General features: G+C 48.5%; 2 protein-coding genes across 4 annotated transcripts in view; one reads left to right on the forward strand and one right to left on the reverse strand.

The window, feature by feature from the left end:
• IER5L (immediate early response 5 like) overlaps positions 1 to 2,203 on the forward strand; it is a 3,089-nt gene extending 886 nt beyond the window's left edge. The window contains exon 1 of the mRNA XM_084821002.1: positions 1 to 2,203. This exon is cut by the window's left edge and continues 886 nt beyond it. Coding sequence (XP_084677128.1) covers positions 1 to 372 — 372 coding nt within the window. The 3' untranslated portion in view covers positions 373 to 2,203.
• A 16,927-nt stretch (positions 2,204 to 19,130) lies between these two features.
• Positions 19,131 to 53,493, reverse strand: PTPA (protein phosphatase 2 phosphatase activator). Of its 3 annotated transcripts, XM_084821004.1 has the most exons (11): positions 53,417 to 53,493; positions 46,185 to 46,285; positions 43,702 to 43,788; positions 39,342 to 39,467; positions 38,262 to 38,379; positions 35,128 to 35,227; positions 34,450 to 34,574; positions 33,633 to 33,733; positions 21,591 to 21,698; positions 20,426 to 20,504; positions 19,131 to 20,304 (listed from the first exon to the last, which is right to left on the reverse strand). In XM_084821004.1, exons 1-10 carry the CDS (start codon positions 53,439 to 53,441, stop codon positions 20,430 to 20,432), a joined length of 966 nt encoding a protein of 321 aa, XP_084677130.1. In that variant the 5' UTR covers positions 53,442 to 53,493; the 3' UTR covers positions 19,131 to 20,304; positions 20,426 to 20,429. The 3 variants fall into 3 exon arrangements, with proteins under 3 accessions (XP_084677130.1, XP_084677129.1, XP_084677131.1); XM_084821003.1 differs by having other exon boundaries at positions 19,131 to 20,504; XM_084821005.1 differs by lacking the exon at positions 53,417 to 53,493 and adding an exon at positions 50,767 to 50,916 and having other exon boundaries at positions 19,131 to 20,504.
• Between the last annotated feature and the right edge of the window lie 7,455 nt (positions 53,494 to 60,948).

Genomic DNA, 60,948 nt, shown 5'->3' on the forward strand with positions numbered 1-60,948 from the left:
AAGTACTGCCCGGGCCAGGACGCCGACGTGGGCGGCGGGGCGGGCGCGGCGGCCCCCGGCGGGCCCGCCGAGGCGCTCCCCGCGCCCCCGCAGCCGGCGCCCCCTTTCGCCCCCTGCCCCAAGCGCGCCCGCTTCGAGGACTTTCCGCCGGAGCCGCCTCCCGCCGAGCCGTCCAGCAACATCTCCAGCCTCATTTCCATCTTCGGCTCCGGCTTCAGCGGGCTGGTGAGCCGGCAGGCGCAGCAGCAGGCGCAGCAAAGCCTCCCGGCGCAGCCGCCGGCGGACTCCGAGCAGCCGCTCAACGGACAGCTCTGTAGCAAGCAAGCCCTGGCCAGCCTGGGCGCGTGGACGCGAGCGATCGTGGCTTTCTAGACGGGGCGGGCGGGGGGGTCGTGCTGCTGTTTGGCTCTTTTTAGGGGGGGTCCGAGTGAAGGGCGAAGGCAAGACCCTGAAACAAAGACTGAATTGGGAGCGGGGGGGGGGAGGGAGAGGGAGGGGGTGTTAAAAGCCAAGAGAATGTTCCTTCTTTTTTCTAAACTGTACCATAGGATTTAACTTCGAAGATCTGGGGGTCTTTATTTTTGCAGAGATGACAATGAGGATGAAATAGTACCTATTTAAAAACAAAAACTTCTTTTGTGTCTTTTGCTTGGGTGGTGTTGACTTGTGTATTTCTCCGTTTTTCCCTCCCCCCCCCCCTTCACTTTTCTCTTGTTTTAACATCCTTGGGGTGGGGGGTTGTTCTGAATATATAAGGTATTTTGGTTTCTCCAAAATTTTGCTCAGAGGCCACGTGGGGTGGGGTGGGGGTGCCGAAGCATACTTCGAAAGGGTGGGGGGAATAAACTGTGTGTATGTGAGAGAGTTTTGAGCCACTTATTTTTGGGGCTGCAAGCCACTGAACTTGTGTGTGTGGGAGGGGAGATCTTGGGGACTTGAGGCAGATCATTCAATATACCCCACACACACACACACACACACACCCCTCTTCAGTGTTGCAAAAGGGATACCTCACCTCCTCCAACTCAACCCAGAATCTGCCATGCATGGGTTGAGGAAGTTACAACCTTCCAAGATAGCCAGGTGGGTTTATTTTTAAAATACATACATTTTTAAAGGCAGATTTTTAACTGATTTCTAGCTCTTTTCCCCAGTTCTGATCAACATCTGTGTGTTCACACCACCCTACAAGACTTTGGGTGGCTCAGTTTCCTTTTGCAGTGATTTGGACTCGGGCGGGGGGGGGGGCACTGTTCTTCCTTCCCCAGTGGATATTCACCGTGTGCTCCCCCTCCTAATTCAAAAGAACACACATTTTTAAAAAGTGGAAAATGAAAACTTTCCTGGGAGGAAGGTGTTTTGGTGTGCTTTGGTATTGATGTAACTGAATGGCTCCCTTCTCTCTCCACTTCCCCTGCATTTTGCTGCTTCCTTGAAGTATGTCCCAACACTGCTTTCTTTTAAACGATACTTTGATTTGGGGAGGGGAGGGACAAGATGGTAACTACTTTTCCCATCATGCACAGCTCTCTGGAGGTCCTCCCCCACCCTTCCCTGCCTGCCTTCTCAATTTGTGTACCTCCCACCTAAGTAGGGGTGTGTGTGCACACGTGTGTGTGTGTGTGTGTGAGAGAGAATGCCACAAATACATGTGTTAACACTATTTTAATGTCTTTCAGTGTGCTGGATGACTTTTTTTTCCCCAACGATTTGAATGCTCCTGATTCAGCCAGCATAGTTTGGTCCTGTGTGCAAAAAAAAAAAAGTCTGTTCTTGTAACCCTTTTCTTTTTTAAAATAAATTTTAAATTTGTGTTTTTATCAAAGGGAGAAAAAACACCTTTTGTTGTAAAAAGGTAGCTTTTTCAGCCATCCATCCAAACGTCACGTTAAAAGCACTGTGTGTATTAAAAGGACGCATTGCCAAACATAATAATAATTATTTTTTCCTTTGTATCTCTGTATATTTGTGTGTGTGTGTGCGTGTGTGCATTACTGAATTGTATATCACCGGGTAAAACTGTTCAGATTTGTTTAAATTTATAATCTTAATAAAAAGTCCAATTATAAAAAAAAGTTAAGTGTCTCTGCCTTCTGACCTAGCCCTTAAGACAGCTGCAGAAGTATCTAGCCACTTTCCTTAACAACTAACACAAAGTTGAGCTTCCCCAGCCCCCTTTCTTTAGAAATAAATTGCATTGATTTGTTACGACAGCCTTGTTGAGATTTTAGTTGAATATTGATTCATGACTTCTTCCTAAATCAGCTAGCCCCCTTATTTCACTGAATCTACATCTTCTCTAACATACATGCAAAGCTCTTATTTCCTACATACAGTGCCTCGGACTAGAGCTTAACTAACCAGAAGACAGGGGCAAAAGATTTGCTGTTACTCACAGTTGCCCTTGGGTGGGGATTCTTAACTCCCCACCCACAATGTAATTTTAGCAGGAGGTGGCTTATCTGCAGGAGATACTGAAGCAGGATGGGGGGGGTGAGATCTCCAGCTCTTCAGAGGAGAGAAAACAAACAAAGGAGGGAAACACTCCAACCTCTAGGTCCCTAGAGTTTAGATGAAAGATTTGGGGTGGAGGAGAGATGCAAGGAAAGCTCCAGCTACATTTTTGAAAACATTTCTCTTCTGCCTGGGGGGGGGGGGGGCTGGAATAAATTTGGGCAGGGTATTTTGTGCCATTAAATCTGCATGTTTTCAAGTTGGTGTGATCAGATGTGTTAGACTGCACCTCCCATCATTCCAGCATGGATGCTGGGAATTGTAGTCCAACACATCCGGAGAGCCCCACAACAGCTCTGGTCAAAAATATGCTAAAGTCCCAGTCTCGCTCCCAAGTAAGCATGTGTGGGATCACAAAACTTTGCTTGGCTGCCTTTTGCAAGCATCTTTTTAAAGGTGCATTTGGATAAAAGGCGATGGGGAGAAATACCAAAATGCTTGCCACCAGGTCTTAATGCCCCTTTTGGGGGGTTTGGATGCATTTCTAAAGTTTCCCCCCTCCCTTTTCTTTTACACATCTTGAGTTCTGTTATCTCTGGTTTGTGCCACTTGGTGGTGCATGTGTGTGTGTTTTCCACACACACCCCTCTCTTTAAACCAAATGAATGAAGGTGATAAAAAGATTTTCTGACCACCTACAGGGCTGACCTCGGCATAATATAGTGTGTGTGTTTTTTCTCTTTAAACCGAAGTATCCACAATTGCTGTTTCCTCTTGAGGCACAGCTGGAGTCGGAGCTTTTCAGCTCTTTGCAAAATATATTTAAATCAAAACTCTTGTTCACTCCTTTGATTGAGTTTTACATTTATTGGCTGGAGATGTGTGGGGGGTGCTTTTCTCTTCCCCATGTTGTCCCACATTTGTATTGCAAAGGTCTGAACACCAGGATTTTGATCTGTTCCCCTTAATCCCTCTCCAGTAGTCAGTCTTTAAAGGTGGAAACGTATTTATTGATTAGTTTTTTAAATTTTTCTTAATTGCTCTGTACTTTAGTATTATAAAACCTGCCTTAGGTCAGAACTGGAATCCAGGTTTTGACCGACCGATCGCCTGGTCTTTTTAAGCAAGATTTGTGTGTTCCCTTTTAGTGTGTGTGTGTTTTTTTAAAAAAAATAATAATCCCCCCCCCCCCCAGCTAAACTCGAACAGTGGAGGAGGCTTTACAGCTCTGAGTGGGTTTTTTGTTTTTTAAATGGAAAAGAGCAAGGCAATTGCTAGAGCTCCTCCTAGCGACCGTTTTGAAGAATGGCAGCCTTTGGCTCTCTTAACTGCAAGGAAGAAAGCAAAGATCCATTCTTGTAATGGTGGTGATGGGTTTGGGGGAGATTTGTGGAGGGGGGAAGCCAGTGAGGAGGGTTGATTTCCCTTCAATGATGCTTCAGCTAAGACTGGTGCTCCTTGCCCCTTTGACTTGAGTCCCGCTGATTTTGATGGGTCTGCTCTGTCAGACTACGGTGCAGATTTATGCCGGATCAACTGTGCCAACGGAAGGGGACTTCCTGCCCCCACGGCAGCCCCTCCCACCCCCCTGAAAATGCCACACAGCGTCAGGAGGTCCTGTAGAATAGAGTGAGCAGAGGTGGGGGAGGGTCCCCAAAAACCAGGCAGAGGAACCTTTTGCAAGTGGAGCCCATCCTCTCACAGAAGGCTGAAAAATTCCAATTAAGTTGTTTTTTCTTAAAGTGGAATGGTGGGAAAGTGATTCAGGAGCTGGGTGGGGGAAAACTTTTTCTCCCCTCTTGAGGCATGTGTTACTTTCCTGCATGCACACAGATCAAAAGTTCCTTTTCTAGCCACAGATCTCCATATGAACTGTCCCTGTGGGAGAGGAGAGGGAGACTTTAGGGGGGAGGGAGGAACATCAAAGCATAGGAGGCCACCTTTGAGATTTGCCTACCATCCTGCCCTCGCTAGGTGCATGTTCATTTGCACAATGGTTCGGCCTCCAGAACCGGTTTCCAATGGGCCAACTCATCCCAGGGGCCGTGCGGCGCATGGCCGAGCATGTTCTGTGCAGGAGGAGAGTTCCTTGGCTTGCTGCTCACAAAGCATTAGCTGGGATTACATTACTTATTTATTTATTGAAAGCATTTTATCCCACTTCTCTGCCAAAAAGTGGGGGCTTTGGAGCGGCTCACAAACCATCAGAGGACAAAGCAAACTTACAATTTTAAAAAGAAAAGACACAGCATGCAAGGAAAGAGGGATGGGAAGGAAGAGGAGAAAAAATTAAGTAGGTTTTCAGCAGGGCTGGTGGAATGGTCCTGCTTCCCCTCAGCTCCAGGGGAGGGGGGGGGCAGTCCAATTGGAGCAAGTCCTGATACTCCTGTAAGACTTGGCATGACTGTGGTAGAAGAGAGTTCGACTTACAGGCTGGCTTGAGCCCCAGCAATGCTGCCCCAAGACATTTTGCTGCTTGAGATAGAGAAGCAAACCCTACAGACACGTGCGCGCACAAATCAAGGTGCATAATATCCATGATCTGTCGAGGTATTTTGGCACTTGAAGCAGAACAGCCTACAAGTGCCTTTCCTCCCTCCCCGACAGCCAGGGGTGTTCCTAGGACTGGAGCCATGACAGCCCAGCACTGGATCTATTTTCCAGGGGCTCCAATGTATTTTCCAGGGCCCTGAGTATCCATAGGTGCCAATAGAAGTGTGTGTTTTTTCTCAGTTTCATTGCCATGTTGGGGGGGGGGGACAAAGTTCAAGGGGAATTGCAACTGTGGAGGGCAAGAGACGTGCCGGACATCTAAACCAGTGGCAGCGGTGACAGTGAGCAGGGTATACTCAAGTAGGGTCCAGAACTGGATATTTGATAGCGATGGGGAATTATTCATCTATCTCACCCTTCCACTAAAAATGGAGCTCAACAGAGCTGGCTAAAGGAGAAGGTGGAACTTAGAAACCCCCTGCATGAGGGGTTGTTTTTCCATACAAGGTCCTTATTTGGGGTGGGGGGAGTAAGGTAGCCAAGCTTGTGTACCATAAAAGGCAGATGATGATGATTATATTATTCATATTAATATCCCACCTTTTTTGCTCTTGCAAGGAACCCAAAGTGGCTTACATGATCATCTCCTCTCCATTTTATGCTCACAACAACCCTGTGAGGTAGGTTAGGTGGAGAGGCAGCAACTGGCCCAAAGTCACCCAGTGAGCTTTATGACTGAGTGGAGACTTCGACCCGGGTCTCCCAAGCCTCACTCCAGCACTAACTGCTACTCACACTGGCTCTTACTTAATTTATTATGACTGTATATTTACTGCCAGCAGGGGTGTTACTAGGCTCTTAGAAGATAAGGGTCCCAGACCCTTAAGACAGAAATCTGCATGTGCTCATTCATATCTGTATATGCACATTTAGAAATAATTACCAGGATTTATTTAAAATTTCTCAGGGGTCAAAGACATCCAATTCATATTTCATCCAAACCCTCTCATATTTGCACCTGGAGCCAGATCTTCCCAAACCAACTGATGGGAAAAGTGTTTTTTCCTTACGCTTAGGAACATAAGAAGAGCCCTGCTGGATCAGACGAAGGGTCCATCTAGTCCAGCGTTCTGTTCACACGGGCCAACCAGCTGTCGACCAGGAACCCACAAGCAGGGCATGAGCACAACAGCACCCTCCCACCCATGTTCCCCAGCAACTGGTGTACATAGGCTTACTGCCCCTGGTTCTGGAGGGAGCACAGAGCCATCAGGACTGGTAGCCATTGACAGCCTTCTCCTCCAGGAATTTGTCCAACCCCCTTTTAAAGCCATCCAGACTGGTGGCCATCACTATGTCCTGTGGTAGTGAGTTCCCTAGTTTAACTCTACGCTGTGTGAAGACGTCCTTCCTTTTATCTGTCCTGAATCTCCCACCATTCAGCATCATGGGATGACTCCTCTGGGTTCGAGTATTAGGAGAGAGGGAGAAAAATGTCTCCCTCTCCATTCTCCACACCAGGCGTAATTCTGACCCTCCCCCTTTGCAAGCTAAACAATCCCAGCTGCTGTAACCTTCCCTCATGGGGGAGAGAAGCTTAATTGCCATGCATGGGAAGGGGGGGGAGGCATTGCAGCATGTGGGAAGGGGAGAGTTAACTGTTCCCTCCCCAGCTGCAGTCCACCTTGAAACATGCCCCCCCCCCAATGGCAATTCAGCTGAGAAAAAACCCACTTCCATTGGCACCTATGGGGAATAGATGGGGGGGGGGGCGTTCTCGCTGCCACCATTGCCTGGGCCAGAGCGAAAGGCAGGGGGAACAAGCAGGCTGCAATGTGGGAGAGGAGGAGCAAGTCCAGGGGGCTCTGGTCAGGGGCCCCTGCTGGGGAGTGGGCCCTCGGCATGTGCCCAGCCACGCTGACCCTTGAAGTTGGCCCTGGATGATGGGGACATGGCTCCGGCTGTGCTCCACAGTATAAGAATTTTCACCTGTGAAATGTTGGAGGCGGGTGATAACAGACCACAGCATAAGTACTGCAGGGATGTATTTTTGGTGTTTGGGGCCAAGGCTAGGAACTCGCATGAGCAGTGCAATCCCAGGCATGTCTGCTCAGAAGTAAGTGCCATGGAGTTTAATGGGGGTAAGTATGCAGCCTTACATATATTTTGCCAGGCAAAAATCCGAAAAGGGTGATTTCTCAGAAAAGAGGCAGCATGACTACAGATAGTTGGGCTGTCCAGACAAGACAGCTGCAGTTGATTGAGAAAACTTGGCAAGAAGTTTTTTTTTTTTTAACTTGCTAAGGCTTTGGACACTGTGATACAGAACGCAGCCACCAGAGGGTCTCCCACCATTCTGGGTAGGTGGGCACACTTGGAATATTAGGGGAGTCTTCTGGGCACTCTCACAAAATGGCTGCCATGGGTGCAGGCTGGCTCGTTCACAAAATGACTGCCACGATGGCTGTGGGCGGTGACAAAACACACATTTCCCAGAAGGCAAACCGGTGAGGCGGAAAGAAAAGCGATTTGTACCTAAATGCAAGGCAGAAGTGGGGTCTGAGCTCCGACCCCAAAACCCCAAATGAAGATGGTGCTGGAGGGCAGGAATTGGATTTGCAGTTAAAAATAATTAATTAAAAATAATAAGAAATTAAATAAAAATCAGGAGGGGCAGGGAGACGGACAGGCACCAAGAGAGGCTTCTGTGAGCACATTGGTACCTAGGGGCACCATGGTGGTCTTAAGACAAGAAAAATGCTAAAATAGTAGTGTACTGGAGGCTGCATTTCTATCGGCGAGGGGTACAGAGGCACAAGAAATAAGTTTAAATAATAAGTTACCCGCCAATTTGTGAAATATGGAGACTGGTGACAGAATACATTACAAAGATTTCTGATGATCGTAATTATTTAAACTTAATGGGAACTGTGCCAATCAATGAACGAATTATGAATGGTGTCATATTTTTCTAGGAATGATAGCTATTTAATACTATTGTGAATGGCATTTGGGGATTTTGGATGATCAAGGCTGGAATCTGCTTGGATCCAGAACTTGTTGTGCTTAGAGTAGACCCACTGAAATCAAGGGGGGAACCTAGCCATGATGGATGTAAGTCCCATTGCATGGCAAAGCCTGGCTCTAACCCAATGGCTTTTCCAGGTTTGATGGTTTTTATAAAAACAGAGAGAGTGAGAGAGAGAGAGAGAGAGAGAGAGAGAGAGAGATGAGTTTAAAGAAAGTTTCATGTTTCCTGCCCAGAGCTTTTAGAGTGATCTCCAAACCATGATGATGTTCTTTTTCAAAGACGGAATTGATCAACCAACCAGTCATGCCATCTGCCCCGATCCCTCCTGTCTTTAATTCTGTGTGTGCACGGGGTGCAGTGAGGTAATTTTAAACCAGGGTGTTGAACCTCTTTCGTTCCATTTTGGAGATGTTCTCGGGGGCCGCATTCCAGTGGTGGGTGGGGTGGAATGCAAAGGGGGCGGGGCCAGATTTACGAGCGTTTTTAGCTTAATGCTCCTACTGCCCATAACTAACCCTTAGGAGAGACAGTGCGAGCTTTTCTGATGGGAATCTAAGTCCACATAATTGGGAAAGACCAAATGACTGGTGGTTAGGGGAAAGAGGGTGGGGCCAAGGGAAGACAGCGTGGCCATCTGGGGAAGCCTGGCTGGCTGGCTGGATTTGGCCCTGGGACTGAGGTTCTGTTTTAAACCCTGGACTTCATTATCTTGGGGGGGAGGGGGCTTTAGATGTGTATTGGTTCCATCTTGAAGCAGACAACTCACATTTCTCTCCCTACCCCCAACTGCCATTTCATGCATTGCAACTGATTCCACACCCCTGAAATGTTGAAATGTTTGCCGACCCCAATACAAAAAAAAGAAAAACTCTGAGCATCTGCAGTTTTGTATTTTCAACTGACGTCAATCATTGCACCACCCAGGACTCCAGGAACAAAACGTGTGCTTCTGCACCTGCTGCTGTCTGATCATTTGGGGGCCCCGATGGGGGTGGGCCCCTTGACCTTGGCCCCACAGTCCAATCCTAGTGGTGCCACTGTTTAATCCTCCACCTTTTCATAGTGACCCTTTGGGCATTTGGCACTCTGGGAGGAAAATGGGACACTCCCACTTTGTTGCCCTGATGGTCTGGTCACCTGCCACTCTCTCCATGATCACTGCGGGTGTTCCCTCTATTGACCCTTGGCAAACCTTAGGCCTTGTGGTTTGAGGACTGAAAACAGAGCCCCGGGTGCAAATCCAGCCTGGAGAGAGGTTTATTTTACCTTTTTATTGCCAGCACCAGCCCCACAACTTTCCCGTTAGCGCAAGGCTAGACAGTGGCAGTGGGGAAATGAATAAAAGGAGCAAAATCCAAAGCGGGGGGGGGGGGAGTCAATCCAAGGGAAGGAACCGGGACCGGGGGGGGGCAGCGCAGGGTGGGGGAAGCAACCTTGGCTGTCGCCTCCTTTGCAGCCTGAACGTTACTGACATCATGATTAATTTATCAGCTGCTTATGAATATGCAGATGAGATTGGTTTGAGGCTTTCAGGAGAGGGGGAGAGAGAGAGAAAGGCTGTTGTGGACAAGCAGCCTGTATTTGCACACCGCTAGCCTCCAAAAAAGGTGTCTCTGTTGGTGTTGGTGTGCCAAGGTGCCTTTTGTTTTTTCAGAAATGAAATTAAATCTATGTCTTTGCTAAACAGGATTCTGCGCAGCACATCCTTCTGAGCCGGAGGCGCAAACATGCGGAGAACGGCGCATTGATGCTTTGGACTTCAGGCACGTGGGGTAGTCTTTGCATGTTTTGCCCAAGATCCACCGACCGGAACCAAGTGCAAAAGATGGACACTTAACCCTGACAAATTCAGAACCCAGGAATGCGTTCTCAGGGCTGAACTGAGCTCACACTCCTTCCACACACATATCCACTCCTGGTTACTCCTAGTTTTTGCAGGGGTGGGGGGAGTAATTTGGTTGTTGCTATTGTAAAAAAAAAAAAAAGCAGGGGGGGAGGGAGAGATCCTTGTGGATCTGCTGAAAATTACTGAGAGATCTACCTATACATCCTGACTTGCTTTCCACTTGGGTCCTGTTCCCCACACAGTCCTCTTCCTACCCCAGGAAGTGGTTGTTGAGATGGACCATTTGCTGTCATACAGGGATGTTGAACCTTCAGCCCACCTTGTGGGAGAAGAACCTGATTCTCCTACAAGAGGTTATCAGCTGTTTGAAATCTATGTTGTCAGCTGCAGCCTGTGAAATGGCAGGCTCGGTCAACACCTCAGTGTTCATGCACACACCTTTGCGTGCATGCACACCACAGCCAAGATGCATAAATGCCTCCACTCTTGCCCTGTGGCGTGACCGTTAGAGCCTAAAGCAGAAGGTATATCCACTTTCTCCACACCATGCAGTGGTATAAGCCACTGATCTGCCACCCTTGGGTCTCCATGGTGTCCTGCTGGCCCCTCCCTTAGTGCTTGCCGGGCTCCCTAGCCGTCCTGATTTTTATTTTGTTACTGAACATTTTTAAAAAATATTTTTTAACTGGGAGGTGGCCATGCTGCAAGGCAAAGTGCCACCCTCCAGCACTATCTTTATTTGGGTTCCAAAGAGTGAGCGTGTGTTTTGGAGTTCAGACCCCCAACCTCTGCCTTGGACATCTGTTCTTGGGCAAGTGACTTTTTCTTTTCATCTCACCAGTTTGCCTTCTGGGAATTGGGTGTTTTGTGACCAGCCACGCCCACCATGGCAGCCATTTTATAATCGGTCACACACCCCATGGCAGCCATTTTGGGAGAGCACCCACAACTATCTCGCAAAATTCCAGATGTGTTCACCAGCCTAAAAAGGTTAGGGACCATGTTCCCTCTCTCTCTTTGCTAAGCTAAACATCCCCAAATCCATTGGTCTTTTCTTGTTGGTTGATTGGGAGATCCATTTGGAATACTTTGTACAGTTCCGGTCACTGCACCTAAAAAAGGATATTGTAGAGCTGGGGAAATGGCAGCTAAAATGATCCAGGGGCTGGAGCAACTCCCCTATGAAGGAAGGTTACAACAGCTGGAATTGTTTAGCTTTTTAAAAGGGGAGTAAGGGGAGACATGATAGAGATGTACAAAACTCTGCCTGGTATGGAGGAAGTGTACAGGGAGACATTTTTCTCCCTCTCTCACAATGCTAGAACCCAACAAGGTCATCTCATGAAGCTGAATGCTGGGAGATTCAGGACAAATAAAAGGAAGTCCTTCTTCACATAGTGCAGAGTTAAACTATGGAATTCACTTCCACGGGACGTTGTGACGGCCACCAATTTGGATGGTTTTAAAAGGGGATTGGACCAATTCCTGGAGAAGGCTACCAATGGCTACTAGTCCTGATGGCTATGTGCTCCCTCCAGAATCAGAGGCAGTGAGCGTATGTACACCAGTCGCTGGGGAACATGGGTGGGAGGGTGCTGTTGCACTCATGTCCTGCTTGTGGGTTTCCTGCAGGCAGCTGGATGGCCACTGTGTGAACAGAATGCTGGATTAGACCGACCCTTGGTCTGATCCAGCACGGCTCTTACGTTCTTACATCTGGAGATGTACCCTCTGCCCATCCCTGATTTAAAACAATAGAAATCTAGACTCCGAACCCCATCCTCTATTTCTTGGGAACAAAATAACGCCCACCTCCACAAACTGTGGAAAACGCAATTCAAATGGACGAGAACTGACTCACTGGCAGTTCAGTAAACCAATCATGTTGACTTGGAAACACGTCTCATCCATTTCAATGGTGCTTACTCCCACGTAAGCAAAACTCAGATTGCAGCCTTAAAAAGCCTCTCCCTTGACAAGCTTCTGATAGTGGCGATGAGACAATGACTGATCAGATCACCTTGGAGCACTTGATTGAGGACACGGAAAAGTAAAGGAATGCACTCTTCTTTCCAAGCCTTGAGAATAGCCTACACCAAATGTGTGCCCTGTAGATTTTTCAGATTCCAACTCTTATCAGCCCCAGCCAGCTTGACCTATGGTCAAGAATGCTGGGAGTTGTAGTCTAAGACCTCTGGAAAGCACCAGGTTGGGAAAGGCCCATTTAAAACATATTCCTTCATTTTATTACTGTAGAAATTTCCATTTTAATTATAGCTGTCCCATAAGAACCTGGGGGGGGGAGGCGGTAAAGAATACACAGCTGTTACAGGCAATTTTGACTAAGCTTGCAACATCCAGTAGTAGATTCACTGATTAAAAACACTTAGGGGTGCAATCCTATGCATGTTTAGATAGAAAAGAGTCCTACAACTCCTAACATTCCCTGGCTGAGGAATGCTGGGAGTTGTAGGACTTTTTTCTGTCTAAACATGCATAGGATTGTGCCTTTAATCGACTAAAAAAAAAACCAGATTTAAATTTTGTCAGCATTTTTTATTACACATCCTAATAAAAGCATTTGTGATGGCCCAATAGTTGCAAGTTGCTTCTGTGGCCTTCAGTCCAGGAGAGGGATTGTGTGTATCCAGGATGAACACTGTTTGCATTGCATTGTTTTTATGGTGTTCATTTTTATTTGTACTATTGCGCTGATTATGGTACATATTGGTTATTTATCCCGTTATATTAATTATGGATTTCCGTATTTGTGTGCGTAGGTCGCTTCAAGACTGATTTTTGCAGTGGGAAAGGATGCATTAATAATAATAATAATAATAATAAAAACAACCACCACCACCATAGACAGCTGGTACCATCTTAGAAGAGGCATTCCCCCTGTGTAGCTGGGGTAGGTCGGAGGGAGACTTACAGACCCCGGTATTGCCTAACTGAAAATTAATACACTTCAAATACTAAAAAGTAGAGGCACCCTCTGTCCACCCCACAAAACGGAATGCCTCTTCTAAAAAGATGCTGGCTACAACACACACGTGCAACGTGTTGCTGCATTTGCTCCGCTCCTCTTTTTTTGTCAAATCCACGCAAGGCACTGGGAGTCCTCAGTCAGCCCCTTGGACCGGCTGAGCCTAGAAGTGGAGATTCAATCCAGACAAGATGGAGGTACTGTTAGCGGGTGGTTCATCGGCCCAGGTGAGGCCTGTTCATCCTGTTCAGGGGGGGACTGAGCTCACCCAATGTGGTGGTACTCACTGATCCATCTAGTGCTAGAGAAAGATGTGTTGAACCACAGGCTCGGAGGTCAAATCCAGCCGTCCGGGGTTCCCACATCATCAGGTGGTTCCTGCTTCCCTCCTGCCACACCCTGACCAGATCCCCCCCCCCTTCTAAACGGCTGGAATGCTTCTTCTAAAGCTTAGCTACCAGCAGTAAGAGCTTTAAGCTAGAATAGGCTGGGATTTTGCCCCGCCCCTTTTGCCTTTGCCCCGCCCACCACTTCACTGTGGCCCCCGAGAGCTTCTCCGGCACTGAATTTGGCCCTTCAGCTGAAAGAGGCTCCCCACACCCTGCTCTCGAATCTCCTTGCAGTCTCGTGTGCTGCTTCAAAAACCACTGCAAGGCAGAGTGAAGTCATGCAGTGGGCGCTTCCAGATCAGGCTTCTATCCTGCCTCGTTCGTGGTATTTTTTGCACGGGGGGGGGGGTGCGTCCAGACAATGACATCTTCCACTTGTAACCCGCCCGAGTTTTCCCACTGCGTCGTCCCTTTTTTTTTTTACCACAGAAAATCCGTACAAGAGCAAAAGACTGAAAGCTCGCACAAGGCCTTTGGATGAGTTGTGCTAAGAACCATCTGCCTGAAAGCACCCAGTGTGTATATGTGCGTGGGGGTGTTTGTCCCTGTCTCTGTCTCTCTGTCTCTGTTGGTCTGTCTGTATCTCGATGTGTGTGTCTGTATATGTGTATGCATGTGTGTGTCTCTTTGTCTGTCTGTGCATATTTATTTGATTTATATATGTGTGTGTGTCTGTCTGTCTCTCCTTGTGTGCGTGTCTTTCTGTGTCTGTGTCTGTGTGTCTCTCTCGCTGTCTGTCCATGTCTCTGTGTGTCTTAGTGTGTGTGTGTGTGTGTCTGTGTCTGTCTCTCTCTGTGCCTGAGTGTCTCTCTTTCTCTCTGTGTGGGTCTATTTGTGTCTCTATGTGTCTGTATCTGTCTGTGTCTGTCTCCGTGTGTGTGTGTGTGTGTGTGTGTGTGTGTGTGTCTTTCTCCGTGCATCTCTGTGTCTGTGTGTCTCTCTCTTTCTGTGTGTCTGTGGTTGGGAGGGTGGGAATCTTACCTAGACTATAGGTAAACTGGTTCTTTCTTGGCTGTCTAAAAGTGATCCCTGGTCAGAGGATGCAGACATTTCGAAATGCAGTGTCAGGAACTAGACTGGCCATTCCACATACTTCAGCCAGGCGCGGGAACTCTAGCCTGCTCGGAAACAAAGGCTACTCACAAGTAGCAAGACTGCAGGGCTGGGAAAGGCCCCTTCTCCTCGAGACCTCGGAGGGCCACTCCAAGCAGGAAGAGGCAATACTGGGGTTAGATGGTTCCCAGTAGGTCCCGACTCCTTCAACCCTGGGAGGTTCTTTTCTGGGAAGGCAAAGGGGTCCCCTCCAGCCACCGTGTGCCAAGGCTCGCCCTCAGATCTCAGCAGCTTGACGAGAGCAGCCATCCCTCACGCTGAACAGACCGATGCAGGCACCAGGTGCAAAACACAAACGTCATTTTTTTAAAAAAATTCAAACCACAATGCTAAGGAAGCTGGGGAGCCCCCCACAAAAGAGAGAGCATTGTGTGGAACGTTTACAGCCCCGAGGGACGTTGTGTTGCGATTCCAAGCTGAGGGAGACACATGCTCGGGGAACTATTTGGGGCAAGAGAGCTGGACAACTGGGGCCGCTCGGGCAGCAAACTAAAGCCCCTTCTAGCAGTCTGCGGGTGAACCAAGCAACAACCCTGGACCAATCAAAATGTCCCAGATGTTCCGCAAAATGAGCCAAATAGGCCTCGTTCCAGTTGTTGTGCCTGTCGGTAGTCAACAGAGGTTATTCGGTGTTAATTAATTGCAAATTAAGCCTTCTCAAAGACTGAACACCCAATCCAGTATTGGGGAGGGGGGGGGGTTCATCTTTCTCTATGCAAGCCAGCCTTATGAATTCACATGCATAAGCATTCATTCCTGTTCAAGCAGGAGTGGGCAACTTGTAGCCCTCCAAATGTTTTGAACGACAACTCCCAGCAGTCCTGGGCCATGGTAGCTGGGCTTAATGGGCATTGTAGTCCAAAACATTTGGAGGCCACTCATCTGGCAACGGCCACTCTACAGAGATGGAAAGGGTGTACGAACTCCACACACCTTCGCCATCCCTCTGCTGTATGCACTTTGTCACAGAATCACGTGAAATCCACCCTAAAGTAGTCACATGCCCAATGGCTGAAACTAGCTCCTTTTATGCCATCTGCTTAAAAGTCGCCCATCTATCCTCCTCCCTAAAGCCAGAATTAGGCTGGTGGAAAGCACTCCTTTTCAGAAAGGGGAAACAAACCTGAAATTGTTTCTCACAGGCTTCTCACAGTGGTACAACACTTTTGTTCCACTCTCACCTTTGGTTGAACAGGCTCGGCAAGGTTTTGAAACCATGCAAAACATGCCAAATCTGTTGAATCACAAGCAGTGATCCTGCTTTCAAGGCATCTTCGACATTCCCAAGGTGTGGGGGGGAACTATTGCTCATTGCCCACTTGAACTGCACTAAACTCTGGGAGCTCACCCTGACAATTTTTTTCCTGTCCCCCTGTAGAGAAAAATCCATGCAGAAAATGTTTCAGTGGAATATAAAATCCATGTGGCTCTGGATGGAAGAGCCAAGGAAAAGGAGCAAGCAGGAGTCTGGTCTCTTGCAGGATCTTTCCTGCAAAACTCTTGCCGATTTTGCCATAACATTTTCAACACATAAACTTTGTGCACCAGAACCACCTCCGAGTGCTGCGTATGACCTGCCTTTGGACTTTCGCCTGCAGAAATCTCGAAGGTATTAAAATTAGAGATAGGTTGTAGAATTTTGCTAGGTAGAACCCCCCACCCCACCCCACCCACCACAGCTACTGAGCTGGAAGGGCGCAAGTCCTGGTCCTCATGAAAAAAATCTCAACTAATTCCTCAGTGTAACTAATGATACAGAGGCCTCACTATCACTGGTTAAGCCTCACCTATTGTATCCGGTTCTGGGCACCACACTTTAAGAAGGATGCAGACAAACTGGGGAGGGTTCAGATAAGGGCAACGAAGATGACCAGGGGACTGTATACAAAGCCCTATGAGGAGAGACTGAAAGAACTGAGCATGTTTAGCCTTCAGAAGAGAAGACTGAGGGGAGATAGGATAGCGCTCTTCAAGTATTCGAAAGGCTGTCACAGAGGAGAAGGCCAGGATCTCTTCTCAATCATCCCGGAGTGCAGGACACGGAATTATGGGCTCAAGTGACAGGAAGCCAGATTCCGGCTGAACATCAGGAAAAACGTCCTGTTAGAGCAGTACGACAATGGAACCCATTCCCTAGGGAGCGGGGGGGCTCCCCCACACTAGAGGCACCCAAGACGAGGCTGGACAGCCACCTGTCAGGGATGCTTTGACTGAGATTCCTGCATTGAGCAGGGGGTTGGACCTGACGGCCTTATAGGCCCCTTCCAACCCTACTACTATTCTATGATTCTGTGAGGGCTAAACCCCATGTCCCGTTGGGGCTATACAGAAGCACCACTTTCCTCTTAAACTCTTGTCAAAATGCGACATGTAAAGGCAGCTTTGCCCTCAACCTGACACCGTCCAGCTGTGCTGGACTACAACTCCCATCATGCTGGCTGGGAATGATGGGTGTTAGCGGCCCAACACATGTAGAAGGCACTGGGTTGGGGGAAGCCTGCACAAAGGGCCTGGGAGATAGAAAGAGGGAGTGAAACATTCCGAAGGTGCTCAAAAATATGGAATGTTCCCCCCCAAGCCCCAGTTTTCCATACATATATAGTTTAATCCTTTCCACATTAGGTACAAACCAGATTCTTGGACCAAGGTCAGTCCATATAGAATGGCCAGGGAGCAGCTAGCTTGGACCCTTCCCATGAAAGAGGCACTGAAGACGGTCCCCAGCGGAGTGAAGACACAGAACCCCGTTCACTCGCTCGGCTCCGTTTGCTTCAACATGGAAATTCAGTGTGCTTCTGTCACTCCTCCTCTTCCTCAACCTAATAATGTGGGATGCAGGAGAAGAAAAGGGATAGAGAAAAAAAAAAGCCAAGACCCACAGGCCCCAATGTTTAGAGAAAGCCCTGCTTAGACTAAGAGAAAGAGATTTAAGAACTCTGTCCCACTGGGATGTCTGACAAATGCGGTCCTGATGGCGGGGGAAAAGGGTCGCAAAGAACTCACCCTAATCCTAATGGTTACGGGGCTGTTGGGGAGAAGACACAGGGCAGGCAAAGCTCAGCTTCGCTTGTTCTACACTTTCCTCACATCGGGGAGAAGGAGGAGGAGTCCACAGCCACCATTCCCCCAGTCCCCTTATTATCTCCAATGACAGATCAGAGATAACAAGGATTGGGAGAGCTGCAGTTGTGCACCTCCTCACAAAGCCCCCAGTAGCCTCCAGTCCAGGGGGGCAGGGGTTGGAGAGGGGAGGAGCCCACAGATGGAGCCCAAATCTCCACGGGCCAGATGGGTAGCCTCCGCGGGCCGGTGGTTAGCTGCCCATGCAAACCCATGAAAGCTACAATTCTCAGCCATGACAGTTACGAGAGGTTTCAAATACAGGAGAATACAGCCACATCCTAAGTCCAGGGTGGAAAGCAAACCCAGATCACCAAGTAAGGGGGGGTATGTTGAACAGTTCATATCTATAGATCCTTCCTGTTTGGCTCTGAAGATGTGAACGTACGTCGTCCTTTCCCAAATAGTTGGCAAATGACTTGGGAATTGAGAAATAGGGGGTGGGGGCAGGAGAAAATAAATAAAGAGGGATAAAGAGGGTCTCAATGTATTTCCAAAACTGATCAGTGCTAAAATACTCCATTGGCCCAGAAATCTGTGCTGGTCAGCATTTCCAAAGCAAAGCAAGTACCATGCCAAGAAGGAGCACCTCTGAACGCTCGGAGAAAGTAAACACACACACTTTTTCTGCTACAAGTACCAGATCCTGGGTTCCAAAAAGGGGCGGGGGGGAGGCCGTTTTCAGTAATGCCACAAAAATGATAAATAGAAGCCCTCTTCAACAACCAAAAAACAGCCTACCACCACCAGAAATAAATAAAAATCCTTCAACTGCGGCCAGAAAAAGCAGAGGAAACCAACAAAGCAGGAAGGTTCAATTCTGGGGGAATCACTTCCCCACAGCAAGGTCAGCAGAGGCGGTTTGGTGCTGCCAACATTATCAATGGATGAACACCAGGATGCAGGTTTCTGTCTAGCTTATAACATGGACGGTCTCTGGCAAAGCCAAGCAAGTTTTTGCTATAAAAAAAAAAAACTCAAGGTCACCTAGTAACATTTTGGCGCTTCTGCTAGGAGAAAAAGAAGCCGTTTGGAAGCATCACTCAGTAAAATAAAGTTTTGAATGCACACACACAGCCGGGAGTTTGCAGAAACTTTGCATGGTTCTGGGAACCAGGTCGTACTTGAGGCGCTGGCAATTCGATGATGCTAACAACGGGGACTCATCCAGGGGGGCAGAGCTCAGAGGCCAAGCCCTGTCCCCTGGAGGTATTGCCTGCAGGCCGGATTAGGGCCACCAGCCAGCGTCTCCCTCCCATGTTGAAGGTTGACAGTGCAAAGCCCTCAGAAAGCTGGCCTGCAGATCTTGTGAGCTATTGAGGGAACACCCAGCCACGTTCCTGAAAGCCTCCGCAAGTTCTGCAGCCATGGGCAGGCAGCGAACACAGAAAGGTTCTCGGTTTTCCCTGCCCAGCACTCCAAAGGTACATTTAGACCAGTTTTAAGCTGGGGTGAATGTCAGGTTAACTGCAAATGCGTCCTGAAGAGAGAAGAATGCTTTGGGGCGAGGTACCTCATTCCCCCACTCCTCAAACTACAAGCCCAGGTTCCCTGTGCATGTATGGATGTGTGCAGACAGAGAGAAATTCGGTCAAATTTCGTTCCCACCAACAGAATCGATGTACCTGGTGTAAAGACCACACAGCTGCCACATTGAGCAGGCAACCTATAATAAAGCACGTATGCAGAGCTTCAGTATTGGAGTTATTCGAAAGGGAGTTTTGTTTTATTTGTCCTGACTGTGCAAATGCAGCCAAGAATCCCTGAACAATTTCAACAGCAGCGGCCGCTAGGATGAAACTTCCGGCTCACTTCAGCTAGGCCCTGACACTGATATGCAACAAGACAGAAAGCGGGACGTCTTTTTGGAGACGGAAGAGAAGCAAACGCACGCATGCACCAGTCCCACTCTGACCCCAGCTGGGGTGAGGGAGAACCATTTTGTTCCCATGTGTTCAGCCTTCTCGACCTGGAGCCCTTCAAACACATCGGACTAAAGCTCCAACCATCCCCAGCCACCAGCTGGGAATGATAGGTGTCGTAGTCTGATGCATCGGGAAGGCTCCAGGCTGGGGGAAAGGATGAACCACAGGCCGAACTGCGTGGGTGGAGCTGGTGTTATAGAGGAAGCATGTATTTGCCCCTCTGCATGACGCGCGTGTGTCTCTGTGCGTGGAGAGGGTTCCCTCAGCTGGAGGATCATGCAGGGAGGAAGACGGTTTCTTCTGCTTGGTTCTCAGCTCCTCGTGCTTCATAGCTCAAGAGACTCTGGCTCCTCTAACTGCCTGGTGATGGGCCCCACTCCTAGTAGCCCCCAGGAAACACACCAGGGATCCTGGCACCCTCTTCATTTGGCTTCCCCCGCCCCCACAATGAAGATTAAGAAAAGCCACATTAGAGTAACAATGCCCCCAAACCCAAAACACCCAGGCTTTCCCCTTTAACCACCCCTGAAGCGCCATTTTCTTCCAGTAGATCAGACTTCCCCAATATTGGTGCTCTCCAGATGTTTGGCTGAGAATGATGGGAGCTGCAGTCCAACACATCCAGAGGATGCCAGGTTGGGGGAGGCGGCAGCAGATCAAGGCAAACACACACACACACACCCCTATGGAAGACTTCCAGCAGTCTGAGTTCACCCCCTCAGTTTAAAGCACTTGTATTTCCCCAGATCAATATTACAGCAGGTCTTAAAAAGAAACAAAAACCCAGAGCGCCAAATATGCTGGACGAAGGACAGTTCAGTGAGGATTGTCGTGCTCCTGAGTCAAGTTTAGCTCTTGCATCTTGTTTTTCCCCCCTTCCCGTCCTCGCTGCAAGATCCTTCAAGCGCTTCAGAAGCTCTCCTGGCCTCTCCTCCGACCCCGCTGCGCTGCAAAAATGAACGGGGGGCGTGGCGGGAAAGGGGAAGAGGTGCTACAACCGCATCACGCTCTCTCGCCAGCGCTTCCCCCCCCCCAACAAAAAGAAAAAGAAAATAAAAAAGAAAGAACCTCCTTAAGATGCAGCAGGTTGGATGGGAAGCAGACTGCCGAACTTGAAGTGCTGGATCACGGGAAACTTCTCCAGGCACTGAAAAGAGGAGGAGGAGGAGGAAAGCGGGCGTGAAAAGGAGAACAAAAAACGACACACACATTTCGAGCGGAGCCATAAAAAGCCATGCTTAGGGAACAATCCTATGCATATTTAGACAGAAAAAAGGACAACAACTCCTTTTCAGGAGGACTTTTTTCTGTCTAAACATGCGTAGGATTGCACCCTAAAACTGGAGACAAGAAACAGCAAGGCGTTGCTCTAGAACAGGGGTGCAGAATTTCAGCTCTAAGAGCCAAATCCGGCCCGCCAAGTTTCCCCAGAGGGCCACGCCCCCAGCCACGCCCCTTTCTCCAAAACAGAAAATGGCTTTTGTGCCATTTTTCCCTCCCCCCAACCCCTTCTAAAAGGTTGAAATGCCTCTCCTGAGACTTAGTTACTGGCAGGAAGAGCTTTCAGTTAAAATAGGCAAATGACATCACTCTCCAGCAGCAAAGGTAGACTGGCCCTGAACCTGAAGGCTCCATTTTACCATCATGACTGGTAGCCACCGATAGACCTGTGCTCCTCTGTGAATTTGCCCAACCTCTCCCCGCCCTTTAAAGCCATCTAAGCCACTGATGATCTATCCTAAATTAATTCCACGGTGTGAAGATCTTCTTTTTAAAAATTGCCTGTCTTGAATTTCCTGCCCAATCCATTTCACCCCCCTCCCTGAATACTACTATTGTGGATGAGAGAGAAGGGGGAGAAGGTCAGTTCCCGGAAACCCACATATCCTATGGCCGTCTAGCTGCTGACTAGCGGCCATAGGATTGCTCCCTAAGTCTTACGAGAGGCATTTCAACCTTTTAGAACAGGGGAAGGGAAAACTGCAACAACAACAACAAAAGCCAGGAAACCACCAAATGTTCAGTGATTAGGAGAAACGGGGTGGGGACTTCTGGAGCCTCAGGATGGGGCCACAGGCCTAGTTTCCCACCCCTGCAATAGAAACAGAAAGGTCCCAAGAGAAAGACCCACTGGAATCCTCCAGAGCAGCCTTCCCCAACCTGGTGCCCTCCAGATGTGCTGGGCTGCAGCTTCCAGCATCCCCCAGCCAACCATTCTTATGCCTCTGCTCACCTCAGCTTTGTACATGCGGATGAGGCCCTGGTTCACTTTAGCCCAGGAAGGGACTGCACTGATGTTCCACAGCTGGTTGGAGTGCTCAGCGAAGGGGCCTGTCTTCATCTGGAAGACCAAAGGAACAAGGATGAGCAACAACGTCCAGTTGGACATCGCTGGCCAGACAACTCCAGACCCTGTGTTGCGCGAGATGCCAAGAAAGCGACAGGAGAGCAGGACCAAAGAGGTGAGGAGGCCCCCCGCTCCCATTTCCCTATGCATGCAGTGCCTTCCTGGGATTCGCGCTCCCTGCCTCCAATTGGATACCGTTCACACCAAGCACTGCACGCTTGGTGTGAACGTCAAGCTTATGCAAGTCCAGCAGCAATCAAACAGTAAAGTTGCACGAATCTCCCTGGCTACTAGGCAGGGTTTAAGGTCGTAGTGCTAGAGTACAAAGCCCTAAACAACTTGGGACCAGGATACCTGAGAGCGAGCCTTTGTCACGTTCCTTCGCCCTCTCCCTTGGCAATAGGGATGTATGGATTCCCCACCGCCCGTTCCGGTGGGGAATCCGCCCAGCGGGGGGGAGGTCATCCATTCCTCCCCCCCCGGAATCCTCCGGAGCAGCTCCGCTCCGCGAGGATTCCACAGAGCCGCCCAGCTTGAAGGCTGCTTACCTGGACCCGTTCGCTTCCGCACCAGTCGCCATGTTGCTTAAAAAAATGGCGATCGGCAGGATATGCCCATAGACGTATACGCAAGATTCACGGTTCTATTTTGCATATAATTCTATGGGCACATCCTGCTGATCGCCAATTTTTTAAGCAACATGGCAACTGGCGCAGAGGCGAACGAGTCCGGTTAAGGCTAAAGCCGAGTGCCGTTCCGCAGGGAATCCTCCTGGAGCAGAGGTAAGCGGGGCCATTTCGCCGCGGATTCCAGAGGCCGGATTCCAAAGAATCTGTCCTCATTTGCTGGCAGTTTGAACAAGAACTTCCCAGGCAGACTAGCTTAGGGGGCATGCCCCTCCCTACAACTGCACCCTCCTATATTGGCTGTCACGCATAGCCAACCGGGTGGAGCATCTGAGCTCCGCCTCTAACTTTTCCTGCTTCGCTCTGCACTGGACCCTAGCATCCCTCAAGTCATGCCCCTCGCTCTCCTCCTCCCCCAAGAACTGAGTTCTCATGGAGGAGGAAGGGGGGGCCTTCAGGCCGAGCCATCTGTGTGCCAAGGTCTTGAGAAGAACGCCTTTCCATATCTGAGCTCACTAGAGAGGGAGCCTTCCCCGGTTCTGGCTGTTCCCATTCTATGTCTGAGCTGCTAACTATCTCCACACGCTGATTCATTCCTGACAGCCTTCTCCCTTACCAACCTGCCCGCTCACTGAGGTTATCAGAGGGCATGCTCCTGGTGCCCATGGCCCAATGGGAATCCACCCAAAGAGCCTTCGGTGTGGTGGCCCCCTTTCTTTGGAACTTCCTGCCCCCAGAGGTCAGGCAGGCACTAGCACTGTGTTGCTTCCACCACCTCCTAAAAACAGCTCTGTTCCAGGAAGCTTTCCTTGATTCACCAGCTACGGTTTTTATCAAAATTCTGTCTCTTTTTAAAAACAGTAATTATTTTAACATGTTTTATTATTTTATCCTATGTTGTATTTTCATTGTTCACTGCTCTGGAATCTGTCTAGATGTGGAGCGGTATACAAACGCTGTAAATAAATTAAATAATTTGCACACATTTACTCCATAGACTAAAGCACAGCTGGTTCAGTCTACTGAGGAAATCCACGCAGATTGGGAAATTTGCCCAAATGGGAATCGGGAACAAGACGAACGTGAGCACGTGTTCGACAATTGGTGGGCGTTTTTGGCAGACACGTGCTCGCGCTCACACTCGGGGCTTCGAACGGGGCACGCTCCCATGTTGTGCGAGCAAAAGCAGAATTCCCACCCATCCCTACTTTGAGCACATGCTCGCCCGAGAGTTGGATCGGCTGCGGTTCTGCCTCATCCCATGTCATCCTGTTCATTGGCGAGACGTCGTTATTGTTTAGTAAGAGGCTGCAGGCTGCTTTAAAAGGTCTCTGTGTGTGTTTTAATGGACAAATTTAACAACAAAGAGCAGGAGCCTCTGGAGTCCAAGGTGAACCTAGAGAACGAGATTCTGGGCACACCCTGAGAATACAACTTGCTTCTCAGGGGAGGAGGAAAAAATGCAACCAAACACGCTGGGGGAGAAATTTCCATGACATCATAAACCACAAGGCCATAGCCCCGGCTAGAAAGGAACTCTGGGAAAACAAGGATCTTAAGATGGTGCAGGTTTTAAAATAACTCATTTCCTCCTCCTCCTCCTCCTGCTGTCAAGATCCAGGACACAAAAATGTTCACAGATCCCCCCCCCCCCCCGGAAGAGGACGAAACTCAGGTTGTGCTTCAGAAGCCATTTCTGCAGTACCAAAAGCTGAACCGTGTCTCGTTCCAAGCAGGCTGCCGCTCCTGCACGGTCCGGTGAAAACGTTTTGGAGAGAGAGAGAGAGAGAGAGAGAGAGAGATGCCGTTGCGCATGTTTAGTGGTGGCGGAGGGAGAGAAATAGCTCACAAGTTTAGAATCCGCTGACCTCAGAGCTGAAGTGTTGTGGGTGAACTCCACCCCCCCACCCCCAAAACAAAGTTATGTATTTCTGCCCGTTCAAACAGCTGCAACGGATGTGAAGTTCTGCTTCCTGTCAGCATTTTTGCGAGCCAGAGACTGACTCGCAAACTTTTCCTCCCACCCACTCCTAAAAAAAAAAAAGGCAGGCATTCACACGAAACCGGAGAAATCTCTTGCGTTGTCCGCCAAAAAGAACGGAAACCTCTATTTTCTTTTTATTTTCTTTTTTCAATGAAAAGTGAAGCCTTCATTGCACAATACATCTCTACGGGACTCAGAGACATTGTGTGCCTCAACGCAGCCAGAGAGAGAGAGAGAAAGAAATCAGTGAAAATTAAAAGATGATGCCTCTGTATTGGGGCCATCTGGCAACCTTGCTTTTCGGTGACTGCAAGCTCCTAGTCCTCAAGGACTGGAGAAAACAGGTCATAGACCTGTGGCTACTCCTAGTTTTTCCCAGTATGGAGAAGGTTCCTAGCATCTCTAGTTAAAATGGATGTCCTGTATCATGTGGGGAGAAAGGAGGCAGAGTTGCAATAGTCTAAGCAGCCAGCTCAGGGCTAGGTCAGTCTATTTGGTATAGGGCGGTCTCTAACTGCTTAAAATATAAGAGGTCTAAAGATGATAGGCGTGATGATGGTACCGATGGCAACAGTGCACTTGGAACTAGCTTTGAATCTTGGCTAATTTTTCCAGATTGAGTAGTTACTTACTTACATTTATATCCCACCTTTCTTCCAAGAAGTCCAAGGAGCCATACTTGATCCTCCTCCTCCTATTTATTTTACCCTCACGACAACACTCTCCCCCATATCCCATGCCCCTGCTGGCTGTTCTGCCAACAAGCCTCCAAATCTCATGTGTTGAAACCTTTACAAGACCAACCAGTGATGGCCAATTCTGACCCAGGCTTTTCAGTGAGGGTTGTTCCCTTGTCCACACCAGGGATGTGCAAATCAGCAAAACTCACACTCGTTGAGTCTCTCTGAATTCTGCCTCGATGCTCATTCTGACACATGTCCACATCGGATTGTAAGCTTTGGTTTATGGCATTTCTTCGCATCTTCTCAAAGCTACACATCAACCGAATACATTTTTCACACATATGCATTTTTTTCCCCCATGCAGGGGTCCTCAACTTTTTTGGGTCAGTGGGCGCATTTGGAATTGTGGAAGTATGTCGTGGGCACTCTCACAAAATGGCTGCCATGGGGCCCACTTCCTGATTCATAAAACGGCTGCCATGGTGGGCATGGCCAGTCACAAAACACTCATTCCCCAGAAGGCAAGCTGGTGAGACTAAAAGAAAAGTCACTTGCCCAAGAACCTAAGTCCAAGGAAGAGGTGGGGGTCTGAGTTCCAAAGCACAAAACCCCTCTTATGAATCCAAATAAAGATGGCGCTGGAGGGCGGCCATTCACTTTGCAGTATGCCAGCCTCCCAGTCAAAAAACACACAAAAACAATTACTTTTAAAATGTTAAGAAATAAAATAAAAATCAGGATGGGCAAGGAGGTAGAAAGGTGCCAAGTGAGGTTTCTTTAATGGGCATCACATTGGAGTCCCCAGGACTAAAGCATGTTTGTGCGCAATTTTCAAAAGTATGCCTTTTCCGTGCGCATTTTGAGATGTGCGCATTTTTCAAACATATTTTTGGTGGTAGTTCCACGAATCGCAACGCATGTTCGGAAATGCATGGCCTTGATTGTGGTTTGCGTTCGAGTTCGTGTTCGGGTCCGGGAGATGCGAACTGGTCAAAATCCTGGTCAAAAACGAACTGAAGCAAGTTCCTCGTACATCCATCACTAGCACGCAAAGTGAGCTACCCCTTCCGACTGCCTGCAGTTGGGCTCTTAAGCCTCACAACTTTAATTGGGACAGATTGCTTGCAGCATTCAAAGACTACGGCCTTTCGGACGAGCTGGTTATGAAGACGGGATTCTCACGCACTTGAGATCTGGAGCCCAAACAGCTCGGAGGTGGGTGCAGCTCCCTAAACTGACATCTGCTCTAGCTGAAAATCTTGCTATTGTTTAGAACTGGGAATGAGGGAGGCGAGAAGGGAAAGAGGGAGAGAAGTGGGTGGGGACCCCAAACAAACCTTCGCTCATTCAAGCCACAAAAGGAGAAGAAAGAAGAAAGCAAACAAGCTGGAGAGAAAAGCGAGAGAGAGAGAGAGAGAGAGAGAGAGAGAGATGGAGCAAGAGAACTGCAGTCCCGCGGTGACCCCAGGGGAACAAAATGAGTCAGGGCAGCCATATTGAGCAGGAAATTACTCACAGACGCTGCGTTCTTGCCTCTCCGTTCCCAAGGGAATCAGCCTTTTGTAAATGGTTCCTCTGTCAGTTAAAAAAAAAAAGAGGAGGAAGAGGAGGAGGGGAACGGGGTGAAGTAGCTCAGCACCTTCCTGTCCGTTGATTCCCTTACAGCTGAAATCTGAACCCAACCTTCTCCAAACTCCAAATTTAGAAGCCAGTTTGAAACTGGGGAAAGAAAGGGGGGGGGAGATAGGAGAGAAGCAGGGGGTGGGAAACAGATTTGCATTCCCTACTGCAGTCTTTTTAAAGGGACACAAACCCGGCCTGGTTCTCTTCACGCTCCAAATTCACATGTGGCAAGCGAATGTGCCTTCTGTGCCCAGATTTGGACGTGCAAGCGCTCCAAACGATCTGTGATAAAGGGATGCTCTCTCAAAGCTTTGGTGAGGGTCCCAGCGATTGAAACAAGGGATGAGCTGCCCGGAGACAGCAGGAAACTCTCACTAGGCAAAAGAACAAAGCCATGTGGAACAAAGCAGGTCTTGCGTGAGAGGTTTCAGGGCTGATTGTCAGTAGAAGAACGGGGACTGTGCAGGAACTGAAGAAGAAAAATGGCCAAGCAACCTGGCGTCCACCAGATGTGGTGGGACCACAACTCCCATAATTCCCAGCCAGCTTGATGCCAGGAATTCTGGGAGTTGCTGTCCAATACATCTGGAGGGCACCAGGTTGGGGAAGGCTTAATCAGACAGTGACACATTGAAAGAACCAACACACGCAAAAGGGAGAATGCTCATGGGAGCATATATCAAAACTGCAAAGCACTTCCACACCACACCGGCGGTTGAAATTCAGCACACATGGTCCGGGACAACCTGATTATTAGAAAGAAGTCTTAGAACAGGAGATGTTTAAGTCTGATGGCCCAAACGCAGGACAAGCAGCCTACACGGCAAGAGTGGCAATGCAGTCCCACACAGAGATTGAGATGACAGCTGCATTTCCCCCCAAATAACCAGCTTAATCTGACAATCCCAGCCAAGGGAGTTAACCCGGTTAATTGGGTGTGCTTATGCATCAATGGATGCTATCAGAGTTTGGGAGCAGGTACCCATGGGTGCGTGTGGGTGTTTGTTTGTTTTTCCTTTTAATAATTCTTCTCTGGATCAGAGCAGGCAAAAGCAGTTCCCCCGCTGCCGTTTTGTTGCCATTGTAATGCTGGAGCTCTGTCACTAGGGGCCGGTAGAGCCCCACTGGCTCCAGCACACATAGCAAATCGCCCTCTACTGCCACCTAGAGGCCAAACACAGCAAAAGAAGAAAGAGCGATGCCCACAAAGCTCGAAGAAGCATGAAACTGCTGCTGCCGTAATCAGGAGGCCACGACAAAGTTCCAGACTGCAACTATGACCAAAAAAAGTAAACAGTGGCCTTGGCACAGAGCGGGACAAATGCAGATTCAAAATGTCGGTAATCATGACAGGCGGCGTGTGCATGGAGGTAGGGGTTATACACCACAATAATCCTTGGAGGCAATGTTTTCTGTAAGCTCAGTTCACAGAGATGCCTAGGGTCCCACTTCCTAATGTCACACTATAGCGTGATGGAAAGTTGGGAACTGGATTGTGAATGCATAGATCTTATCCACCCCTCACCATTCCAGACTTTGAAACACAAGACTGCCAGCAACAACACTCTCTCATAATACTCGAACCCAAAGGGGTCATCCCATGAAACTGATTGGTGGAAGATTCAGGACAGATAAAACCTTCTTCACACAGCGCAGAGTTAAACTATGGAATTGGCTACCACCAGATGTAGTGATGGCCACCACTTTGGATGGTTTTAAAAGGAGACTAGACAAATACATGGAGGAGAAGGCTATCAATGGCTACTAGTCCTGATGGCTCTATGCTACGTCCAGTATCAGAGGCAGTGCGACTATGTACACAATTTGCTGGGGAACATGGGCAGGAGGGTGCTGTTGCACTCATTTCCTGCTTGTGGGTTTCCCGTGGGCAGCTGGTTGGCCGCTGTGTGAACAGAATGCTGGACTCGATGGACCAGCACGGCTCTTATGTTCTTAAAACCGATGCTGCAAGGCTGCCCCATTTTGTTTTAACTTTTGTTTTAACTTTTGTTTTAACTTTTGTTTTAACTTTTGTTTTAACTTTTGTTTTAACTTCTGTTTTAACTTTTGTTTTAACTTTTGTTTTAACTTTAAAATGCTGCACCAATTGAAAGGATCTGTACTAACTCCAGAAAGCAAAGGTGGGCAGAAAGATCTCCAGAAGTTTGGGACTTCAACTCCCAGCATCCCTGACCATTGGTGATGTTGGCAGGAACTTCTGGGAGCCAAAGTCCAAAACATCTAGAGATCTACCTTCTGCCCACCCATGCCATAAAGTGTTCAGGAGTATGGGGGGCAAGCGGGGAGAGAATATATTCCAGCTCAGAGGAAGGGGCCCAACTAAAGGCAGAAGTACACATATTAAAAGGGTTCCCCAGCCTGTCACCTTCCAGTGGTATTGGAGTACAAGTCCCAATTTCCCAACCAGCATCACCAATGGCCATGCTGTCTGGGAATTATGGGAGCTGTAGTCCAACACATCTGCATGGAATAGCGTAGCCGTATCCAGCATAGCATGTCTCAATGTGCAGGTTGTTTACGTAAAACGGGATTTGTCTTCCCAACAAGACGCCTATTCGCTACCAGACCAGGTTTAAGGTTTTGGTAATAGTGTAGACAACCAGTGTGGTGTAGTGGCTAGAATACTGGAGTGGGAGTCAGGAGGTCTGGGTTCTACTCCCCACTTGGCCATGGAAGCTCACGGGGTGACTTTGGGCCAGTCACAGACTCTCAGCCCAACCCACCTCACAGGGTTGTTGTGAGGATAAAATGGAGGAGATTATGTATGCCGCCTTGGGTTCCTTAAGGAGGAAAAAAGGCAGGATATAAATGTAATTAATAAATAAACAACTTGGGACCAGGATATCTGAGAGAGTGACTTCTCCCCTACCAACCTGTCCAGTCACTGAGGTCATCAGATCGTACGCTCCTGGTGGTTCCACATGGACCTATAGCCCAGTGCGAGTCCACCTAGAGGGCAGCCTTCAGTATGGGGGCGAGGGGCCTTCCTACGGAACTCCCTGCCTCTGGAGGTCAGGCAGGCACCAATATTGTGTTGTTCACGGCACCTCCTGAAAACATCTTTATTTCAGGAAGCCTTCCTTGACTGACCAGTGACAATTTTTATTGGTATTCCACTTTTTAAAAAGAATTTTTAATATGAGTTTTTTTTATCTTTTACTGTTCACTGCTCCAGAATCTGTCTAGATGTGGAGCAGTATATAAATGTTGTAAATAAATAAATAAAATAAAATAGGGGTTTTTTTCAAGGCAAGTGTTTGAAATGTATTTAATTTTTCCTTAGGGCTCTTTTTCATGTTGCCGTCATACACTCTTCAGCCCAATTTCAGGTAAGTGGACACCGGGGTAAACAATCCCCGAAGCCAGTTTGCACAGGAACAGACATCCCACCTGACGACTGGCTGAGAGATTTTACATTCAGCGGTTTAGACTGGTTTTGGAAACCATCGATGAGAAAATATTGTTCGCAATAAACTGGTGCGCTGAAAAAAAAGGACGAGTTGACGCGAGTCGGAGCCTGTTTTAACATAAAACAGTTTCATGGCCACAAGGTGGCACTGCAGGAACTAGATTTAAAAGCTGAAGACAAGACTCTAATCCAGCCTTTCCCAGATCTGTAGGTCCATGACCCCCAGCATCCTCCAGCCCGTCATGCTGGCTGGGAGATGCTGGGAGTTGGAGTCCCACAGATCTGGAGGGTGACAGGTTGGGGGAAGGTTGTGTCTGATCCATGACGCTCCCTTGAAATGCAACTGAGAAGGTAAAGTTAAAGAGGCGAAACTCAGCAAGAGACAAGTTAGGGCTTTTTGTTTGTGGAGGTTGCAGGAAACTGTGGGGTGGCTGCCAGAAGCCCCAAAGCATGTCAGGTTGACCCGACCAAAGGGTTCCATTTGACCCAGTCGTCTGTCTCCAACCAAGCAATCAGTGCGCGCATGCACACGCGCGCACACACACCATCTCAAAGAGAGGTTCTCAACCTTCACCAGATCATGTCAACCTCAAACCGCATCAAAGCGCAGCAAAGACATCGGCCTAAAAGCCCGCCGGTGCTGCTGTCTCAACCAGGCCTCCCCAAAGTGTGGCTTGGCAAAGCGGGCAGGGGACTGCCACTAGGGGGACGCGGCCTGCTGGACACATTAATGTACACCCCATTTATTCCATCCCAGATGGGTAGCAAATGTTGGACACCTATCAAACCCTTGGCAGGCCACATTTACATTGTGTGTATTTATTCTCCTGCTGGGACAAGAGCGCACACCTTTTTTGCACAGAGATGAGAGATTGGAGATCTGTGCTGCAAGAACTCAAAGTGACTAACAGAAAACAATGGTGACAATATTAGCTAAGAAAAGGAGATCAGCAATTCGAAGACATTCTCCATTCAGCCCCCTGCAAAGGCCTCCTTAAAGAACCTGGTCTTCAGAAAGTGCTGGAGAACACATCCCGATGAGGCCATTTATGCCTCTCTTGGAAGGGTGCTCCAGAGAGTCAGTGCTGCCGCAGCCAAGAAGACCCTGTCCACACACACCTGCCAAGCCTCCGTTGGGTTCAGACAGAAATCCTGCCAGTTCCTACCTTGACTTTAGATCAAACAATCCTTGGGTGGCTTAAAAAAAAATCACAACAAAAAACAAGCCATGCGCAGCCCTTAGGCCTCCCATTGCTGGATGGGGCCCGAGTGTGTTTCCCTTCAGATCTGCAGTCCCAGGACCACGACAGCTGGGAGCTGGAACCAAATGCTCTTTCTGGCAGGAAGGACTGGGGGGGGGGGGGGGGTGCCTGTGGCTGAGAGTTCCTAGCAGCAGCTCCTTTAGCTGATGGCAGGGGCCAAGAGGATCTTCCCCTTGCTGTGATTGTTTCATTCCAGCAGGCTGTAGAGAGGGAGATGGGGGGGCTGTAGAGAGGGAAATGAGATGGGGAGATGGGGCCACGCCACCAGCCCTGCTGAAAATAACCACTTCTTTTGTTTTCCCTTTGCCCCCCCCCCCATCCCTATTTCCTTGCATGACGTGTCTTTGTTGTTGTTTTTTAAGATTGCAAACATGCAGGCAAGGATCGTCTTTTTTTTACTGATTGCATCCAAGCCACTCTGTGATGCTTTTTGGCTGAGGATGCAGGTGGAGGGTGGGGATATAAAAGATAAATAAATGTTCTTTCCCAGAAGCAGGGAATGCTAACTCCCAGCAGCCCTTTGTGCTCTGGCTGACGGATATGCGGCTATTGCATCTGGGTTGATAGGTTACCTGACATACAGGATCTGGTCTAGACTATGTCATTTTAAAGAACGTGCGTCCAACTCCACCCTTTCACATGCGTCTCCAAAAGAAAAACACTTGGGCAGGCCTCCGAGGGCAGAGTGGCCTAACTCATCCAAGCGGGTAGGGAAGAAGGTATACACACACGGCACAAGATTCACAGATGCAAGGAAACCAAAGAAAACAGGACATGTATCCCAACCCTGAACTAAACAATGATAAAACAATTAGGGCAGGCAAACTGCTGAAGATAAAAATATATCTAAAGAAATATCTGATAATATGATTTTATCTACGCAGGCTGAAAACATACAATAAGAGACAACAGAGGAAAATGCAATACTGTTGTGCTGTAATAATACCAGGAGTAACCAGTACCAAGCAAAACTATGCATTTTCACCTAAGTCTTCGTCAGTGGCCTATTACATAAAAATGGTCTAGTATGTAAAAAGGGATATAAGAAAGGCTTATATATACACACACATTTAGGACTGTAAAATGTGGGTATATATGTCAGGAACTTGGAGGGTAAAATGTGGGTGTATATGTAAGCCTTTTTGTCTTATGTCCCTGTTTACATACTAGACCGTGTTTATATGCTAGACCACTGACAAAGACTTCAGGTCAAAACACATTTGGTTTTGCGTGGTACTGGTTACCTGCAGGTTCGAGGAAAGCCAGGGTGGTCTCCAGAGAAAAAAAGGCAGTCGGATGGGGGCCTGGGAAAATAGATATCCTGGCTCAGATATGAAGCCGCAAGGTGGCCTTGGGTCAATCACCCAGAATCAGCCGGGGAAGGAAGACAGCCCGGTAGAAGAGCCCCTGCTTTGCACACAGAAGGTCCGCTCCTCAGCATCTCCAGAAAGGGCTAGGAAAGGCTGCCGCATGAAACCCTGGAGAGTTGCCGTCAGCCTGTGTAGGCAACACTGAGCTAAATCAAGGACTGCAGAAGCTCTGGCCCACAGGCCAATCTGGCCCACCTGGGGTCCCCATTTCAGCTCTCCAGGGTTCCCCAGGTGGCCACACCCACTTCCCCAGGCCCCACCCACATTTCCCCCAACCACCCATCGTTTGCCAGTTTCCCAGCTTTTGACAAACATCCATGTACACAAACACGCTCCAACATTTTCCCAGCTGACCAAGGAGCGGCCACAGTTGGCTCTGCAGCTCCCACCCAAATGAAGGACAAAATTAAAGATCTGATATTCAACATACATGATAAACAGGATACAAAAGTGGAAATAATGGTCCCCATTTGTTAAAATGATGTTTCCAAGAAGATTAGGCCATGTACCGGACTATATTCCCCCTTCACTCCTATCATCTTCTTTCTTAGCTCCCCTGTGGGGTGATCTGTTGTTAATTGGCTTTGCAGTTGTTACAAAGGGCACAGTCTTATCCATATTTAGACAGAAAAATGTCCCACAACCTCCAGCATTCTCCAGCCAGCTGTGCCGGCGGGGAGATGCTGGGAGGTCTAGGACTTTTTTCTGTCTGAACATGCATAGGATTGCAACCTTGGCCTCAAGCTTAGTCAGTTGGAATATTCAAAGGGAAAACTAAAGGGACAGAACAAAAGGGTGAATAGGAGAGGAAGAAAGGGAGGGAAAATATCCGACATGGACGGTTGTACTTTTCTACAAGATGATGCATATTTGAGAAAGTCGATTAAAAAAAAAAAAAGATTTGATTGCAAGGAAAAAGAAAAAGAGAGAGGGAGAGGTTCCAGTCTCACCTCTGTAATGAACCGGATGCACTCAAGAAATATGTAATCCTCATGGTTTTCATTCACCACTTTCTCATCAACAAAATGCCGAGGCTCCAGGTTTGGATGATCTGAAAAGGGAAGGCGGCATTTCAAAAGAGGTTTCCATCAGACCCCCAAGCCAGGGATAAGCCACAGTTCTGAGTTCAGACATCACAACAAGCCAGACTTCATAAGCCAACAACAAACTATGGCTTCTATCTGTGGTACACAGCTGGTTAACAAACTATGGTTTCTTTGTGGGGATGGGTTCAGACACAATGACAAGACATATTTCAACAAGCCACACCATAGCTTAGGGTTGCATATGAACCAGGCCAGTGTGGTGAACTAAGGGTTATTGGAACATGCATGACCCTCACTTGTCCAAGGTTCACTTTTATCCAAGGTTCTTAAGGCTAAAGTCAGTGGTGGCGTAACCCTGAACCTTGGTTAAAAACAGCAATGAAAAGAAGGGGAAATTTCAGGCAGGAGAAGGGTCCTATTTCACATCCCCTTCACCATGGTTAAGAGATGGGCCAGAGAGATAAAATCCACACTCACCCAGTTATCTACCTCTAACCCCAATTAGACAAATCCGTGGAAGATTAGGTCGATCAAAAGTTATATCCAAATTAAGGGGCAGTATAGCACTAAAAGAAATCTGGCTAAACCAGAGATGCAGAACTTCGGGGTTCTGGAGGCCTTGATTCCCTGATGTAGCCCGAAGAATTTTTATTTTTTTTAATGGAACAGAACAGGTACAGCCCTGGTTGGGAGGTGGGGAGAGGAAGCCTTGCCTGGTTACCTATCAGTTGTGAGCTGCCCCATATGAAGGGAAGGAACTGAAAGTCATCCAGACCCCACACTCCTTGGCTCCCGGCTGGCTCCATTCGGTAGGTTTTCTGGAGTTTCCGCATGACTTCCAAGTACCTGAAACAAACAAAAACAGCAGCAGAAGATCAACATCACTGTGGTGGGACCAAGCCGCTTACGGCCATCAACCAAGTGCTTGACCCCTGCAGAAGCAGTTGGCAGGCTCCGCCCAGGGGATGGTGCGAGGCTGCTCATCAACTGGTTGAAACAGCGCTACCCTCTGGTGACGAGGGATGAGGACTGGCCGATCGGGATGGGGAAGACGGAAGGGGCTGAGATCAGGCGGAGGCACAGAGGAGAGAAGGGGGGGAGATTGCACAAAACCTGGGAAACCACCAAATAATCTGGTGGTTGGAGGAAAGGGGGGGTGGCAGAAGGGGGGTGGCCCCCTGGGTCCGAGGTTCTGCAGCCCAGAAAGGTAGGTCTCAGCACTATTCGCCTATTGCCGACGTGGCTGCTGAGCAGTTTGTCTAAGGCCTCGTATGAGTTTGTGGCCGTAGCAAGGTTTGGAACCAGGGAAATCCTCTGCTCCCGTTCTGAGCAACCACATGAGGCCCCTCGTAGAAAGAGGGTTGCCGGCGCCGGCTATTCCGCTCCCCCACGGCTTCACCTGTTGAACACCTTGAAGACGATGGCCAGCTGGTCATCCACCCGGAGAACGCCAATTTTGCAAAGGCAGCAGAGGAAGGCGGCAAACGCGGCTTCATGCCCTGAGACAAAAGCACAGGAGGGCACCTGGGTCAAGATCAATATGCAGCCTTTCAATGGTGCTTGGGGGGGTTCATGTAACATGACTGCAGGAAACGCCTATGAATATGGCAGTCACGTTTCATAAGGATAATAATTTAAAGAGAGTGGGGATGCAGGCCTCTGCCTCCAAGGAGCCTACAGTCTTGCTTTGGATAGTGGGGGCACATGAGCGGAGTGTGAGCAAGGAGCAGAGTGGTTGAGAGCCAGTGTGGTGTGGTGGTTAGAGTCGTGGACTGGAGAGATCCGGATTCGAGTCCCCGCTCAGCCATGCAGCTCACTGGGGGACTTTAGGCCAGGCACTCACTCTCAGCCTAACCTACCTCACAGGGTTGTTGTGAGGATAAAAATGGAGAGAAGGAGGACCATGTAAACCGCCTTGGGTGTTTTGGAGGAAAGGTGGGATAATGATGATGATGAGAGCAGGAGACCTTTGGATGGCAAGGAAAATGGAGTTGCAGGAGCAGAGTTAACGGGCAAAAATCCTTACAACAACCCTGAAAGTTAGGTCAGTGCCGTCGCTACACAGGCAAGAACTGCAACCAAGTGTTGCAGTGTGTATCCTTACCTCCTAACAGGTGTGTTCCTATTCAGGGTTCCAGCCAGCCAGACCCTCCTCCAAGATACTCCATTCAATCCCCACCCCACAACCCCAGTTTTCTGTTCCCAGACATGCAACATTCCACGGCTCCTGAGCAGTTTGTTTCGGGGGGGGGGGGGGTTTGCCCCCAGTGACTATTTGAAATTATCATCTTTCTGCCTGGCAACTGCAGAGCTGAAAGGAGGAACTCTCGGGCCTCTGCTACCAGCCAGAAGACCAGCATCCACCCTCTACCTCCCTGAAGAACTTCATGGCGAGTGGGGAGCCAACCCCGCCCCACCCACTGGCCAGAGAAGCTGCTTGCGTCTCAAAACCTGTTTTCCTCTTCCCTCCTCATCCCTGTTTTCCTTGTGTATCATAAGCCTGCACGCAGGGACAGTCTTTTTGCTAAAAACTGGAAACCTCAACAGAACCTTACAATAGAAAGGTGGTGTCATAATATCGGGAACACTGGATTTGTGGGAAAAGGAACGAAACGACTTAAAGTTTGCCGAGGACAAGAAGAAACAGATGGTTTCATAATGACATGGTGCCATTTTATTAACTTCATGAATGACACAATGAATACAAGGTAGCCCCCAGCTACCTATGGTTCACTCTGGAGAGATACCTTTAGGCATAGCTCTACAATGCAAGACTAACTAGAGGTGAAATCCTATACATGTTCCGACAGAAAACATGGTGGGAGTTGTTGAGGCAGAAAAAATGTCCTACATGCGTAGAATTGGCCCGAAGCTGGTAAAGCTTGTGTTAGGCCTGTACTACTCCAGAGTGCTTGGGTCTATCTGGACTGTACCATTTCAGACCACTGGCAGTTGTAGGAGTTTTTTCTGTCTAAACGTGCGTAGGATCGCGCCCTAAATCGATGAAGCCGACTCTTCATCATCAGATGGGCTATCTCGCACCTCATTGACACTTTTGTAATCCATGCTCATTGTACCATGAAGTTGAACAAGAAAACCGATAAAACAACAAAAAGTAGCAGTGATAGCAGTACTATTATTTACGGTATTGTTATTGACATATAAAGGGCTAAACAACTTAGGACCCGGTTACCTGAAAGATCGCTTCCCCCTATGCAACCCTGTTAGACCTCTTCAAGCTTCAAGGGAGGCCTTGTGATCTAAGCCACCTCCTACAGAGTCCCTTCAGGCAGTGAGAAGCACAACAGGCCTTCTCTGATTGCAGTGGCATGGCAACAGGGCCTTCTCGGTGGTGCCACCCTCCCTCTGGAATGCCCTCGCCTCTGCCATACATCAGGCACTGGTGATCAGGTGCTTTCGGCGATTACTGCAAACCTACTTGCTGACCCTGGCTTTTCCCAACCAAGAACTCGTCTAAACAATGTTGTGCTTTTATTATGGCTTATCGTTTTCTAAGTGGTTGTAAACGGCTTCGGGATTTATTTATTTTTTAAAAGTAGATGGGAAGCAGTAGATAAATATCGTAAAATGAATAAATATGTTCGGGTTGAAGAGGCGCTCCATAAATGACAATGACAGCAGCACCCACCGGTGAGCAACAGCAGCTTTGCAGCTGGCCAGAGAACAGTCCTACCGTATTGCTCTTTTCTTTTTTAAATTTTTACCTTAAAAAAAGAAAAACAAAAAACTAGCCCTCCAAGGTCTCCTCATCCAAGGTCTCTCTGGCATCTTGGAGACAGACAGGTGTTTTAAAGCTCACTGGCTTTGTTACGTTTGTGGCTGAGCAGACACTTCTCCTAGAAAGCTCGGTGTAACAATCTTACACCTCAGGCCTGCACCAAAAAAAAAAAAGGCAAATGGCTCCCTTCCTGTTCTCTGGGGCTTGCCGTGGAAGGAAATCTCTTTCATCGCAGAGCGGGAAGAGACCTCAGAGATCATCTAGTCCAGACACAGGGAAGCGCTTTCCTTTCCGAGAAGCTCTCGGGGCCGCCTTCTGGCGGTGGGCAGGGCCAAGGGTGAAAGGCACGGGGCTGAATGCAAAATGGGTGGGGCCGAAATTACAACAACACCAAATACCAACCTGTTCTCGCTTAATGCTCTTACTGCGAATAACTAAGATTTGGGAGAGGCATTTCAACCTTTTAGAATGGGGCACAAAAGCTGGGAAACCACCAAATGGTCAGCAGTTGGAGGTGGGGCCAGGGGGGGCGTGGCCTTCTGGGAAGCCCCAGAGGGCCAGATTTGGCCCCCAAGGATGACGTTCCACACCCCTGACCTAATCCACCCACCTGCTCAAGGCAGGCTCTGCGCTGCAGGGTGCAGTGCCAGCATCCCATTAAAAGACCCATCCCGCTTCTAGCCGTAACAGCTGAAAGAGGCCCATTCTCAAAGAACCCCTGGGTCCCCTCCATAGGAAGGGCAAAGAAAGCCACATGGGGAAAGGCCTGGCCAGGTCAGCACGCACTGACATACCTGTCCCGTAGTCAATGCGCGTAGAGTTCCCCACGGATTCCTTCAAGTACGCAGCCACCTCGGGAACAGCGTCCATCTGCTGCTTGGGGACCACGGTGGCGACCAGGTTCTCCGCTCCCTGCAAAGCAAGCCACCATTGGAACATGAGACAAGGTCAGAGGTTCTGCACTACTCCTCTACGCCTGCCCGCAGAGGAGGAGCACGGGGGTGGTGTAGCAGTGAGAGCGTTGGACTGGGAGCTGGGAGATCCGGGTTCTAGTCCCCACTCAGCCATGGAAGCTCACGGGGTGACTTTGGGCCCGTCACAGACTCTCAGACCAACCTCCCTCACAGGGTTGTTGTTGTGAGGATGAAATGGAGAGGAGGAGGATCATGTAAGCCGCCCTGGGTTCCTTGCAAGAGGAAAAAAGGCGGGATATAAATGCAGTAAGTGTTACAGCACCTAGTGAATGACTGATGCTAAATACATAACTTAAAGCAGCAGCAGCAGCACTCACAAACCTTTTGTCCTAGTTGTGAAACAGGGTGGGGCAGGGGAGCCAAATAGCCCCGGGTGTGAATGCTAAACTTTGGGAACCTTTATCCCAATGTGTAACCATTGGAAAAGAGCCATTTTCACTTTTTTTTTTTTTAACAGATTTTCATATTTTCTTTTAATCTAATTAGGGCAAGATCCCATCAGTAAACAGAAAAGGGGAGGCATTCAGCTTATGCTACAATAAATCTGCTAGCCTTAAAAGGTGCTGCAAGATTTTCCCCTGCGCTGGCTGTAACAGGAGGCTACCCCTCAAGAATAATTCACGATACCTCTTGGACCTGAGCTATCCTGTCAAGAGAATCATCTGGTGCCACTCTACCCCCCAGACTGCCAACTGGGGGGAGGGGGAAGGATGGCATGTTTGCATGCTCCCCTGCACATAGAAACCTAGCATGTCAGACTACATCAACCCTAGAACCCCTTTCCCTTCTAAGTTATCATGAGCACCAAACAAAACCTTCCCCCTGGCCCTAAAAAAGGCATAGGAGCCCCTGTCCAGAAAAGCATCCGGCCATGCCATTTGGCCCTCCCGCTTCGCCTACCTGGTCCAGTTTGGCATACCACGTCCGGAAGGCCTTGTTCCCGAAACGAGAGGGCTGGTCCACCGGGGGGGTCTCATCGATCCACCGGTCCAGCGTGTTCAGCAGAGCGACCAGCTTTTCGATGGGCTACAAGGAGAGAAGGGGCAGCAGTTCGCGCAGGCAGGCAAGGCACGCGCAGGGGGAAACAGGCCACACGTCGCTCCCGCCCCCAGCCCAAGTGCCACTCGTCCGCAGAACCCGGCAGCACATTTCTAAAATCTCTAGCTTGCCATCACTGCACAGGTGCATTGGGCAATGGCTCTCAGGCAGGCACGGGCAGGATCTAATCTGGTTTTTAAAACCCGAAGACTCCACCCCTGCACCACCATTTTATACCCAGCTGGAGCCAGGCACAAAATGGTGGTGGAGGGGGCAGAGCCTCCTACAAAAGGAGGCAGGAACAAAATACCAAACACGGCAGCATCTTTTAGCTTAAAGCTCTCACTGCCATAACCAGGCTTCAGGAGAGGCATTTCAGCCTTTAGAAGGAGGGGGCGAAACCTGTGCAAGGCCGGGGAAAGAGGTGTGGCCATCTGGGGAACCGGGGGCAGGGGGCTGGGACCCCAGGTGGCCTGGCTGTGGCCCACCGCCCTGAGGTTCAACACCCCTGATGCGAAGCCTGCTGACTGAGCGACACCATACTTGCATATATGTATATACACACACACACACACACACACACACACACACACGAGTACCAGTGGCAGTGGCTACAACTTAGACCACGAAGATAAAGGTTCAAATCACCAATTAGCCATGAAGCTCACTGGGAGAACAGGGCCAGCAGCTATTTCTCAGCTTAACCTACCTCGCAGGGTTATTGTTTCTATTATTATTATTGTTTCTGTTATTCATTCTATTATTATTTCTATTAATAACTTTATTGTTATAACAGTATTTTCATTATTATTATTATTATTACTGCTACAATTATTTCTATTATTTACCCTTTTATTATTCACCACTTGGATATTTTCATGAAAGTGGAGTGATATATAAATCCTGTAAATAAGCCATAAACAAAAACTTGCATTTCCTCATTTTCACTCCGAGACCACAGCGGCCATACACAACGCTGCTTCACAGCACAGACTCCAAGAGGGGATTCCTCCTTGAAGGGAGAGACTAAGGACACAGCGGCTCTGACTTTGCCAGAGGCATCGCTCCTGAGAAATCCTCTGGTCTCCCAGGCCAAAGCTCGATCCCCCAACTCTTGTCAGCAGAAGGACGGGAAACTGCCGAGGCCAGCAACTTCAGCAGCCCTTGACACGTTACCTGAGGGGCCGAGAAAGATGGGGAGATGCGCTGCACCATCTCTGAGCCAGAAGCCTTCACCTCTGGTGCAAAGAACCCATTGCTAGGCCAGCAGTCCCCAGCCCCCACCAGAGGTGTTGGGCTACAAGTCCCATCATCCCCCACCAGTGAGACATTTCAACCTTTTAGAATAAAAACGCAAGAGCCTTGCTGGATCAGAGCAAGGCTCCATCCAGTCCAGCATTCTGTTCACACAGGGGCCAACCAGCTGCCCATGGGAAACCCACAAACAGGACAGGAATGCAACGGCAACCTCCCACCCATGTTCCCCAGCAACTGGTGCACACAGGCATACTGCCTCTGATACCAGAGGTAGCATATGACCATCAGGACTAGTAGCCATTGATAGCCTTCTCCTCCTCCAGAAATTGGTCCAATTCCCTTTTAAAGTCGTCCAAATTGGTGGCTGTCACTACATCTTGTGGTAGCAAATTTCATAGTTTGCCTCTGCGCTGTGTGAAGAACTTCCTTTGATCTGTCCTGAATTTCCCACCCATCAGCTTTATGGGGTGACCCCAGTGGGTTCTAGCATTATGAGAGAGGGAGGAAAATGTCTCCCTCTCCACTTTCTCCACACCAGGCATAATTTTGTACACCTCTATCCTGTCTCCCCTCACTCACCTTTTCTTTCAGCTAAACAATCCTAGATGTTTTAACGCTCCCTCATAGGGGAGATGCTCCAACTCCTTGATCATTTTAGTTGCCCCTTTCTGCATTTTTTCCAACTCCACAATATCTTTTTTAGGTGTGGTGACCAGAACTGTACACACTGTTCCAGTCACACCACAGATTTGTATAAGGGCAGTACGATCTTGGAAGTTTTATTTTCAGTTCCTTTCTGAATTCTGCCTAACACGGAATTTGCCTGTTTCACAGCAGTCGCACACACTGGGTCAACATTTCCACTGAACACGGAGGGAAGAAAACTGCCCAAGAACCGGGAAATCACCCAATGATCTGGGGGAGTGGCCAGGGAAAGCGGGTGTGGCCAGAGAAAGGGGGGTGGCCACCTGGGAACCCCCGGAGGGCCGGATTTGTCCCGTGGACTGAGGCTCCACACCCCTGCCCTGTGGACCAGGTAGCCAGGGAAGGATGGACGGTACAATACGGGGCTGGCATTTAAGGCACATCACCACTCCAGTTAACAGCCATTCGCATTCAATGCTGAAAGAATGCCGGCGATTCCTCCGTCTCTGCTAGCACCAGCTCGGTACAAGGAGCTCCCTTCTTTGGTGCCTCAGGATAGCTGGAAGAACAGCTGGCAGAGAGATGGTCTCCCCCACACACCAATCTTCCTCCCCACACACACATACAGCCTTTCCCACCCCACAGCCTTGCAAAGTCTCTGCCCTGGGGGAAAAGGGAGGGGAAGAAGGAAGGCAGAGACTGCAACCAGGGACCCCCTTCTTTTGCTTGCCAGCTTGAAAGAGATTTCTGAAAAAGAGCCCAGCTGCAGAGACAGGCAAAGCAGCCAGGAGAGGACATGGCAGCTGCCGCCTCCATCGCGTCAATACATAATTAAGAGGAGATGCAAGTCGTTTGCTGCTCCAGGCTCTTTTGGGTGGGTGGGAGGGAGGGGGCTTATTAAAATCAGGCTCCTTGCCAAGGGCTAGCAGAATCGACGCAGCAACAGCCCTCAGCAGACGGGGCCCAGCTCTGCCTGGAATCTCCTCTTCCGTTTTGGCTCAGAACCGGAGGCAGTCCCCACCACCACCACCACCACCACCACCACCACAAGGAGAGGGGCAACATTTGGCACGAGTCAAGCTAGCACAGGCTTCTCACCACGGTTAGGAGATTGGGGGCGTCAGGCCCACCCTCTCTGGCAGAAATGTTCACCCCCCACCCACCCAAGGATCTGAAGCATCAGGTCTTGGCCAGGTTAAACGTTAACCAGGGTTTGAGCACCCAATTCAAACCCTGGTTAAGAGCAGACACCTGGGAGAGCCTACTCAGACCATGCCTTTTGTGCATGGAAGATTCCAAGTTCACTCCCCTCCACCTCCAGATAAAAGGACCTATGACAGGGGTGTTCACCTCAGGCCTGGGGGCCAAATTCAGCCTACCCGGAACGAAATCCAGCCCTTCAGGGTTCCCCAGCTGGCCACACATTCTTCCCAACGTGGCCAGACATTTCCTGCTTCCTTGCCCCCAAACCATTTTTGGTCATTTCCCAGCTTTTCCATCCCTCCAGGGGTCCCAATCCAACCATGCTCACACCTCCCCTGTCCCCAACCCCTCCCCCCTCCCCCCACCACCCGGTTGCTTGGTGGTTAACCAGCTTTGGCAGTTTCCCCACATTCTAAAAGGTTGAAATGTCTAAGGCTTAGTTACTGGCAGGAAGAGCTTTAAGCAAAAACAGGCTGCTCGTTTTTTGCTTTTGGGCCCCACCCCCTTTGCCTTTGGCCCCACCCACCACTGGAATGTGGCCTGCGGGAGCTTCTCTAAAATGGAATTTGGCCCTCGGGCTGAAAGAGGTTCTGCACCCCTGATATACGGTTAGTGGTGATGGATTAAAATTGGGGAGATGCATGTTCAAATCCCCACTCAACCGTGAAGTTGACTGGGTACCCTTGGGGAATCCCCCTCTCTCTTTGCCTACCCTACCTTACAAAGGTTGTTTTGAGGACAAGATGGGAGGAATCTAAGCTTCTTTGAGGAAGGGCAGGATGCAATCAATAAAGGGAGAAGTAGAAATGGGCAACGGGTACAGAATTCAGCAGCCTGAGGATCTCACCGTCCTTTTGATTAATTAAAAGAAGAAATAAGTGTCTAGCTCTCAAGGCTGAGCAAACATGCTTCAAAGTGTCTGAGCAAGGCCCAGCAAGATCCCAGAAGTAGGGGGAGGGAAGGAGTGCGTGCCAAAGAGGATTGACAAAGGCTGGGGAGGGGATGCAGCTTCAGTGCCCCCCCCCCATGCATCTTTTTTAGACTGACTACAGGGTTCAGCTCAAAAAAAGCAGGCCAGGATCAGGAAGAGAAAAACCACAACCCCCCTTTTGCCCACCTCCGAGACTTTGTATTCACACGTCAGCTTCTTGCCTTTGATGCCTTCATTCAGCTTGAGGATAAAGCCGATGTAATCTGCATAGGCCTGTCAAAAGAATACACACACAGCGTCAGGACGTTCAAGCTCGGCAATGTTTCTTCCGTTGCCCTGTGGCAAGATCCATGAGGAGGTGGTGTGAACTGGAGGAGGCTCTTGGTTAGATTTTGTATTCCACTACGCCAGCATTTCTCAAACTGTGGGCCATGTCCCACCAGCAGGTCTCTGCCGGCGCATCTTTGACCACCCTGTGCCACAGCCACACCATTCGCGCTGCACAGGCAGGTGAGGCAGAGGCAGGTGGTGAGACAGCGAGGCTAATATTTTTAAATAAGAATAATAATGCTTAAAAACTGAGAATAAAGAGGAATGGGAAAAGCGAGGGAAGCGGTTATAGGGGAGGTGAACATAAAAGCAGCAGGAGGGATGAAAGAAAGCGGCAGCTGAGGATACGGTACAAGTTAAGTGACAAAGGAAAATGGGAGAAGAAGCGACAGGAGATGAGTAAGAATACTTTGGTGAGGAGGGAGGAGGAAAACAATATAAAATAAAATGCCTTCTCTACTTAGAACTTCTGGATCAGCAAAATTCTGCCCAAGGCTGAGCCATGACACCTCCAGGGCCAAGGTCTGTACTTCAGATGAGGAAAGCCGAACTTGGGGGTTGGACTCGATGGCCTTGTAGGCCCCTTCCAACTCTACTATTCTATGATAGAACGCCCTGCTACAAGGAAATAGCGGTGGCAAAGAATTTTGCCATTCCCAAACAGGGATTCGGTATCTAGAGAACATTATTTCAGCAACTGCCAGCTCTGCTTCCATCTGCCCTCATTTTGCGACTGGCTCTGACCCTGCACTGCCATATTTTTGACCGGTGGGTCTGTCATTTCCAGCGCTTTCGAGAGGGTGAGCTGCAACGATTCGGCACAAAATCATGCAGTTGTGCAGATAGGGCTGGACTTCGGGACCAATGTCTAGGAACCCCAAGTGACCACCCAGAGAGCAAGAGGTGATGGGAGCAGCAGAAAATGGTCTCAGTATCAGCAACTGGGCCACTATAGGAATCGTGGGACACAGGGTCCCTTCTTTCTTCTTATCTTTAAAAATGTTTTTATAGTCAGGTGGCTGCCGGACAGCCAGGCATGTACACAATTACAGATGTTCATTTTATTATTTTACTTTAAAAATCTATTATTCTTTTCTACAACAAAATGGGGCTTGTGGACAAGTAAACGTGTGATCAGCACCAGGGCAGCAGAAGCAAACTCCATTTGATTCCTGCAGTCATGATGGTGCTATGACTGGAGTTTGAAATGTAAAACTGCACAGGCTCAGTGTATTTCTTTTTTTAAAAAAACAGGATTAGCAATTAGATTTACTTATTGATTTGCTCTGACGTTATCGGGAATGTAGAAGAAGGTCTAAAGCATGGAATGGCGGTTGACGGGTGGAGAAGGGCAATGTTAGTCATGCGCTTCTCAAATGAAGTAATACATATGACTGTCTAAAGACCATTAAGTCCAGGGACTAAAATTACCTAGCTGCACTACTGAAATAGCACCAAACTGAAAAACAGCTATCAAGGGAAATGTGGAGAGCTGGATCTGTCTTTTCCCTCAGCTACTGTCAGTCAAAAGCCTTTCAGTGGCACAGCAGTGATGGAAAGTAGAGAAGCCACCTTAACTGCCATTTTTTGGTAGAAAGGTGGGCTATAAATCAAACAAATAAATGAGATCTCCTATCCTTTCCTCAACCTGTGCTAACAGTTGGTGTTCCTCTGCAGTAGCAGATGGTGGAAAAAGGATATCTGCCTTTCTCAGACCATGCTAGAAACTATCACCCTGACAGACTAGTTTTCTATCTGCAGGGAGTGTATGGAGGCACATTTAATCACGTCAGCCTGTACCTACAATTTCGAGATGGGACAGCCCAGACGAGCGATCACCACCTCAACACAAATTAAGCTTCCTGCTTGGCCTGTGCCAGTTGTACCAACCAGGAAGAATCCCAAACAAAATATATTCTGCCTTCAGGTGACGGGAGAAGAAGCAAGACAACGTGGTGAGCTGCCATCTAGCTCCCAGGCCACTCCCTCCCTCCAATTGTTACCTAAAGGGCGTCTGGGAAAACACCTTGCCCTGAGGGGATGGGAGACCGAAATGGGTGAGCTTAAAGGTAGAAGAAAGAAAAGAGAAACATGCCAGCCCAGGAGAACAACAGAATCAGTGCAAACCTGAGTTCAATTGATATATTCCCATCCATCAGCAGGCTGCACTGAGGGAGACGAGAAAGGGAGCAGGGTCATTGCACTAGACTTAATTTTTTCTACCTCCTCCCCCCCACCCTTTTCTCCTTGTGTGTCGTGCCTGCTGCTCGGGGATCCTGTCGACTGGAGAGTGGAACAGAAGTGCTTTGAATAAAGAAATAAAATAAAGTATTCTGTACCTGAGAGCGTTTCCACTTCGCCATGTCAGGGACCATGTTGATTTCCTTTTGGGGGACCATGAAGTTCTGGCAGGGAGGAGGCGCTGCCTCCTCAGGGGGGTCTGGAAGATGGGGGAAGAAGTCAAGCCATGAGGACCAAGAAAATCAGATCCTTGACACTCCCAACTCTGTGCGTTTGTTTCTTGAGAAAATATTTTTGGGGCACAATCCTATGCACGTTTAGACAGAAAAAAGTCCTGTACCTTCGAGCTTCCCTCCAAGCAGCCATGGGAATTGTAGGATTTTTTTTCTGTTTAAATATGCACAGGATTATACTCTTAGGGCATTTTTTAAAATCCACTTTTCAATCTTATCAATTCCCTAAATGGGGCGCAATTAAAATTCAATACAAATTAGATTATTTTTTTCAAAGAAGCAACACTGTAATTCTAAATGGAGATATTTTAATTGACTAACCTATCAATTAAGTGTGCATTTGAGTGAAAAAAAACAGTGGACAGGGCCCAGTTCAACTTAGCTGAACCTTAAAATTTATACTTTATATTGAATACATTTTAACACAAGCAGTCTTCAAGGGCAGCCCCATGTGGAGAGCATTACAGTAGCCCAGAGCCAAGGTTACCAGGGCATGCACCACAGTGCTCAGGTCCCTCTTTTTCCAGGAAAGGATGCAATGGAAAAACAGCCAAGCTGGTAAGATGTGCTCCTGGCCACAGCCCCGCCCCTGGCATCCATGAAAAGGCCAGGATCCAAGAGGACTTCAACACTGCAAACCTGATCAATCTCCAAAATGTGGCAAAGAAGTCTCCCATTCTGCGCTATAATCCGAAGCCACCTAAACCAAAGCTGCTTCTGGATTTGAGATACATTTAGCAAGGGACGTTCTCAACCCCACAAAGAAGAATCGTTCTAGCAGGTTGTACTGTGGGAGCAGGAAGTGGTGCCACTCCACCCGCCCTGCTGAAAGACATTGTTTTCCTCTTCCCTCCAGATCCCTTTTTCCTTGCATGTCGTGAGTCTTTTCTAGGCTGTATGCCTGCGGGCAGGGACTTCCTTGTTTTATTGATTATATATAAGCTACTCAAAGAGCCATTTTGGCTGGCGGAATAAAAATCAATGACTACATTAAATAAACTAGGGGTCTTCCTTTACTCTGAGACAGCCAGGCACAGGACTAGCCACACCAGGCTCACATATTTGTTTAGCTATGCATTCATACGTATTTTATTTTATTTTTATTTTATTATTAAATTTATTAATCGCCCATCTGGCTGGTCACCCAGCCACTCTGGGCGATGTACAACATACAATAAAAACAGTTTAAAACAATAAAATTCTACAATAAAAACATTTTCTAAAATACCCTAACCCACCCCAAATGCCTGCCTGAACAACAGCGCTTTTAATGCATGACGGAAGCTCATTAAAGAGGGGGCATGACGAAGTTCCCTAGGGAGGGAGTTCCACAGAGTGGGGGCCACCACAGAAAAGGCCCTCTCACTCCACTTAGGCGCAGAAGAGTAAACCCGGGGAATGGCTGGGGAATGCTGGAAGTTGTAGGACTTTTCTGTCTAAACATACACAGGATTCCTTAGCTACCAAATCTAGATTGGCTTCCATTTGGATTAACTTCCATTTTTATTTATTTTGAGCTACAGTTTCAGGGACCCAGAAAGAGTCGCTTGGCAGGAACTGGGTTTCCAATTACATACAGGGTTTCCAATTAAGCCCCGAAGTCTTGCAATTAAATACAGAGGTTTCAGACACTGCTGCTGGGGGTCCCATCAGAAACATCCTGGGAACACTAGTTTCATGAGGATGCTGGCATTTCTTTAGAATGGGATGGAAGGCCTACAGTGAAAGATTTAGCTGGATGTTTCAAAGTCAGTGAGATTCCTCAACTCTGCAGTTCCTCGTACACCTCTTCTCTCTAACTGTTCTCCGCACAGTTAGGGGTGTATGAGCATTCTGTCTGGAAGGGGGTGAAAACTTGGTGAATTTTTCGAGTTCGGCCCTGCGGATTTCGTTCCAGACCTGCTGGTGTCGACTCAATCTGTAGCAAGTCAAGCCAATACGTGGATTCCGGGGTTTTCTTTAAACGGCGGCAATTTGAGCAATTTGGGGGGAGGGAATCTTGAAACTGGCATGAATTGTGACATAATACTTTTAAAAAATTATTGGAGGTCTTGCACAAGTGCACATGATCACAAGTCCACCTGGTCCTTTGCTCAGGAACTGCCAAAGTGGAGGATGAAACTGACAAGTCCTTCGACAAGCAGGGAATACAATGCTGCTGGGCTAAAGGAAGTAGTGTGTGGAGAGGACGAAACTGGCAAGGATATTGACAATAAAGGAATATCCCTCTCCAGGACTAAATAGCGGACAGACTTGCGATTGTGCGCACCTGCGCAAGATTGCCAATTTAAAAAATGTTTCTAAAATTATGACACCTTTTGCACAAAGTTCAAGATTCCCATCCCAAAAAAATTTGCACAAATTGCAGTACCCCAAAAATGCGCAAAATATTTCCGGAAACGGGGTGGGTGGGAATCCAATACAGTCCTCCACCACTTACCAGAACGGAAACATTGCGGAATCCCATTGAATGAAATTGAATGAAATTCTCTTGAATGAAATGAAATTGAATGAATGAATGAAATTCTTGAATGAAATTCTCAGCAGTGCACATCCCTATCCACAGTCTCCTCCCAATGGGTGTTGCTAGGGCAGGGCCCACCCCAAACCTCTTTCCCAGGCCCCCAGATCTATCCTACGGAGCCCCAAGTGTCCACTGGTGCCAATGGAAGGGTTTTTTTTTCTCAGTTTAATCGCCATGCAGGGGGGCAATTTTCAAGGGGGAAGCCAGGCATAGAAGGATTAACTCTCCCCTTCTCACACGCCGCAACACACACACACACCCAAAATCTCCCCCTGCACAGCAATTAAGCTTCATTTTTCTTCCTTTGCTTTGGAATGAACTGGGGCAGGGCACCCCACAAATGACCCCCATCAGCAACTGAGCCTACCAGGGCCAACGCCAGTCACTGCAGAATCCTTTTACTTTATTTTAAAAAACATTTTATTGTCAAGGGCCACCAACCAGCCATGTACATGGTTACAGATGTGCATTCTCTTCTTTAAAAAAAAAAAAAAACCCTCTTGAAATATTTTTTACTTTTCTAGAACAAAAGGGCACTTCTTCCCAAGTCAAGGTGTTCTTAACAAGGCAAGCGCCACTGTATTCCTGTGTAGTCAAGACTGTGCTATGATTTCAGTTAGTTGAAGCTGCAGAACTGCATGCGCTCAGAGTACCTCTGGTTTCTACCCTAACATGGCAGGAGTGAAGAAACAGCAGTAAAGCATTGCGCAGTGGACAGGGGATCGGAGAGAGGGAAGGGAAGAGAAATGTTAGCTGTATGCTTCACAACTGAAGGAATACACATGGTCACCTAAAGGGAAGGGTGCATAAGACTATTAATTCCAAGCTCTAAAATTACATAGTGAGATAGAACCGACATTTTCAGAAGCAGTCTATCTCTGAAGGGCAAGTGAAGGATAAAGGAGAAGGTCTATTGTCCTTCCCCAACCTGGTGCCCTCCAGATGTTTTGAACTATAACTCTGTTGGCCAGAGAACCAAGGGCCCAACGGAGGCTACACCCCTTGCATCTAGGACAAACATCACAGCAAGGGGGAGACCAACCTGGCCCCTCATATATCGGCCAGAGAAAGAACAGCTACAGGGAGTTTTTTCAGCTTTCCTTGACAGGAAGGAACACCAACGAAAACTTTAAAACTAAGAACTGGTTGCCCAAGTTTTGCTTCTATCTTTTTTTTCCTCCTCCCTCCCAATCCCCTTTCCTTTTATGTCATGTCTTTCAGATTGTAAGCCTGAGGGCAGGCACTGTTTTATTACTGTTCTTTGTGAGCTGCACTGGGAACCATTTGTGGGGCTGAAGAGCAAGGGGGAAAGGCTGTAAATAAATAAATAAAAGCCCGGCATGCTGGCTGGGGGATGCTGGGAATTGTAGTCCAACACAGCTGGAGGGCACCAGGTCAGGCCACAGGCTTTCACAGCCCTGCAAGATGATATGGGCTGTGGTGTTCTTATGTCTTCTGTCAGCAGCGCATGTGGGGGGGGGGGGGCAAGAGAAATGGAGAGGAACTTGCATACGCAGCAGAAGCACAGAAAAGAGCAGAATCTGATGTAATCGCTCTCGAGTGGGGTGGCGGGCTAAACATAAACGGTCGCCCTTGTTTCAGAAAGCCATCTTCACCACCACTTCCACTGTGAGGGTGGCGCAAGCCGCAGCACTGCTGGTTTGTCAAGCGGAGGCAGAGCTAGCAAGCACTAAAAAGTCCCCGGAGTCCTTTGGATGGGAGCCATGAGAAAAATGCAGATCGCCAAGGCGTGGAGTCAGCAGGATTCGTCCGCCGCCGCCGCCTCCCCCCTTGCTTAGGTACGCAGTTCAGTTCATTTTTCCTCATTAGCCAAGAAGGAGATAAAGGCCCCTGCGCATCTCTCAGAAGCGCACAGATTCCCCCCCACACACACACAGAGGGAGGCTGCCTCCCTGAATTTACCGACTCTCAAGGATGAATGAGCGTGCGCCGGCGTGTGCAGAGACACAGCAGAACAAGGAGCTCCCCTCCAAGGTGAACGCAGTCACACTGCTGTCAGCAAGGGTGGGAGCACAGTGGCAGGAAAGACTGGACCAGAAAAGATGCGCGCATCTGTAACAGAGAGGATTTTGCTCGCCTCCAACTGAACCCACCGCCAAGCCCTCAAAAATTATCTCCTAAAGCACGTAGAGTCAAACCATCAAAGGTTTTGGTCACTCCGTCCCTTTGTCTTTGCAGATAATTGCACCTTGGGATGGGCACTCATATTTGTTTCCTTATTATTACATTTATAGCCCATCTTTTTGCCCTCTTGCAAGGAACCCAAGGCGGCATACATGATCCTCCTCCTCCCCATTTTATCCTCACAACAACCCTGTGAGGTAGGTTAGGCTGAGAGTCAGTGACTGGCCCAGAGTCACCCAGTGAGCTTCATGGCCGAATGGGGGCTGGAACCCGGGGGGCCCCATGTCCCACTCCCACCACTCTCCAGTGTGCACTGTACCACTGAACACCTCTCTCCAGCCTTCCAGATGTTTTGGCCTCCAACTCACATCAGGCCTAGCCAACAGGGAGGGGGTGTGGGAGTTGTGGCCCTCCAGGTGTTTTGGCTGACAAGTTGCCCACCCATACACTAGACAGCATTACAAGTTCACACCCTGCAGAACTCGAGCACCAGGCTGTTTGGGTAGTTGGCAGCCGCGGCCTTGAGAATGACCACCGTTGACAATGCCGCGTATTTTTAATTTCTTTCTGGCTTCACAGTTTACAATCCCAGCCTGCACCCAAACCACCACCGTCACATCAACCTGACACTCTCCATAATGTTCCGTGTACGTGATGAAGTGGGCTACAGACCACAAAAGCTTATGCCAGAATAAAAAGTTAGTCCCTATGATGCCATAAGGCTCTTTGCGTGCAATCCTATGCATGTTTAGACGGAAAGAAGTCCTATGACTCCCAGCATGCCCCAGCCAGCATGGTTGGCTGGGACATGCTGGGAGTCATAGGACTTCTTTCCGTCTAAACATGCATAGGACTGTGCCCTTAATTCTTTTTATAGACTACCTCGTCATTACTCTGACACCGACCCTGTAAGGTAGGCCGGTATTATTATTGCCATATTTCAGATGCGGAGCGGGTTGGAGGCTGAAACAGTGTAAGCGTGGCTTGCCAAAGACAGAATGGGCAATCTGATTTCCGTGAAAGGCACCGAGTTCGAGGCAAACTCTGATTTGAGATCTCATTGAATTTTAGAAAGAGGCTTTTGAATCGACTTTGAGAAATAAGCAACATACCGCACCACTGTGCCCTGAGGAGAGAGCAGGAAGGATGCACCGTATCCATGCACCGGCAGAACAGAGAGCTCAGCAAGCCAAGGGACATGCGGCTGGGAAACACAAGCCTACCCCAGGACTCTGCAGGGAAGAGTTTCACTCCTTGCTAAGAATACGAGAAGTCACTTTAACCCAGGCTTTCCCCAAACAACTGCCCTCTGGAGGTGTTGGACTACAACCCCCAGCATGGCTGGCTGGGGATACTGGGAGCTGTAGTCCAACTTCCCTGGTGGAAACCGGGGTTGTAGGAAGGCTGAATTAATAATAGATTTTGGAGTTCCCTTCCTAAGAAGAGTGCAGGGTGACAAAGAAAATGGGATTTCCATGCCTTATGCAGAAAACAGCTGACCCTAGTTCAAAGGAAGGGGCACCCAAAAGCCATCTATACCAACTCAGATGTTTGCATGTTGTCCTATTTGCACCCCTATTACGGACTTTGTGGGCTGCATCCAGCATTGGTCTTACTCAAGAGTTTGTTGTTGTTTATTCAGTCAGTCGCTCCCGACTCTTCGTGACTTCATGGACCAGCCCACGCCAGAGCTTCCTGTTGGCCGTCGCCACCCCCAGCGCCCCCAAGGTCGAGTCCGTCACCTCCAGAATATCACCCATCCCCCTTGCCCTGGGTCGGCCCCTCTGCCTTTTGCCTTCCACTTCCCCCAGCATCAGCATCTTCTCCAGGGTGTCCTGTCTTAACAGGGCTCATAACCTCGGGGAAAACCCCACGGAGGAAGCTCACACCATAAAAAGCAGGATCTCAGCTGTGGTATTATGGGATACATTTTTCTCCTTCATATGTACCTTGTGTGCTACCTTGAAGGGGGTGGACCCGTAAAGGCAGCCTAAAAATACTTTTACATTCATTCATTCATTCGATAAATAAAATACGCTTCCCCCCCCCCCTGCATCCCAAAGCAGCACCCAACCCCCGAAACCCCACACCTTAGACGTCTAAAAGAGGCCGCACACACAGGCCACACACCAAACCCCCCAAGAGGAAGGGGCTCATGCTTGGGTGCCCAATTTTGGGGGCACCAACCCCCCCCCATGGAGCCCCCCCCATGGAGCCCCCCCCCCCCAGGTTCACATCAGCCACATTTTTCCTGGCCCTCCTACTACGGGGCACATGTCCCCTTTCCTATAACAGCTACAGCAACGCCGTCCCCTTAAGCGCGCTCCATTACACCGCACGACAGCCCTGCAAGGTAGGCCGCTGTGAAAAGAGGCGGGGCTTCCCGTCGGCCCAGCCTCCTGGCCGGGGGGCCCTCAAGGCTTCCTACCCGGCTGCCGCTCGCTCTCTGCCATCTTCCCGGAGCCAAGACGCCGCCGCCGCCGCCACCCTCCGCCGTCGCCTTTCAACTCCTCACCACCTGACAGAACATAATAACCGTCGGCCCGCCATCTTAGGGACGGGCACGGCCGGCTTTCCCCCAATGGGAGGCGAGAGCGAGCGAGCCTGCGGCGGCCATCTTAGTAACGGGCACGGCGTCCCCCGTGCGCGACGCTGCGCGGCCATCTTGGGCGAGGGCAACAGGGCCCCGTGCTCCTCACTCTAGACGCCCGCGCGGCCATGTCGGCCAAGGGCAACGTCTTTTTTTTTCTCTATAGACATAGACTATAGAGTGACACGAGGGGTCGAATGACGGGTCCTGTGCGCGCGTTCTGACTTTCCCTCCCTGGGAGGAAAAGCCCATATAAATCAATGAATCAGTTCGGGCTTTTAGGGATTTAGACACAAATAGATTTGAGTTACCCTACAACCAAGAGTCTTGTGTGCCACCCCCAAGACTAAAAAATTTAAAGCGAGATGAATGCATTTATAATTAGTAAATGACCTGTGACCTGCCATATTCAGACTGAACTACACTGCAGGGCTGTCGTAAGCGCTCACTCACGGCCTCTCCTCACTCTGCAAATACGGGGGATGATGGGATTTGCAGTCCAGCGTATCTAGAAATCACCAGGTTGTGGAAAGCTGAATTATAGATATAATAGACTGCTTTTAAATTGGAATGTGTGCTGGCTATTTTTAAGATGTTTAAAACTCCCCCCACCCCAAAGTCACACAAAGCTGCTGTTCAATCAGAGGGACCTAAAATCCTGGCTTCCTCCATTGATGTCTATAGTTAGCTCTCACTTCCCCCTGGAGGGAAATATAAAATGGCTTCAATATCCAGATGAGATGTGTCACTCTATACAATAGCTCTAGTCTAGTCCTTATACATATTTGCCCTTTTCTCCCTCCCTCATGCGGCCATCTTGACGAAGGGCAGCTTCTTTCCTCGCCCCCTCCTTGGGAGCCGAAAGAGAGAAGAAAGTATAGAATGACACGCAACACAATACTTCAGGGATGACATTAGGATCATTGTTCCAATTTAGCTTCCAATGCAAAGTGTAGAAAGGTTTGCATCATAGAGATGCTACCTGCTAGAGCGACGCCACTGGGCCCATATAGAATCGCAAGCAAGGGCAGCATTTCATTTCTAACAGAAATCCAGATAGAAAATAATGTAGAGACGACTCACTATCTCCTTCATGGAGCCTGCTGCAGAGGAAGTAGTATTGAATGTGTGAGCATAGAGCTAATTATTGTAGAGAAACTCAGCCCATTGCCTGGAGAGAACATCTCAGAGTTCACTTGGAACATCATTTTTCATTTCCCCATGGGTTGCCCATAGAAATTCATGGAGAAAAGGATTTTATTTAATTAACTAACTAACTAATTACATTTATATCCCACTTTTCCTGTAGGTAACTCAGTAAAAAGTAAAAATCAGAAAACAAAAATCATAAACAAATAAAAGATATAGTAAAATGTTAAAAACAACCTTAAACACCATTACAACAATTTTAAAAAAACAAATTTAAAAAGTGTCTTGATCCCCTTCCTGAATGCAGAGAGAGCAGAGACCAGTTGCAACTCCACAGGGAATGCGTTTCAAAACCTTGGAGCCACATAGGAGAAAGCCCTTTCCTGCCTGCCCAACAAGCAGGTCTCTAAAGACACAACACACAAGGAAAAATGGATGAGGAGGGAAGAGGAAAATAAGGAAATTCATGCCTCAGTTCATCAAGTTACATAGTCATTTATAATAATGACCAGCTGGGATGGAAACAGTTCAAGGAGAGGAGGAGCCAAAATGAACTGGTGTCTCAGCAGTGCTCCTGAAAATGCATTTGTTTACCTAGGCTTCCTCTGGCTTGTAAATAATCAGAGCTGATCAAATACTGCTCCATCCGACTGCTTTTTTGTATTGTTCTGTATGGTGATTGTAGTTTTTAAATGGTTTTTAAGAGTGTATTTCAAATATATTTGTTTTGTTGTTGCAGCTGAAATTGTGTTTAGTAGTGTTTATATACTGTATATAAATGTGATTTTTAATCTTAGCATGTGAACCGCTTGGAGATTTAATATTACACAGTACAGAAATATTACTTTCAATAAATATTTCTCTAAAACCACTGGCAACACAGAATTGACATCCTTTTAACATCAGCACAACGAGCGGCTGTGTTATTCTCTCGAAACATTTGGCACAAATTTGCAGAAGCAAAACAGGCTGCCTTTTCTGTTAGTATTTCCCTGTTTCTCCTGGCAAGTCAATCTGTTTATTTAAATTTTTGTTTTTGCCATTAAGTGGGACAGAACTGAGCTCCAGTTAATATCTGGGCACACAATCTGCTGCTTAGAGACAGAGCAGCCAAGGAAGCAGTAGAGGAGAGCTTGAGCTATTCTTTCCCCACAAATACAATTGTTCTGTTAATGAGATTCTTTTCCCCCCTTCCCTTTTTTAAACTGACCTGTTATTAAGGCAGTAAACATTTTTTAATCAATTTTTTATTGTGAGTTTTAACAAAACCAAAATAACAAAACGAAAAAATAAATATTCTAGGGAGAAAAAGAGAAAAAGAATAGGGTACACACAAACTTCAGTAAAAGCAGACCAGATATCCAAATATAAGCCCATTTGCAAGTTACGCCTATAAACCACGCTTTCAAATGTTGCTAGCGTTGTTAAGTCTTCAATCCATTGCATTATAGGTAGTGAGCTTTTATCCTTCCAGTATCATAGCATCAGTCTTTTTGCAACCAAAAGGGCGCAAAAGATCCAAAAGGGCAGTAGTTATTAACTGGAACTTGAGAAGAGCAAGAGCAAAAGCAAGACGTTTCCCCAGTAATGTTCAAACAGTGTTCTTCTGGGGAGGTCCAATAAGCTTATCAGGGAATCCAAAAGAGAAGAGAGGAATAATGGCTTATGCACATCTGTTTCCAACCTGGTGCACTCCACAGGTCTTGGACTACAACTCCCCAAAGAATTTTGTTGCTACAAGAGGCGACTCTACACATGGACATCACCAGATGGTCAATATCGAAATCAGATTGATTATGTCCTTTGCAGCCAAAGATGGAGAAGCTCCATACAGTCAGTAAAAACAAGACCTGGAGCTGACTGTGGCTCAGATCATGAGCTGCTTCTTGCAAAATTTCAGCTTAAATTGAAGAATGTAGGGAAAACCACTAAACCATTCAGGTATGACCTATATCATATCCCTTATGAATAGATGAGGAGGTGAGGAATAGATTTAAGGGATTAGACCTGATAGACAGAGTGCCTGAGGAAGTATGGACGGAGGTCCGTAACATTGTTCAGGAGGCAGCAACGAAATCCATCCCAAAGAAAAAGAAATGCAAGAAAGCCAAATGGCTGTCTGATGAGGCTTTACAAGTAGCTGAGGAAAGAAGGGAAGCGAAAAGCAAGGGAGAAAGGGGAAGATATACCCAACTGAATGCAGAGTTCCAGAGAATAGCAAGGAGAGACAAGAAGGCCTTCTTAAATGAACAATGCAAAGAAATCGAGGAAAACAACAGAATGGGAAAGACTAGAGATCTCTTCAAGAAAATCGGAGATCTCAAGGGAACGTTTTGTGCAAAGACGGGCATGATAAAGGACAAAGAAGGCAGGGACCTAACAGAAGCAGATGAGATTAAGAAGAGGTGGAAAGAATACACAGAAGAACTGTACAGGAAAGATCTGAATGTCCCTGATAGCCATGATAGTGCGGTCACTGAACTTGAGCCGGACATCCTCGAGAGTGAAGTCAAGTGGGCCTTAGGAAGCATTACTAACAACAAAGCTAGCGAAAATGACAGTATTCCAGCTGAGCTATTTAAAATCCTAAAAGATGATGGTGTTAAAGTGCTGCACTCAATATGCCAACAAATTTGGAACACTCAACAGTGGCCACAAGACTGGAAAAGGTCAGTTTACATTCCAATTCCAAAGAAGGGCAATGCCAAAGAGTGCTCAAACTACCATACAATTGCGCTCATTTCACATGCCAGCAAGGTTATGCTCAAAATCCTACAAGCTAGGCTTCAGCAGCATGTGAACCGAGAAATACCGGAAGTACAAGCTGGGTTCCGAAGAGGTAGAGGAACTAGAGATCAAATCGCCAACATTCACTAGGTCGTGGAGAAAGCAAGAGAATTCCAGAAAAACGTCTATTTCTGCTTCATTGACTACGCTAAAGCCTTTGATTGTGTGGATCACAACAAACTGTGGCAAATTCTTAAAGAGATGGGGGTACCAGACCACCTTACCTGTCTCCTGAGAAACCTGTACGAGGGTCAAGAAGCAACAGTAAGAACCAGACATGGAACAACTGATTGGTTCAAAATTGGGAAAGGACTACGACAAGGCTGCATATTGTCGCCCTGCTTATTTAACTTATATGCAGAGTACATCATGAGAAACGCCGGGTTGGATGAATCAGAGGTCGGAATTAACATTGCCGGGAGAATTATCAACAACCTCAGATACGCAGACGATTCCACCCTAATGGCAGAAAGCGAAGAGGATCTAAAGAGCCTCTTGCTGAGGGTGAAAGAGGAGAGTGCAAAAGCTGGTTTGAAACTCAACATTAAAAAAACGAAGATCATGGCATCTGGCCCTATCACTTCCTGCCATATGGAAGAGGAAGAAATGGAAGCAGTGACAGATTTTATTTTCTTGGGCTCCAAGATCACCGCAAATGGTGACTGTAGCCATGAAATTAAAAGACGCTTGTTCCTTGGGAGGAAAGCTATGGCCAACCTAGACAGCATAGTAAGTGTCAAGGGCTCCTTGGAGGGCTCTCATTCTAATCCAGTAGCCAAGTCCAGACACAGACAAAGGGATTCTTTTCAAAGCTTTATTCTTCTTTTACAACTTAACAGCTCTACACGTAGCAACTAGATCTGAGCAGCAGCATCCCTATGCCCTAAGTTAGAACAGTTGGTCCCCGTTTGAAGGGCAATTACTGGCAGACCCCTGAATATAAGGACTAGGGAGAATCCCTCCCCTTTTCTCTTGGATCCTCTGGGCGCAACCGTTCTTTGAGCGCAAACCATTTGGCGCCGCTCTCTGCGTCTGCGCCGTGCATCCCCCCCAGTCTGCTATCTGTGCTGAGTCACTCCCTGGACTGCTTCTAAACTAGGAATGTGGGTGGGAGGAAGCTCCGTCAGCTGTTGGTCCTGGGAAAAAAAGAGCGTGCTCCTCTCTCGAAGGAGCGACTGCTCTTCCTCAGCATCAGAACTACTCTGGGATTCTATGGGCTCAGTGTCCACCCTGACAGTAAGAAGCAGAGACATCACTTTGCCGACAAAGGTCCGTATAATCAAAGCGATGGTTTTCCCAGTAGCAACGCATGGCTGTGAGAGCTGGACTATAAGGAAGGCTAAGCGCCGAAGATGCTTTCGAACTGTGGTGCTGGAGAAGACTCTTACGAGTCCCCTGGACTGCAAGGAGGTCAAATCAGTCAGTCCTAAAGGAAATCAACCCTGACTGCTCCTTGGAAGGACAGATACTGAAGCTGAAGCTCAAATATTCTGGCCACCTAATGCAAAGAGAAAACTCCCTGGAAAAGACCCTGATGCTGGGAAAGACTGAAGGCAAAAGGAGAAGGGGACGGCAGAGGATGAGATGGCTAGATAGCATCACTGATGCAATGAATATGAACTTGAGCACGCTCCGGGAGAGAGCGCAGAACAGGAAGGCCTGGCGTGCTATGGTCCATGGGGTCATGAAGAGTCAGACACGACTGAACAACAACAACCCCTGAAGAACTGGGAGTCAGAAACCCTTGCCATCTTCAGCAGATCATTCATTTATTTATTTCTATGCCACCCAATAGCTGAAGCTCTCTGGGTGGTTCACAAAAATGAGATCATCCAGGGATCTAACAATATACCCTGATTTCCCTCCTGCGCCCACCCCTGCCCCAGAATGCTCTCCGCTGCAGGGCAGTTGGTGCATTCCAGCGGGGCGCGGGGCCAAAATTGCCAGCCTGTAAAGCTCTTGCCACCAGCAACTGAGCTTTACGAGAGGCGGTTCAGTCTTTCAGGATGGGCAAACCTGGGAAACCCCCAATCGGCAGTCGGGGGGGCAAGGGAGCAAACCAGGGGAAGGGGGCATGGCCATTTGGAGAACCTCGGAGGCCCTAACCTGTAGGCCTAAGGTTCAACACCTCTGTCTTATCAGATACTTTTCTGAAATAGATCATTTAAATTACCTAGCGGTCTGTTTCCTGCACCATGATTCCATGACAATATTGCATATTCAAGGTGAGCATCTTATAACATGATCTCACGTCCTCTGCCCCTCCGGCCTCTGAGCTGCTAACACAACCAGGCTGCACTGGAGGACACTGACCTCTCTCTGCCCCCTGCCGCCTCAATTATCTCTGACCTGTTATTTCTTCCTTGCCAACACATCCACCCACAACGGCAACTCCATACAGATGCAGGGAGGCCTTACTTGTTCCCTCCAAGTTGAGGTCAAAGTCCCGTCCATGCCAACCAGATCCTGGTGGGCTTTGACCAGCAACCTTGCCTGCTTCTCTGGCACGTTCGCTCAGATGTCTGTTCTACTAAGACCCACGGCAGTTACAAAACGGGAGGAAGAGTTCAACCCTGGCCATCAGTAGTTTGGAAATAAGGCCCATTGAGAGCCATTCAACTTTCCAAACAGACCGTTCTCAGGGCTTGTGCAGCATTCAGGGCGCCATGCAAACTCATTCCCGGAACCAGCCTTTCCCAACCTGGTGCTCTCCAGATGTTTTCAACTTCAATTCCCATCTGCCCCAGCCAGCCTATCCAATGGTAAGGAATGCTGGGAGTTGTCCAAAATATCTGGACAGCACCAGGTCGGGAACACTGCCCTAAACAAAGACCATCTGTGCGTGTTGAACTGCAATTTGTATGTTTGTGTCTTTGCAATATTGTCTTGTGTAGCTGTCTTGTGAAGGCACTACGCCCTGAAACAGGGCCAGCGCCAAGAGCAGGAACAGCCAGGCACCTGCCGAGGGCCCACACCCCAGCAGGGGCCCACTGAGAAAAGCCCCCTGGAGTTGCTTCTCCTCTCCCCCATTGCAACCTGCTGGTTCGCCTTCTGGGTAATAGTTGAATCTGGCTTGCTAGCAGGGGTAAGCGTTACAGCGTGCACGTTAGAGAAGAGCTTGCATTGGCTGATGCACACCGTTCTCCAACAGCCTGCCTCTTGCTCCGGCCCAGACAACGCTGGTGCAGGTGGTGACCATGGCGGTGAGAAGGCAGGCTCATGACGGGGGGGAGGTGTCTTGCCCAAGGGCCTTCCAAAACCTGGAGCTGGGTTAAAAATCTTCTGAATTCTCATGTATTTATTGACTTACTAAAGGTCTGTCTAATCAAAGCTATGGTTTTCCCAGTAGTAACGTATGGCTGTGAGAGCTGGACTATAAGGAAGGCTGAGCGACGAAGAATGGATGCCTTCGAACTGTGGTGCTGGAGAAGACT

Source organism: Heloderma suspectum, chromosome 14, assembly GCF_057233095.1.
Source record: "Heloderma suspectum isolate Gila_16-S chromosome 14, 16-S_ref, whole genome shotgun sequence".
Taxonomy (NCBI): Eukaryota; Metazoa; Chordata; class Lepidosauria; order Squamata; family Helodermatidae; genus Heloderma; species Heloderma suspectum.

What these genes read in the sequence shown, in the direction of transcription:
- PTPA (XM_084821004.1), bottom strand. Translation starts at nt 53,441, where the DNA reads ATGGCAGAGAGCGAGCGGCAGCCGG. An exon ending in GGTATGCCAAACTGGACCAG is followed by an intron (nt 38,380 to 39,341) that starts GTAGGCGAAGCG and finishes CTTGCTTTGCAG; the next exon opens with GGAGCGGAGAACCTGGTCGC. An exon ending in GGGCAGCTCACAACTGATAG is followed by an intron (nt 33,734 to 34,449) that starts GTAACCAGGCAA and finishes TTCCCTTTTCAG; the next exon opens with ATCATCCAAACCTGGAGCCT.